The sequence below is a fragment of the Fundulus heteroclitus genome, unplaced genomic scaffold, assembly GCF_011125445.2.
Source record: "Fundulus heteroclitus isolate FHET01 unplaced genomic scaffold, MU-UCD_Fhet_4.1 scaffold_149, whole genome shotgun sequence".
Lineage (NCBI taxonomy): Eukaryota > Metazoa > Chordata > Actinopteri > Cyprinodontiformes > Fundulidae > Fundulus > Fundulus heteroclitus.
The window spans coordinates 248,817-320,905 of NW_023396561.1; the positions used below are offsets into that span (position 1 = coordinate 248,817).

Here is a 72,089-nt window from a genome sequence, read left to right on the forward strand (position 1 = left end):
GATTACCTCGTCCTCAGTAAATGAGGCAGTGTTGGAGGAATCTTTAGAACCTGCACAGTGTCTGAACTATTTAGAAGCAATAGAGCTTTCTGAGCTATCTAAAATCTTACCCTCATCTAAACCTTCTACCTGTATGTTGGACCCAATCCCAACCAAGTTGTTTAAGGAGGTATTCCCGTTGATCAGTGGTCTTATTGTAGACATGATTAATCTTTCCTTAGTAAATGGATATGTACAACAGGCTTTTAAAGTAGCTGTAATTAAGCCTATACTTAAGAAACCATCTCTTGAGCAAGATGAGTTAGTAAATTACAGACCTATATCTAATCTTCTTTTACCATCTAAAATTCTTGAGAAAGTAGTTGCTAATCTACTTTGTGAACATTTACAAAGTAAGTACCTACTTGAAGAGTTTCAGTCAGGCTTCAGAGCTCATCATAGCACTGAAACAGCTCTGGTGAAGGTCACCAATGATATTCTCATGGCCTCAGATAATGGACTTGTGTCTATACTTGTCCTGTTAGATCTCAGTGCTGCATTTGATACAGTTGATCACAATATTCTACTACAAAGACTTGAGCATACTGTAGGGATTAAGGGAAAAGCATTAGGCTGGTTTAAATCTTATCTGTCGGACAGATTCCAGTTTGTTCATGTTAATATTAAATCTTCCTCAAACTCTAGGGTTACCTGTGGAGTACGACAGGGTTCAGTCCTTGGACCAATTCTCTTTACTATATATATGCTTCCGATTGGCAAAATTATCAGACAGCATGGGATTCATTTCCACTGTTATGCTGATGACACTCAGCTATATTTATCCATAAATCCTGATGAATCCAATCAGTTACTTTGACTGCAGAGTTGTCTTGCACTTAAATTCTGACAAGACAGAAGTTGTAATCTTTGGACCAGAGTCCTCAAAAAATAAACTTCTTAATCAATCACTTAATCTAGATGGACTTAACTTGGCCTCTGGTAATAAAGTAAAAAATCTCAATGTTATTTTTGACCAAGACATGTCATTTAAATCCCATTAAACAGGTTTCCAGAGTTTCCTTTTTTCACCTCCAGAATATCGCCAAAATTAGAAACTGTTAAGGAGTGATGCTGAAAAACTGGTCCATGCATTTGTTACTTCAAGGCTGGACTATTGTAATTCTTTACTATCAGGAAGTCCACAAAATGCAGTTCAAAGTCTTCAGCTCATCCAAAATGCTGCAGCAAGAGTTCTGATGAAAATCAACAAGCAGGATCATATTTCTCCAATTTTATATTCCCTTCAGGCGCTTCCTGTTAAATCAAGAATATAATTTAAAATTCTTCTTCTAACGTATAAAGCCCTTAATAATCAAGCTCCATCATATATCAGAGCTCTGGTTACCCCGTATGTTCCTAACAGAGCACTTCGCTCTCAGACTGCAGGTCTGCTGGTGGTTCCTAGAGTCTCTAAAAGTAGAATGGGAGGCAGATCCTTTAGGCTCCTCTCCTGTGGAACCAACTCCCAGTTTTGGTCTGTGCGGCAGACACCCAGTCTACTTTTAAGCCTGGGCTTAAAACTTTCCTTTTTGACAAAGCGTATAGTTAGAGTGGCTCATGTTACCCTGAGCTACCTCTATAGTAATGCTATAGGCTTAGGCTACTGGAGGACATCAGGGCCTATTTTTCTCACTCTACTGAGTTCTACTGTTCTCCAGTTTTGCATTGCATTACATTGAAATGACTGTTGTCATTTCAGCTTTTAACTTTTTGTTCTCTGTCATTTTTCTCTTCATAGAAGGTACATCTGGTCTGGCGTTCTGTTATCTGAGACATCATCCAAGGAAGACAGATCATCCGCTATTACCATCTAATGTAGAACTGATTACTGGATCAATGTGTGCTTCTGTGCTTTTTTGTCTGTCTTGTTGTGTCTCTGCTCTATCTTCTGTAACCCCCGGTCGGTCGAGGCAGATGACCGTTCATACTAAGCCCAGTTCTGCAGGAGGTTTTTTCTTCCCGCTAAGAGTGTTTTTTTTTTACCACTGTCGCTTCATGCTTGCTCAGTATGGGGTATTGCTGCAAAGCCATGGAAAACGCAGTGGACTCTGACACTTTACAAAGTTGACGATTTTGACTTCGTAAAGTGCCTCAAGATGACATGTTTCATGAATTGGTGCTATATAAATAAAATTGAATTGAATTGAACATGGACGGATGGATGGGATACTAAGCTTTCAAAAAGTTTTTTAAAATTGTTTTAAGTTTATCAGGAAAAACAAACAAACATTGTAAGCTTTTTAAGATGATCGCTTTTTTAAAGCTTATTAGAAATAGGTTATTAACATTTTGAGTAAAGTTAAATAGTCTTTTAGGGCTTTTGAACCTTGTGTGTTTGCCAGGTGTTTTTGGCTTTGAGTAAAAATTAATCCATAGTTCAGCAAGAGGATTTTTAAGCTAATGTTGCGAGGAAAGGAGACTGATCTGAAAAAATTAAATATGTATTTTCTTTTTGTTCATGTAATACTTTGTTGTGTCTTTTGCATGTTGCACCTCAACACCAAGAGAAAATCCTTTATTTCTTTCATAAAGACAACTTTTTTTTCAATGCTTAAGATTTTATTTGGAAAAAGGTTACAAGTTCTAGGTAACTTTCTCTAAAGTGTCCAAAATAGATGCTGTTATTAAAAGCTCAGGGTTCAAGCCCCCCAAAATGTGTAAAGTTTAAGCTGAAACACAGAAGAAAAAATGAGAAATGACAGACTGATGGCCACATTGACAATGTCTGCTGAGGACTTGTTGCTCTTTCCAGACTAATAGAGGATTTTCCCACAGACAGATGGGAGCTTTCTGTCACACTGGAGGGCCTCTACACATCCTGAGCCGCTCCCTGCAAACAGAGGAAAAGAACATTTGCTCCTTATTTTCAACAGCTTTTGACACAGTGAGAGTTGATTTTGTTGCCATTTTCTTTTTTACACAACAGTGTTTGATTTACTCTTTATTCTGGTTTAATAGTGTTTTAACATATTATTATTATTATTATTATTATTATTATTATTATTATTATTATTATTATTATTATTTGCATATTATTGAGCTGTTTCAGTACTGTACAGCCCTTTGGTTAAACTCTTTTTTTGCATGCACTTTATAACTAAAACGGATTTGGAACATTCAGTCGAACTGCACAACATTTTGCACATAAACAGAAGTGACGATGGCGTCTTTGTGTGAAAACTGAATCAATAAACTCAGTCCAAACTGAAATTAAAAGTTTGAGTTTGATTTACCATCAAGAATGAGCTGCAAGCAGTTGTTCTCTTGGTGGGTCGATTCTCCAGAACAGAACTCAGAGATGCCAAGGGAGAAAATATTCTCCTCCCAGGACCAAGTCGAATTCTACGGGACAAAACGAAACCTGCTAGAGATTAGATTAATCTATCAAATCCATTTTCAAACTGTGTGATGATGAATCTGCTACCGCTGTTGCTCTGCTGCCTCCAACCCAAACTCGTCCATCAAGGTGCCCAGCTTTTTTCATCTCCCTGTAAATCTCCCAAGTTTGCGTGTCAGTAAAGACAGAAGCGAGTGAATGTTGACCTTTGGCATAACAATTTCTCTGAAAAAAAATAGAACAGGAAGAGTGCAGTGCTCAGAAACAGGATAGCAAGCAACAACAACTAAAAGATACCGTAACACAAATTTAAAAACCTCATTCTTTCTTTGAATGCATCGTTGTGTCTAAACTGCCTATAAAATTCATCATGCTGGTCTTTAAGGAAATGTATTAGATGACACAGTCATGTGACATGATTTAAGGTTCACATTTTTCATGGTAGTTAGCAGAAACACAATGGTCAGTTTCAGCCAAAGGCGAGAGGTCACTGCAGCCGGCTATGAAATTGTACATTTCAAGCTCCACATGCACTTCCTATTCACTCTTCCTGCTTCCTGTGAGCAGTTCCTTGATTGGAACCTCTGATTCAGCTTATACTTTGGCTCAATCCGAATACCCTTATAGAGCAAAGAGTCTTTAGCCAAAGCGGAAGTGCGTCAGCGGTTGCCATGATAAGTGCTGTCTTAATAGTGCAGTCAGTAAAGAGGGAGGTAGGAAAATTGCCCTGAATGCTCCCTTCCACGGCTAGTTTTGCCTGGGGACATTGCAACGTCCCTTACCGGCGCTAAGAACCCTTAGGTATCCCACAATCCATTGCGTGACATGACGTATAAGCACAGCCACCTCACGGAAATCAACAAAAATGTCCGAAGAGAAGAGAGCGCACACTTTGTAGTTCATTTTCAGAAGGCTTTAGGCCCGGACTTGACTCGCATCATCGATGTGCGTTTCTGTCAAGTAAAGGCTGACTTAAAGGCTTACCTTTAAGTCAGCCTTTACATGACTCAAAGGTTGTCCGAAATCGGCACATCAGTCCGAAGCTCCTTTCCTTCCCACAATAGTATTCTTATTGTTGACCCTGTGAAAGTTTAAGGAACGGGAGCTTGCAGCGAGGAGTCTTAGACTTGTTTTAACTGTTAGTCAGAGTTGCATCAACAAGCACATATCTGAACGAAATTTCGTCGCAATGGTTCAGGAATGGTACAGAATCAAAACAGGAGTTTTATTGTCTGTATAAAATTAACAGACTTGCTGCCAAAAAGAAATAAATGTGTATAAAAAGGTAACTAAAATAAAAATTGGTAAGAACTGTGATCAGACCATGTATTGCTCATTGTGAAAAAGGAGTGTTACACCCCTGGAGCTGACTGAACCAGTGTGTGAGTGGTGGAGAAGGAGGGGGTGAGGGCGTGGGGTTAATTTGAGTTTAGCAATATTGGGAGATAGGGGAAGAAGCTGTTGTGGCCCCGGGCTGCTTTGCTCTGCGGGGCCCGACGTTCCCAGACCCCAGGAGAGAGAACAGTTTGTTTTGTGGGTGGGAGGTGTCTTTGATGATATTCTGGGCTCTGGTCAGCTGGCGTCATTTTGCAACACATTTAATCGAAAGAAGTGGTGTCTGGGCGTTGCCAGGTCAGGGTGTTCGTCATCTACACCCCCAGAAACTTAGTAGTGCTGGGTTTTCCTGTTACTAGAGCTGCTTAGTTTTCATCCACCTCTGGCTGCTCTGTTTTCTCTGTGGTTTGCTTGGACATTTTGGTTATTTTGTCACATCAAATGTCCCCTTAACGATTGTGGCTGATTGTTTGCTCAGACACAGCCCAGACCTCTGTGATTACAGGACATTCTTTAGTTGCAGTCAGGGATTTGACACATGCAACAACAGGGATGCTTCCAGAAAAAAAAAAAAAAAAACACAGGTTTACGGAGCTGTTTGACAACAGAGAGAATGGATGGATGAAAATGTACCTTCGTCAAGCAGAGTCCTAGCACTTACTCTTGGAGGTAAAAATCTTATTGAAAGCTGCATTTTCATGAATGTGTGACTGTTAGTTTCCCCACAGAGATGGATATGAACATCGACATCTATGCGTTGGGCACAGAACCACTCACACATGCACAGGATGCCTGATATTGATAATGCTTTCTTTAAACGTGACTTTAATACCTTCTTCTGTGATTTAAATGAAACAATATTGATTTAAGGCTTATGACCCAACCACACTTCTACTGCACCTGAGTTTCAGGGGTTATGGGGGGGTCCACACAGGCAGTAAGACTGATTTAGCAGAAAGAGCAGAGGCAAGCAGAGGAATGAAGTCCTGGCTTACAGGACATCTAAATCTAAACTATCGCAAAGTTACGCATAGCAAGACAGCACAGATGCTATCTTAAATCTTATCGGTGAAGATTGTATTTGCTGATGCATTCAAACAAAATCAAGATTTTAACAAGTGGAACACCAATCGCTTGGTGTTACGCAGGTGGCTGAGAAATTTGTTTAACATAGGGAAAAATTTCTCGTAACACGTTTGAGTTTCTATTAATGACAGCATGAATATATGTGAACTAAAGCGTCCTTTTTGAGATTTGGGGCAAATTAAAAACAGTATATTGTGTATTACGGAGGACTGTTATTTCATAGAAAGAAAATCTAAAAGGTTAAATTTATCTTATATCAGGACTGTGAAGGCAGTTAAGAATACTTAGGCACTAAACCAAGAACATGAACTGACTTAATTTTTAAAAAACATAAACTAATCACAGTACGAGGTTTAACAGTGAATTTGCACATCGTGTATATCTAATGTACAATTATTAATATGAGGTTTTGTTTTAAACCTATTTATTCATAAGGAAGAGTTACCCTGGCTTCCTCCCAGGTCAGATTTTGAGGAACAAAGAGGAGGCACTGAGTGCTGTGCATCGTCCATCCATCAGGACAAGTGAAGCCATAAGGATTATCTCCACCTCCTGGGGTTGTAGTCTCAGGAAATTTGGTGACTGGAAGGTCTGCACACACATGATGAAACGTAGCTGTTAGAGCCTTCAATGAATAATCGTCACATGTTAAAACAATTAGAATTTTATTCTTATCGCCCACAATCAGTTAAAAAGTTGTTAACCAGAATGATATGTGGGTGGGTGTAAATCAAGGCTTTTAAACTTCATTGTTCCCAAACTTCCATGATCTTAACCTAAGTTAACTTTCTTTTTCTGAATCCAGACAATTGAACAAAGGATGCTTAATATGGAATCTCATTGTTTAAAAAGGTGCAAAGTTCAGGTTTTGAAGTTAAATACTATTTCCCTTCCCATACATGCCCTTATAATTGCCTGACGTGTAAAATGAGTTATGCTCTGTTTAACGGAGTTTCCTTTATAGGCTGGATTAGTCGTTTATCAGAAAGTGATTTGGGCGAATCCTCACCCTGCTATATTGTTGAGTCTCCACCGTACTCGATGCCTTGGCAAGAGAACATGGGCTGACTTCAATATTTATAGCTTTCTTACCTCAAAAGACATTACGTCTCTAAACATAAGACCCGTGCAGCAGATACTTTTCCTCTTCTCCCTTACACGTAAAATACTGGTGTCACTTCAACTCTTCTCCAGAGGGGACAGACGACTTCAAAAAAATCCTGGAACATACGCTATGGTCCTTTAAAGCAGAAATTACTCTCGTAATCAGGCTCTTTGACTTAGTTTATGAAGCAACCTCTTTAAAGTTTTTTATTTAATTCAGTTAAGTTTATTTATGTAGTGCTGATGTAGAACCAATGATATCAAAAGGTTCCTGAAACTCAAGCATCAAGGCTGATGCAGACAGCAAACAATCAAATGAAGGCATAATCAGAAAACTGAATGCAACCTAGTTGACAGTTGTAAAAAGGCAAATTTCACATAATTTCTGTGCTCATTATTGTTACTAAGGTGTTGCCACACAGGTTAATTTATTTATGTCTCTTTCCCCCGATGACCTGGCCAGCTAGGCTATCACTGAGTGCAAAACCGAAACCTCAGTTCAGACCCGCTTGAAATATTTTTTTAATAAACAATCCACACAGTCCGTTCTGTCTCGCTGGAGCCCCTCCACCTCCCAAAACTACTGAATTGTTTTCGTGGGCAACATAAAGTCATCCAAAGCACTGCAACATGGCTCCAGGGCCACATTTTGAACACCCCTGCTTTAGGTTTAGTTTCTAACTAATTTAATTTGTTCTGTTCTCTGTATTTTAGTTAATCCTCTAGGTCAGTGTTAAAATACCCCCCGCCCCCCCTCCCCCCCTCCCGGTTTGTAATTCCCTGTGGTTAGCTCATTTTCATCCAATGTCATTCTCCACCCTCACCTCAGTATGTAAACTGGCTGGTTGTTCATGGGTATTCCTGTTACTTTACCTATGCTCCATGTCCCGTGAAAGAATTGTATGTTTTCTGTTTTATTATTAAACCTTATTTAACTGTAATGCTCATCCCTGGTCTCTGTCTGCATTTTGGGCATTCTTCAATCCCACATCACATGACTGGTTATGACAATAAATTGCAAGAATGCAGACACAAAAGAAATGTAATGGTAAATGGACTGAATTTATATAGCACTTTTCCAGTCATGCTGACCACCCAAATCACTGTACATTATAGCCACATTCACCCAGTCACTATCACTAACGCGCACACATTTATACACCAAGACGCAGCTCGGTAGGCAACTTGGGGTTAAGTGCCTTGCCCAGGGGCACATCGACATGTGGCAAAGGGAAGCTGGAATTGAACCTGCAACCTTCTGGTTCCCAGACGACTACTCAACCCATCAAGCCACAGTCGCCCAAGACAGCTTTTTGAGGATAACAGACCTGAAAAACAACCTTTACAACTAAAATATTAAATAATTGCTCAGAATGCAAATGAAAAAATAAAAATTGCCAAATATATGTTTTTGAATTTGTTGCAAATCCAAATTATTCATTTAGCTGAAGAGAAATATCTGTGAAAGACTTACAGCTTGTGATTGAAAAAAAAGGGATATTAGACATACAAAGAACCTACTGAGCTCTCTTTTCATAGATTCATTTTCAAAAGGAAATGTTATTGAGAGCTTTATAGAATTTACATTTTCTGCAGAGATATTACTGATATTACTATACACATTGCTGCAGTAAATACTCACACAAGGCATGGGCCAAAGTCAAAATGACCAAACCAAACCCACACAACCTCAGCATCCTTATGGTGGAGATGTTTAGGTTCAACCTGAGGTGATAAATCTATTAAAGAGAGATAGAAACTTAACTTCAATGATGAACATTAATATAACATAAAATTTAACAAAATAAAACATAGAACATCAACAAATTTGTGGCAAAGAAATCCCTTATTACCTTTCTCTCTGTTGAGTTTCAAACTGTAGCTTGAATGTGCTTTGAAAGCTTTTCAATGGTGAGGTAGAAGGATCACGCTTCCCTTCTAAATATTCCAATTCACAGGCACTGAAACAGGATCAGACTCAACCTTAGTACCAAAGACAGGAAGGCAGATAGATTTAATCAAGACTATTCCTGAGGAACTCCAGTTCACTAATCAGTCATGGCCCTGAACAAACAACATCCTAAGAAATATTCAGTGGCAGCTTAAACTGCTCATATTTTTAGCCAGCAACTGAATCACATGTGAATTCGAACAAAGAATGCATGTGGCAAAATTTATTAAGAGGGAAACATTATAAAAAACTTCCTCGTGGAAAACAGCTGAACCCAAGATTATTGATACCCTTGACTGATGTTTAAAGTGATCGTTGAAATTTTCCCACCATGTTTCTTCTGACTGAAAATAATGTTAATGTTCAAAATAAGTGTTAATGACTTGAATCTGATAGCGAATATGTGGAGGTAGTTTAAGATTAGGGTGATGCAATAGGCCATTCCTCAAATGACGACAGATTGCAAAATTTAGACGTGTGCATCGCGGTCATCTTGTGGTTGTATAAACGTAGAGCGGTAAAGCTTCAATAGTTTACTTGTATCTGTCAAAAAGTGAAGAGATCTGTCCTGAATATCTTCTCAACAGACAGTAATATGGCAACAACAAAACACTGCTGCCGGTATATGCCGGAGTGACTCGTGATTTGATGATCATGACCACATGAAGGACGTTTTTTTTTCTCCATTGATTCTCCAAAGCCCTAAAGGATTGCTGAGAAATGTTAGCGTTGGATAAGGGCTTGTAACCGAGAGGACTTTATTGTGGAATATGTCCAAAGACACCTGTATGTCGTCTCTACATTTCCTTGGTCGTAAGGAGCCAACGCTTGAACGTCCAGACCTGAAACCAGCAACTGCAGCATCTGTGCAGGTAGGATACATTTATTTGGCTTTTTTCACAGCAGAATGGGGGGAGGCAGTTATCCCTGTGTTTGTCCGTCTTGGGCTCCTTTGCTCTGGGGGTCCTTTTGGGCATCTGGGGTTTCCCCCGGAGTCTACTTCAGCGCTCTGGGGGGGCTGGTCTTTGGCTCCCCACAGCCACTATTGAGCACTTTTTCTTATGGATAAATGTTACATATACAAGTGCACTCTCACAGACACCTACAGACTACCTACTTACAGATTCACTGCTTTACAGAAAAAAACGTATTAGCTCTGGCTGTCACTAAATACATCTTCTGTTAAATAATGCATATTTTTCAGTGATGTTTTCAAAGCGTTGGTTGTTTTTACCTTTAATACTTCATCGGCTGGTTTTGCTGTTCTTTTTATATCTCTCTGCAGGTGCTGAAGCAGACTCCAAGGACGATATCTTGTACTCTCTTTTTCCTCTATATTTTTTGTCACCTTTCTCCCTTTTAGCGTTTTTCTCATATTTTTCTCTTCCTTTTCTTCCTCTTTTACCTTTCTGTCACATCAGATAGGACACGTTGTTTTTAATTATATCTTTATACCATCCCAACAAAATGTTACTATATTGACACATGACCTAATCGCAATATGGAACAGCTTGAAGTGATTTCTGGCTAGTTACAGTCACAGTGGTACATTCAATGGAAAGTTTGCACATCCAGCTGGTGACCAATGATTTTCATCATGGTAACACAAATGATATGAAATGACACGCACACACAAACACAATGTTTTATGACAACAGAGATAAGCTAAGCACAGTACACATGTTGCAAATGTTGAAAACGTATGCTATTCTCATTGCTCAGTGCAGAAGAAGCATCCTCCACTGAAAAAACGGATCTAAAAACAAGTAAAATGTTCTCAAAGTTAGTCTATTTGTCCTTGATTTGAGCCAGTAAATAAGATCATCTGCCAATGGAATGAGTATCTTTACCCCTAGAATAAGATAATTAGACATCCTGCACTTGAAATAAGATGATGGAGCTGAATTGTTCCTATTTTAAGTGGAAAAATCTTATTCCATTGGCAAATAGTCTTATTTAGCTGCTCAAATCAAGGACAAATACACTCGTTTCATGAAAATTGTACTTATTTTTAGTTCTGTTTTTGCAGTGTCCAGATTGCTCTCCTCCATTCATGAACTAATAGCAGCAGATTTGCTGGTCCTGATCTTCCCCACATTTGTGTACTAAAACAGAAACACACAAATAAAACAATCTCATAAAACCATCCCCTTTTCACCCTCATCTTTCAGATAATATTTCTGACACAATTACGGTATAATCCGAATTTAAAAACAGCACCATAGCAATTTTAGGGAGGAGGCCTTACATCATATTCTGAGACTCCAGGGGCTCTGATCATTTATAATACCAAGTTTAATTTAAAAAGTAATAACGGCAAAAGTAGGTGCGGGCATGGCTTAGCTTGCTTGTGATGATCAAAATAGTAAAGTAAATAATTAAGTTATGCAAGTCCAAAGTTTCTGTGACAAACAAGTGAACAGAACTGGTTTCTGCTGGAAGTGAGGCAATGCATCCCACAGCCTCTGCATACTAATCTGCTGATGCAACTGCTAGCATGTTTTTACATGTCACAAAGAAACAACTTAGTACAGACACGGAAAGAGAAGGAAACATAAGAGCTTCGATCACTTACCACCTCTGGTCCTGCTGGAGACGCAGGAAGAGACCCACGACAAGATGACCTGGAAAAGCTCAACTAATATTGACAAATGCAAAAAACAAACAAAAAAATAAAGCACACTCCTTTCTGCAGTGAGGTTAAGGGGCGTGTCTGTGTTGCAACAATGCCAGCTGTGATTGCCTGTTAATGGGAAGCCTACCAAAAGGGGATTGGCTATTGGGCAGCCAAGCTGGAGATAATTCAAATAAACAACAGAGCAGAATCATCTGTCCCAGCACTTGCACAAAAACATAGTTGTATGAAATGATTTATTGATTTAGAGAGATGTCATGTAGAAATAACTATTATGCAAGAAAAAAAACATGTAACACATTACTGATTTCTCAAAGGCTCCAGCCTATTGTATGACATGAAAGATTTGCACAAATGAAATACTAAAACATTATTGATACAGTCAGAACAGAAGATGTTACTCATCATAGTCAAATTAAACAGACAGTTTAGATGACGGTCTACATATTACTGCAAACCAGTGTTGAAAAAAGCTTTCTGCCTTTATCTTTTTCAAATGTAACAGGTTTGGAGCCACCAGCTGCATCTGGCTGATTAGCAATTCAGTTCAACTTATTTATAAAAGTAGAGCAAAAATATTAAATATTACTAAAATATTTATACTTTCCATATTATATTTTTCTTTTCTATATAGTTTTCAATTCAGTTTATTTATATACTACAAAATCACAAGTGCTTTGCAGAGTCATCCCTATCAAGTCCTTCAGATACATTGGTTAAAACATTTTCTGTCAAAGGATACCCAGCATATTGCATCAAGTCACTGACCTGCAACATTCACTCCTCCACTGCCCCATTTCAGAAAGCTAGGTTGCAGTCATTTCTGGGGTAAATTCCTGCATATTTTGGCTTTTCCCTTTCAGGAGGCACAGAAGCATTTACCCTGAGTCAAACTTTGACAGCTAATTACTCACTGAAGCAACCCTGCTACCAAGCAGAGTTCAATGGGTTAACGCTAAGTTTAACCCATTGAACAAGATCTGCACAAGAATGCGTATTAGTAAGGTGTGTCCTTTTCTGGAGGGGCCAGTATGCTGGAGCACAGATACTCCACAGAAATCTGTGTGAGGAGAGAATGATCAGATCATGATTAAGTGTCTTATTGTTTCTGGATTAATATATTTTCAATCGTTACCATTTTTTGCATTTATTTATCTCAATATTCTCAGCCCACACATTGCTCCTGTAACAAGGGGATGCTTCAACTTAAAATTTAAACAAGGCCTATATGATTAATATAAAAGGAGATTAGCACAAATTCTACAACTACAAGAAAATCAGTGTCAACTCATTTTTAGAAGGATGGTTGAAGCCAAATTCTGGCAAAAAGATGAAGGAACATATCAGTTATTTCGATAACTCGCCATCCCATCATTAATTGTATATGTTGATTAGGGCTAATTAATATGTTAGCTGGTTAAGGCTAAACATAAAAATGGATTATAACTGGACCTGACCTGATTAAACTGTATTTTCATACTGCCACCTCCTTTTAATGCCTGTTGGGTTGCACCTACACACAAAACAATGCACCCCGCATTTTTTTGGTTGTTGAATGAGTGTAGTGTGGGAGCGCAGCTTTAAATCTCCATCAAAAAACATTCATATTGCTCATATGATATGACAGAGTGGGGTAAAACTACTCAGATTAGCTGCTTTCTACTCAGGGTAGATTGGCCATTCTGTCTTAAATTGGGTCCTGGATGAACATGTAGTGACAGTGGAGAGTTTCTGGTACTTTTTTGTTGACTGGCAACAATCCCTCATATCGGACATGCATGTAGGAACAGTGGAGAAGAAAACCCCCCTTTAACAGGAAGAAACGTCCAGCAGAACCAGAACCTTGCTCAGTGTGAACGGCCACCTGAGTGACTAGGGGTTTGAGAAGACGACACAAAAGTAAAAGGATAATGGCAGACTAGCGCAAATTGTGGGTTCATCTAGGACAGAAAAACAGCTAAGCAAGTAAGCTATGAACCAGATTTCGAACTAGTCAGCGTAACAGACTAATTTGTGAACGTAAGACTTTGATCAGCACGTTATGGCCATTCTCTGAGCTGTTTCCAATGTAGAAATGCTAGAACCTCAAATACAATCAGCTGGTGGATCACTTCAGAAATAGCATCAGATGGAAAGTAAAGAGCAATCCAACATGGTGATAAAAAAAGAACTAAGCTAAGATATTTGGACTTCATTTCATAACCATGTACACAAGCAATGGGTACATTAATGATTTGACTTAGTTGGAGCGAGCCATTCAGAATGGATACTAGAGCTGATAACTGGTGGTAAGTGGACCTCTAGTGTACAGGAATAGACCAGAACATTCCGAATTGGGCTAAGAGGTTGTGTCAGGAGGCAAAGAACATGCTTTATATAATATGATACAATACACCTTTACCGTCAGAACAAGTCTGAAATTTCTCTTGCATCACACCACTTTTGTTCACCTAGTTGTAAACAATACCAAATTCAAAAAGTCCACAGTTGTGAAACGAGTAGATGATTATAATCTACTCTTGTTGATTTTGTATGATCAATTTTAAGATTGACTGATGTATAAAAAGCATTTTTCAGTTTAACCCTATTAAACTATGGAGCCCTGTATCGTCGACCTGATGGTAAGAGTCTGTGTCCATGATTTGGAGCATAGTTAAGGTTAGAGGTGATGTTTTTAGCTAATCTGGTAGTTTAGTTTATCATGGCAGGAGGATTTGTGAAGTTTATCACCTGGATGGCTGACAGCATTGGAGCAAATTTTAATTTGATAAAAAAGTTTCGATTTCTCAGCAACAGACATAATTTTATACCACACGGTATTACTATACTGCCAAAGCACCAATCATCAATGAGATTTACAACTAAAGAACTTCTTCACTTCCTCAAAAGGACCTCAGGTGTTGAAAGAAATATATCCTTGGTTTTGTCTTTTTATAGACCAAATGGGGTTTTTCCAAGACAACAGATCTTGACTCCTAAGTATTTATACAGCAGCACCTGATTGATTTCCTCAACATGAATGGAAATTAAAACGTAATGAACATCAGATGGTGATCCAAACATTTTTCTTCAGTTTTTGATGTATTGATTTTAATTGCATTTGAGTTAGTCCATTGAACAACGACATCAACACCTTGTTATTGCAGCCCTCGGTTTGTCTGAGGCATAAATAAAGCAAGCAGAACTGTGTAGTCAGAGTATTTCAATATGTATTGATCGGGTGTGTCTATAAAGCAATCATCGGTGTAAGACATGAATAAAACAGATGAACTCACACATCCCTGGGGAGCTCTGGCATTGGTTGTGACAGAAGAAAATATGGTTTTGTGAACTCTAACTATTTGGAGTCTGTTTGTTAGGAAAGAGGCATGACAGTTAATAAAACATACATTTAGTCCCTTTTTGATAAATTTTCTTTCACTTCAGAAAGAAAGCCTTTGCCTATGTATGACGTTTGTGAGCTTGTGAGTGATTTGATATGGATCAACTTTGTCCTGAGATGCACCAACATAAATTATAGAGTAATGTCTGACATGTTGTAGGCATGCAAGACAACATTACCAGCAATGGTTGGAGTAGGAGGGTCTGTGACAGAGTCTTGTGTTACCGAAGTGTCATGATCTCAGCACTAGTGCTAGTCTGATTACCATCTAACACACCTGTTTAGCTCTGCCCTGTTTCTCATTAACCCTCATCAGATCCACCGGCACCTCTTACTATATAACCAGCCCTCAGACCAGTCACTAGTGCCAGATTATTATGATCCTTTGGTGAGTTTATTCCAGCGGTTTTCTGTATCCTGTCTGCCTGTTACCTGACCTGTTCTGTCTATGGATTTTCTGATTCTGCCTTGCCCCTGTCGGACCTCATTACCTGCCTGTTGCCTGACCTATTCTGCCTTCTAATTCTCTGGGCCTTATCTGACCTGTTTCTGTGCCCTGACATTGCCTTTTGGATTCTGCTTCGGATTTTTCCTGGATCTCAGATCACCTGGCTCTGACCTGAACCTGCTTTCGGACTACGGACTCTGGTTTATCGTCCTGCCTGCCACTGTCATCACGGTTCTGCCCCTTCGCCTGTCTTCCAACTACCGCACTCTAACCAGTCTCTGGAGAGACCTCCGTAGGGTTTTCCCGACTGGACCCCTGATCGCTCTGGGAAATCATCAGCATCGTTTCCCACAATCTGTAACCGGCACTCACCTTCCCTGCCTTATTGCAGATCATGAGAAGGTTAGTGGCCATAGAATCAGTGACTGTTACACCCTGCAAAGTATCTGGTCTCTAACCTGTCATCTCCACTTCCAGTGGTCCCTGATGCTGACGATCCCTGCAACCTGCAGCAGTTTGACCTGCAATAAACTGTCTCTAATCGCCATCTGTCTTGTCTGGTCAAATTCTGGGTCTTCTGGTTCAGTTCGTTACACAAATCATACAAACATAACTGCTGCCCTTGGTGCCTATTTAGAGCTAAGTCAGTCGAGTGGAAGATCAAAGGCTCCGGCTCTTTGTTTTCATGTTGTTGGGAATGAAGTCACACTTGTTTGATGGAGTTAAGATAAGTTGTCGATTCTTTTTCTTGGCATGATCCCAAAGAGTGATAATGAAAGGGAGAAGGATCACTACAACTTGCTAATGAAACAGGAGATATTTAACCTGATGGTATCTGATGGAATGTAGTGACACTTGTCTTAAAGACAAAGCACAGAAAGATGCCTCACATTGTCCCCTCTGAGCTCCAATAACATACTGGTGGTTGGACCAGTTTCAAGATGGCAGACCACACAAACACGGCAGCCGTTCCTGTTACTGTTTTTAAAGTCTTACTGCAAGCAAAGGTCAATGGATCAGAGAGGAAATGGATGAATACTTATAATTACAACTGCAATAGCATGATTAATCCAAAAGAAAATTCAGGCATCAAGTAGCAGCATGTAATTCAAACAATTTTAAAACCATATATCTACAAACCTGAAGCTGTGGCATAAGCAATGATCTACTGCAGGGTCAACATTCCTAAGGTGACAGCAAGTGGCATAGTTATAATTCTGCTGCTGTGGTTTCCTGCCTTAAGTGAGATAAACCCTCAACCCTGTTTCTCCATCACTGTCTCTTACATGTTTCTGTTTTAATGTTTCCACCTGAAAATTTCTCAAATTGATTTGTCCAATAATGCTCTCTGGGAGATGTACATGTCTTTGCAAGATATGAAGGTAATGTACGCACTCCTGGAAACATTTCCTCATAGCAAAGAGGTGTCCAACCAGTTTATCTGATGGAACAGTTTCATTTTAAAATCACGGCGGACTGAAACTGCAGTGTAACAGCAGAATCTATTTCAGTTCTGAGAGAAGTGTCCCTTTGTTGCTAGCAGGAGCTTCTCTTGCTTTTCGTTTGGCTTATAAATGCTGAAGAGTCGAAGTCGGGAACTGGAGATGGATCGTCCACATTCTGAAGGTAAGTTGTGGCATTTCTAATATGTAGGGTGGAAATATTGGATTAGTTGACATTACTCAATGCCAAAGTTCCTAGGCCATTCAAAAAATTTTGTTGTGAATGTCTCACAAGTTATATATATATGCCACATGTTTGAGAGAATCAAGGTTTATTGAATCCAAAAGTAACAAACTTATAGGCGACGGACAAGGACCAGGCACGGAAAAAGACACCGACAAGCTAGGTGAAGCATAACAGACGATCAAACAAAGGCAGGTTAAATAGAGGAGAGAACCAAGAGAACGGCAGGTGAAAATAATTGGCACAGGTGAGTGAAAAAATTAGATAAAATGAGCTGTAGGTTAGAGAGAGGGACAGGAGGAAAGCTGGACCTAACAGAGGATAAACAGAATATGACAAAATAACTCACTGGGTAAACTAAAGGCAGGCGGCAAAATAAGGATCTAACAGAAACCATACTAGAATCACTAAGAACAGAGAACTAAATAATGACAGGAATAAGAATCTATGGATAGTAAACAATGCTAAAGTGTGAAAACACAAACAGAACTGCAGGATCATCAGGAACCTAAACCTAGGTAATCAAAACCCTGGGGATCCTGCAGTAATGTGGTGATTATTTCCCAACAAGGATGAAATGAATAATCTTTTATGAAATACCTAAAATGCTTCTGAAGTATCTGGCAAAAATGCTAAACTTGGCTGTAATTTAACACTCAATTGTCACCTGTTTTTGTACACTCGTGCATTTCCTTGTAATTTTATCGTCAGTTTCGTTGGAGTTACTTTACTTTTGTCTTACTTTTGTGACACCACAAGTATTTTATATGTTTCTTGCAGTAGTGTAGTTTTCATTGATGATTGGCCAGTCATATAGGTTTGGTATTACATTTTTCTACTGGGGATATTGTATGTAGAAACATGTATTGTTCTACTAAGTACCCAAATCATATGATTTATTTTGTACCAATTTACTAATATTTTTGTATCTGTATTCACTGTCTGATGCATTTAAACTAAAATAGATACAAACTTTATAAGGTTTATATTTATCTTTTCCACATTGGGAAAAGTAACAATAATTTTAACATTTAGAAAACTACGATAACAGATCAACAATTTTTGTTCTTCATAAATTCAGATAATGATAACACATGGGTTGGTTTTACTTTGACCCTTACATTCTGAATTGTTTTGATGAAGAGTCGTGACTTAAGACCACATGCTCTTTTTCTAAGCTTAGACACACCCCTCCATGGGGTGGTGTCCTCGCGTGACGTCTGAAGAAGGAATGTGTCGTCATGGAGATGTTATGTGTTTTCCAGTGTGTGTTATTTTGTGAGTGTCTTGAGCTGACTAAGTGAATGCACGGCTCTAAATCACACGGAGAGCTGTTCCATTATGTACACTGCACAGCTTATATCTAATTAGACTAGCTTTAACTTTTAACAAACGATTACCCAAATTAAACCAGCCATAACAAAGTCAATAGCCTTTGTTTGAGGTGTTTTTAATTAGATGAACTCTGAGGTCATTCAAAATTTGCTAACACATCATAATTGAGGTCCGTTGTATGAGAAGCATCAAGTTGAAATACCTACAAACAACTTCGGAAAATAAAACAAGTCAAAATATTTCAAGTCCTAGCTCAATCAGAACAGAAACACCCAAACTAAGATCCTTCCACTTATGCACAAGACATTGTTTGAACATGTAAGGCCTAAAGTGTTAGTATGGAAAGAATAAATATGTCTCATTTCTTTGTTCACAGATGTAGTCCGTCATCTAAAGCTGCCCGTCTCCACAGGTAAATGTCTACAATGTCCAACTTATTCTGTTAAGTCCTTCTCTTAAAGGGGAAAACCCCTCAGCTTTGGCCATTATGTGTTCCCTTATAATCACATCATAAGAACCTACCTGACTTAAAGTTGTTCAAAAAGTCATGACATTTGGCCTGGCAACAAGAAAAAGTAATGACCTCATTACTTATGATAGTTCCACTGGAAATTAACAAATCCAAAACATTGCTGCTGGCTTTCCTTTTCTGTTTTAAATATTTTGGCACAGATAACATCAGAATTACCTCATTTACTAGTGGTTTTGAGTATAGTGGCTCATTGGGACAATTACTTGAGGCGTAACACTGTTTGAAAGTGAATATGGTTAATCCTTTGCAGCTCTTACAGCTTCAACTCTTCTGGGAAGGCTGCCTACAAGGTTCTGGAGTGTTTGTGGGAATTTTTAACTATTCTTTCAGTAGTGCATTCATGAGGTCAGACACTGATGTTGGCGGAGAAGGCCTGGTTTACAGCAGCCGCTCATCCCAAAGGTCTTCTATGGAGTTGAGGTCAGGACTCTGTAGAGGCCAGTCAACCACACCAACCTCTCTCATACATGTATTTATAGACCTTGCTTTTTGCTTTGGTTCTCTGTCATGTTGGAAGGGAAGGGACCATCACCAAACTGTTCCCGCAAAGTTGAGAGCATGGAGTTTTAAAAAAAAATCTAAATATTTTTAAAATCTTGTGATATTTCCCAGCCGTAGCCTGGACCAAATTAGATAAAAATTGTTAGTCAGCATACTGCATACTACAGAGAGCTTAACTGCATAGAAACTTTGAATAATTTGAATAAGCTGTTAACCCGTGGCTTACACTGACTGCAGTGGAGGTTGTGCTCCTGATCCAGTTGCAGTTTGCTGAAACCCCCACTCACACGCCTGCCTAGGGAAACATCATCCAGCTTCAGATCTGGTTGCAGACATGCCGCAGGCAAGAACAGAAGTTAATGTGGCCCTTTCTGTTGCTATCGCTCATCAAAGATTAAAAAACATTCATGGTTTTGACTTTTAGGACAAAACTCGTCATCCTTGCACTTACTTATCCTATTTCATCCTTCAAAAGCCCCTCTGTTTCCTCGTGTTTCTGTGTCGACGTTTTGTTTATACGAGTCAAGCTACCCAAATTGGTGCGGCGATTTTATTCTGAAATTCATCGGAACTTTCTCTTCTCTAGCGCCCGGAGTTTCCTGCTTTGCTCGTAAAATTCTGCAGCCTGATCCAGCAAATCTTGTTGCATCCGGTCAAACTTCCTTCTAGCGGAGTTTTATGCAGTGCAGCATGGCCGCATGTAACTGATGTGAGTGGACACATTGATTTTTTTATCATTTGGGTTCCTTGCGGCGCCGCAACTGTATCTGCACCGTATTCGGGGTTTGCACTTGGCACCATACAGTCAGACAAGCACTGTTCTCCTTGCCACCGGCAAATCCAGACTCGTCCATCAGATTGCCAGAAGGAGAAGTGCGATTCATCACTCCGCTGCTCTAGAGTCCAGTGGTGGCGTGCTTTTCTCCACAGCATCTGATTGTTTGCATGACGGGCACTTTATCGCTGAGTGGCTGTCGTTCCCAATCACTTCCACTTTGTTAAAATGCCACTGACAGGTGACTTGGGAATTTAGGAGCAAGGAAACTTCAAGGCTAAACATGCTGCACAGGTAGCATCTCATCAAAGAATCATGCTGGAGTTCCCTGAGCTCCTGATAGTGATACATTTTTTCACAGATGTTGGTAGAAACAGTCTGCATGCCTGATGTTTGATGTTATGGCCATGAAAGTGATTGGCACACCTGATTTCCATCATTTGGATTGGAGTGAACAGTTTTGGCAACGTAGTGTATGTTCTATCTTGAGAGCTCAGGTATAATATCTGCAATTATGATGGTTTGAAGTACAAATAATATTCCATTGGCTCATTGAATATAAAAAAGGATGAACACTTAAATAGTTCTTTATCTCCCTTGTTCTATCATTTCAGAGACATTTGTGCCGGAGTTCCTTCACGTTTTCCTCCAGGATTTGTCTCCCTCTGTCGTTCCTGTGGGACTGGCTGCCACGTTTGTTTCTCTTTTATCAGCCATCTTTGTTGCATATAAATGGAGGCGAACCAAAAACGGCAAGTTATTATATAATTGCAAGATGTTACATAAAAATAGGGTAAAATCAGGACCTGAAAAATAAATTGTTAGCTGAATAAATAACTAAATACAAATCCAACGTAATAGGAAATCTTGATTGATGGTGCTCAGAAACCGAGGGGAAGGGCGTGGGAGGGAGAAGAAAATTAAAGATTGTGTATGGATGTATTGCATATACATAGGTACATATTAATAAAATGGAATTAAAGGGAATGATGATAATAATAGTATATGTTTACATTGAAACCAAGGGGTTTAATATTTATTGGAATTTAACAATTAAAGGGCAGGATCTTATAAGCTAAATAGCTTCAGCCTAGACTTTTTTGATCTTTGTAACATGTATGATTTAATTGAATGTAACGGAACTTTAATTAACTGTTGACTGATGCTTGATTATAGTATTTTTATATTCAAGATTAAAAAAACTAACAAAAAAAGAAATTTTCTGAAATGATATGAACATACAGATGAGACAGCCAACACCACAGGAGGCGGGGAGAGTGAGAAGAATCAGGTAAGTAGAGAGACTTCTTTGAGCTGTCAGAAAGTTAATCTAGAGTACTTTTTTTGGGATTAGAAGTTAAACTCTGATCTACAGCAACATATAAAAGTCGAGATCAGCCCAAAATTCATTTTTTGCTGCTTTGTTGACAGAGCCCTATATGTTGTTCTCATTGAAACCGTGTGATGTGTATATAAAGGTTTGTTTTATTGTCTTGGCCTTTGTCCATTTTAAGAATAGCTTGTTTAGAGCCCTAGGAGGATTTTTTTTTCAAAAATGGGTTCAAAAGGGTGAGAAAAAAAGGAATGTAAACATATTTAAAATAAAGTTTTGGTTTATCCTTTACACATTTTTGATTTGAGCAAATTTCCCGTTTTTCTTTTTATTTCTTAGCTGTCACACATGTACTGTATCATTCAACAAATTTTAACATTAAATATAATCTTGGTGAATTAAACAAGCTGTTTGCAGATGATGATTTTGTTAATTAATGTGGAAAAAAAACAATCCTACCCAGCTTGGCTCTGTGTTAGAAACTAACATCCCCTAAATCCTAACAGCTGGTTCTCAGTGTCTTTTGCAGTAATATTGGTTGGTTCTGCTGTTTTCCGTGATGCAGCTGCATGAATCCAAGAGGGAAACCAAAGCTCTGATCAAGAAGAATCAGGAGTTGGAGAAGAAGCTGACTGAACTGAGGAACAAGTCCAAGCAGCAGGTACAAATTCACACAGCATTGTTCTGTTTGTGTTTACTGAAAAGAACGTGACTCTGAAGCCTTGGTGCTTGAAATGGGAGAAGCTTCCCAGTTTGATTGTCATGCTTCCTTTCTATCTTCTTCACTCTGGTTCTAAAGCCCCACAGAAGCTAGAAATGAACAGCAAAATATGCTGAGAAAGCCCTCAAAAGCTGAAAACAGAACTGGAGAACAAGAACCAAATATCTTTATAGCAGGTTGACAGTGTCTTTTGCAGTAATTTTGGTTGGTTGCTCTACCAACAGCTCACCACTCTTCTATGTTTTCCACTTTTTAGCAATGCTGGCTCTCACCGCTGTTCATTAAAGTCCCAAAGCCTTAGAAAGGGCCTTTGGACTAATTCCAAAGTGATAAACGTCATCTGCTCTTAATTTTCTTTAGATTAGGCAATGACATGTTGCTTTTTGAGAATTTTTTAACCTACTCCATGCAGTCAAACAGGTCATTCTCTATTCTCCAAGGTTGGCAGTAATCAGGTGTGAATGATGCTCGAAAATTGAACTGGGCTTTCCAAGTGATATGGTTTAACACAATTTACATGTATTTAATATATCTTGTTGTGAATTTAAAAAAAAATATATTTCATGATCTGAAACTGTTTTTAGGGGGAAAAAGTATAACAAAGGAAATCTGAGATTGGAGGATTATCTTTAAATAAAGAGCAAAGTTTTTAGGTGCATTTGTTCGGTTTGGATGAATGCGTTTTTTACATTGAGAATAACTTTATTGTCCCACATTATAATGCACAGTATCTGAGTTCTAAAATCATATGTAACATCAAAAGAAAGCCAAACATTGTAAATACTGTTTAAAATCCCATTGGCCTTTACCCATCAATTCTGCATTCCTAATTTAGCATTTGAGTTATTTTTTACATAAAATAAGTTTTATTTTTATCTTTTGGAAAACCTTGCTGTTTTTGTTTGTGCACAAACTAAAAGTTCAGTATTAATCCTCTTTCTGTTCATCCCGGGCCTTCCATCAGGAGACTCAAAGCAAACTGAAGCAGAAAGAAGAGGAAATGAGGAAGACCACAGAGAAACTGATGGTAATGACTGAGGAGTCCAACAAGCAGCAGCGTTTGGTTGGTACTTATTCTTTATGTATACTTTGTAGAATTGGTTCTAAAAGTAAATTCAGCTGGAACTCATCAGTATATCTATTGTTTCCCATGATGCAGCTGCATGAATCTAAGAATGAAACCAAAACTCTGATCAAGAAGAATCAGGAGTTGGAGGAGAAGCTGACTGAACTGAGGAACGAGTCCAAGCAGCAGGTATAAATTCACACAGCATTGTTCTGTTTGTGTTTACTGAAAAGAACGTGACTCTGAAGCTTTGGGGTTTAAAATGAAAGTAGCTTCCCGATTTGATTGTTATGTTTTCTTTCTATTGTCTTCAGTCTGGTTCTGAAGCCATACAGGAGCTAGCAATGAACAGCAGTAATTTTGGTCGGTTGCTCTACCAACAGTTCACCACTCTTCCATGTATACTCCACTTTTTAGCAATACTGGCTCTCACTGCTGTTCATTAAAGTGCTTTTGGGCTATTTCCAAACTGATAAATGTAATCTGTTCTCAAATTTCTTTAGATTAGGCAATGACATGTTGCATTTTGAGATTGTTTTAAACTACTCCATGCATTCAAACAGGTCCTTCTCTATTCTCCAAGGTTGGCAGTAATCAGGTGTGAATGATTGAACTGGGCTTTCCAAGTGATATGGTTTAACACAATTTACAAAAAAAGTATAACAAAGGAAATCTGAGATTGGAGGATTATCTTTAAATAAAGAGCAAAGTTTTTAGTTGCATTTGTTTGGTTTGGATGAATGCGTTTTTTACATTGAGAATAACTTTATTGTCCCACATTATAATGCACAGTATCTGAGTTGTAAAATCATATGTAACATCAAGAGAAAACCAAACATTGTAAATACTGTTTAAAATCCCATTGGCCTTTACCCATCAATTCTGAAATCCTGGTTTAGCATTTGTGTTTTTACATAAAACAAGTTTTATTTTTACTCTTTTGGAAAACCTTGCTGTTTTTGTTTGTGCACAAACTAAAAGTTCAGTATTAATCCTCTTTCTGTTTATACCGGGCCTTCTTTCAGGAGACTGAAAGCAAACTGAAGCAGAAAGAAGAGGAACTGAGGAAGACCACCGAGAAACTGATGGCAATGACTGAGGAGTCCAACAAGCAGCAGCGTTTGGTTGGTTCTTATTCTTCGTGTATACTTTGTAGAAATGGTTCTAAAAGTAAATTCAGCTGGAACTCATCAGGATATCTGTTGTTTCCCATGATGCAGCTGCATGAATCCAAGAATGAAACGGAAACTCTGATCAAGAAGAATCAGGAGTTGGAGGAGAAGCTGACTGAACTGAGGAACGAGTCCAAGCAGCAGGTATAAATTCACACAGCATTGTTCTGTTTGTATTTACTGAAAAGAACGTGACTGAGCTTTGGTGCTTGAAATGGGAGAAGCTTCCCGATTTGTTTGTCATACTTTCTTTTAGCTCCATCTTGCAGTTGTAATATAATGCAAATTATAGACTTAGCTGACAATCATTGAATTAGCAGCAACCCGTCATACTGAGCATGCTATGGGTGAAAGGAACCCCTCCCTATTGACAAGAAGAGACCTCCAACAGACCCCTGCTCACTAAGAGCAGCCTTTTGAATGGAATAGGGTAGACAATGTTCAAGGTGACTTTATTGATGCCAGAAGGTAGGTTTGTTTGCAGTCTGGAGAGGCCATCTCGAACATTATGTACAGACATTAAAAGCACAGGCCACATACAGAAAACCGATTAAAACAGCACAGACCAATATGTTGACATGTACTCCCAGTGGCTCACTAAACATGGTTAGAAAGACTACAATAAAAATAAATAAAATAATAGAAAATGAATGAAAACCGTTGGATATTCCTAAAATTCCAACATGAAACCTATTGAGAACATGCTAAGACACAAGAGAAGGATAAAAAAGGAGAGTAAAGAAATAATAAATAAGTATATAAAAGTAGGTCAAGAACACAAAGATAAGTAAAGTGCAGCAAGACTTATTTAAAAGAGAAGCAGCAGCAGGAACAAAGCTGTTCCTGTAGAAAGTGGCCTTAACTCTCAGGATTTTTTGTCTCAAGATTTAACTTGTTCAGTTATTTGTCCCCTGGTCATAATCAGTTCAGAGGTACAGGCACTTTTCATATAATCAGGGGCCCTGTCTTCTGTCTTTGATTCATCAATCTGCAGCTGTACATCCTCACACCACCTGACAAAGTGTGGTCGGAATTCTAAACAATAACTTGAAATAACTTTAAATAAGGAAGCCTTTGCCTGCCCAAGGGCACATCAAGTTGTAATAGCGTACCGCGAGCAAGCTATTTTTAGAAACGTAACGTCACAATGACGTCACATCACGTGGTACGCAGTAGGGCAAACTTGCATAGTCCGCCGCTGTCTCGCTGTAAAAGAGATGTGCGTTACCCTTGGTTTTACTCGGTAAACGACTGCTTTTTCCAAATCTAAGACCATGGTTTTTAAACATTGTTGCTATGGAACGTGCAACAGCGACTCGAGGTACGCTGATCAGCCGCATATGAAGGATGTTTTCTTCAAGACTGCTAAGGAGAAATGTGTGCGCTGGGTACACCGGTGCGGGCGGCCTACACAACAGTTCAACCCGGAAAAAGTTACCAAATTCACCTACATATGTAGCAAGCATTTTGTTGGGGGAAAGGGCCCAACCGAAGAACATCCTGACCCAATTCCAGCGACATCAAGTAGTGAACAGGTAAGAGTATTTTGGTGGCCGACATGTTAATAATGAAGCACCTGCTACCATGACAGCATATAGGCTAGCCTGGTAGCAGGCGCTAACATGATACCCTGCTACCAGGATAGCTTACTCAAAAACATTTCAAATAAGACAAACATTAAACATATACCGATCCCTGGACGGTAATTACAAAGAGAAAAAAAACGGCCGATGACGCCATGAACGCCGCGCAGGAAAAAAAAACCAACAAAGCTTACCATTCGATCAACTCGGCCTGTTTTCCGGTCTTTTTAAGCCCTCAACACTCAAGCCATCGTTTGAGCTGAAGGTTGGTGTGTTCTTCGACAGTGCGACCAGTAATCCGTGCGCCTGGGACATCGTCTTGCGAAAGTTTAACGGCTGTACAGTCAGTCATATCGTTGTTTCTGCTGGTTGCTACGGGCGCTCTCTACCTGTATGCCCTACAAAAGCGGCAAAAGGGGCGTTGCTCTTGAGACGGTGATGTCACGTGCGCGGTACGCTATTCATTGATATTCAGGAAGTAGGCGTAGCCTAGGGAGGAGACAGGAAGCAGTTCTGTGAATCAACTTCAGCTTGACGTGCATCAAACCTTTTTTCCTCTCTCTTTTTTTAAGTGAAGTGTTATTGCTTTTAGAAACGAGGTGCAAATCTACACAGAGATGACAGAATATTTATACCATGCTGGTATCTGTTTAAGAATGCTCAGGTTCTTCACAACAAGGTAGCAGGAAGTTCCTGAGCCGGCATCCGACTAGGCAAATCTTCAGCACTACACACAGCTTTATCCAAAATGTATTTTTCTCTGGTTTAAGTGTCAATTATAGTAGAGAACAAGAACCCTTTCGAAAACATTCAAACATTGTTGAATAAACAAAGCTACTTAGCAAATCAGAATTAGTTTCCAATTAAATCCTAAAAAAAGTAAACCTTACACGTGATTGTTTGTATTATTAACTGAGGATTAAGGATTGATTTAGAAGTTCTTGGATGAACTCATCTCTGTGTTCTTATTTGTCTAGTCCTCATTAATGGATCTATGTGTTTTAAGCGCGGACCTGGTCAGGTCAGAGTAGGTTTTTTCTGATGCTTTCTCTTATCGGCAACCCCAAAAACCCAAAGCCCTTTACAGTCAGTGGTAGGTAAGGCAAGGCAAGGCAAGGCAAATTTATTTATATAGCACAATTCAGTACAAAGACAATGCAAAGTGCTTTACATGATTAAAATATGGCAAAATAAAACAGAATAAAAGCAAGTAGGAATAAAATATAGATAGAAAATAGAACAAAAAAGTGGTGATTCAGTTAACTAGGACAGTTGAAGGCAATTTTAAACAAATGTGTTTTTAATCTTGATTTAAAAGAACTCAGGCTTTCTGCACTTTTACAGTTTTCTGGAAGTTTGTTCCAGATAATTGGAGCATAGGAACTAAATGCTGCTTCTCCATGTTTGGTTCTGGTTCTAGGTATGCAGAGCAGGCTGGAGTCAGAAGACCTGAGTGGTCTGGAGGGTTTATACACTGATAACAAGTCTGTGATGTATTTAGGAGCTAAGCCATTTAAGGATTTATAGACTAACAGAAGTATTTTAAAGTCTATTCTCTGAGATACAGGAAGCCAGTGTAAAGACTTTAGAACTGGTGTTATGTGTTCTACTTTCTTAGTCTTAGTGAGGACGCGGGCAGCAGCGTTCTGGATCAGCTGCAGCTGTCTGATCCACTTTTTAGGCAGACCTGTGAAGACACCATTGCAGTAATCAATTCGACTAAAAATAAACGCATGGATTAGTTTTTCTAGATCCTGCTGAGACATCAGTCCTTTAATCCTAGAAATGTTCTTCAGGTGATAGAAAGCCGACCTTGTAACTGTCTTTAGATGCTTTTGGAGGTTCAGGTCTGAGTCCATCACTACTCCCAGATTTCGGGCCTGATTAGTGGTTTTTAGCTGAAGCGACTGAAGCTGTGTGCTAACTTTTGATCTCTCCTCTATTGGTCCAAATATTATTACTTCAGTTTTGTTTTTATTCAATTGGAGAAAATTTTGGCACATCCACGTATTGATTTCTTCTAGGCATTTACTCAGTGCCTGAACTGGTTCATAGTCACCTGGTGACATGGTGATGTAGAGCTGTGTGTCGTCTGCATAGTTATGGTAGCTGATGTTGTTATTTTTTATTATCTGGGCTAGAGGGAGCATGTAGATATTGAATAGGAGGGGACCCAGGATGGACCCTTGGGGAACCCCAAATGGGATTTTTGTCATCTCTGATGTAAAGTTACCTACTGATACAAAAAATTCCCTGTCCTTTAAGTAGGATTTAAACCAGTGGAGAGCTGTACCAGAGAGGCCGACCCAGTTCTCCAGGCGTTCTAACAGAATGGAGTGATCGACAGTATCAAATGCTGCACTGAGGTCCAATAGTACCAGCACGGTGGTTCTTCCACAGTCTGTATTTATATGGATGTCATTAAACACCTTGATAAGGGCGGTCTCTGTACTGTGGTGAGCACGGAAACCTGACTGGAAACCATCATAGCGGCTGGTCGTAGTTAAGAAGGTGTTTAATTGTTGAAATACAACTTTTTCAATAATCTTACTGATAAAGGGGAGGTTTGAGATGGGCCTGTAGTTCTGGAGTAGAAGTTTGTCTAAATTATTCTTTTTCAGCAGTGGTTTGATAATTGCTGTTTTTAGGGACTGGGGGAAAACACCTGACAGGAGGGACGTGTTTATTATCTCAGTCAAATCAGACGCTATGACAGGTAAAACTTTTTTAAAGAAAGCTGTGGGTAGAACATCAAGGCAGCTGGAGGAGGAACTTAGCTGCTGAATGATCTTCTCTAAGCTTTTGTGGTTTATTTGGCTGAATTGGGACATTTTGTCAGGATAAGTTCCAGCTGAATACGGCTTTGGTTCTAGAGTTGGTGTGGATGTACAAACTGATCCTCTAATTTTTAGGATTTTTTCAGTAAAGAAGTTAGCAAATTCATTGCAGGCCCTGGTGGAGTGGAGTTCTGAAGCCACGGACACAGGAGGATTTGTTAACCTGTCGACTGTGGCAAATAAGACACGAGCGTTATTAATGTTTTTCTTAATGATCTCAGAGAAGAAAGATTCTCTTGCATTTTTCAGTTGTAAGTTATATCTGTAAAGTCTCTCTTTATAGATGTCATAGTGAACCTGGAGTCTATTTTTTCTCCACCTGCGTTCAGCTTTGCGACATTCCCTTTTTTCACTTCTAACTGATGGAGCATTTCTCCAAGGAGATTTATTCTTCCCATAAAAAACCTTCACTTTAACTGGAGCAATGCAGTCAATGATGTCTGAGACTTTAGACTGAAAGTTATCTACTAGCTCATCAACTGAGTTGCAGCCCAAGGTTGAAGTAGCAAAGTAAGCTTGAATAAAATTTTCTGTGGCATTGTCCTTAAAGGTGCGTTTTCTTACGATGTCCCTTTGGCTAAATGAGTCACTGGTAATGATACATTCAAAGGTAACGGAGAAGTGATCAGATAGGGCAACATCAGTTACATTGACCTGTGAAATGTTTAGACCTTTAGTGATGATCAAGTCTAAAATATGTCCCTGTTTGTGTGTTGGCTGTTTAACATGCTGAGTTAAACCAAAGTTTCTAAGTGTGTCACACAGTTCTTTTGCACTTCTGTCTTCAGGGTTGTCAACGTGAAAGTTGAAGTCTCCAACAATAATTAAAAAGTCATAATCAACACATATCACAGACAGCAGGTCACTGAAATCATTAAAAAAGTTTGATGTGGACTTAGGAGGCCTGTAAACATTCAGGTAATCCCTGTGGGACCACCTCGTCGTCTTCTGTGTCCAACCTGGTTCCAAGTGCCTCGGCTATCGAAACACTTTCACCACCTGTGACAAGTTTACAACAGTTCCAAACCACAGCAGCTTGTCCTGGGTGTCTCCACACCTCCTGTGTGTGAAATGTCTCTCTTTGTAAGTCCAGGATATCACCTTATGTCCCGTTCAAGATGTTTTTTTGCACAGCAGGAGTTCCAAAGTTGGGTGCCATTTTAGCTTTAATGTTCCCTTAGAGTAAACTTTCATTCCTTGATATCACCTTCAAGCTGTTACCCTTTTATCATCATAGCCACCCTGCAATCCTGACCAGATCCAAAATGTCCAACTAATCATCTAATTGGCCTTTTTTCTATTCTGTATGTAAGTAAGAGGGTAATCATTACATTTTCATGGTCTAAAAGACCTTTAGGTTAATAGTTAGTTAAACTCAGTTGTATGTGTTTTTCCCCTCAGGATGTTTTAACATCTAGTTAAAAAGAGAACTATTGAGTTATTTGTGTCCGAGTTGAGAGATATTAAATCTCAATAAATATTGTAGGTAACTGAGTGTAATACCAAAACAATTGTGCACTGGTGCTTTAAACCCCAATTTACCCATGTTAGTTTGTAGAAGGAGTCATTATGCTAATTTTGCACTCTTATCCATTTTAGCCTGTAACCCTTCTTTGCGCTTTATTTATGTCTCCTGGAGCGGCAGATCTTAGCGACATTCTAATTATTGCGTCTTATTTGCGCTTCTGCTTACTTTAAGATGTCCAGTAAATGTGGTGTAGTGTAAAGGTTCAGATTACTCTGCTTATATAATGAAAAATGTATGAATTCATTAATTTATCCTATTTAACTGTTGATGTAATGCCCACTTAATTTATTAAGTTGCTTTATGATTCCATCACGTAAATGAATATTTTGGTGCAAAATAATTTTCTAAACGGTTTTCCCTGTTTTGTCATGCATGATGCGTTTACAAAGCTTGTTAAATGTTAAAATTGCTTCTTTAAGAGTTTTCACCTTTACATAATCATCAATGTGTTTTGTAATGTGCGTTTTGTTTTTAATTGTGTACAAGAAAATCTGAAGTGAAATGCAGGAAGGTTACGACTTGTTTTGCCCTTGGGCATGCAAAGGCTTCCTTTTTTTATTTTATTCTATTAGTAGCAGTACTGCAATATTAAATTAACCCCTTTGTGGGAAATCTGCATGTTTAATCCAATAATTTATGCATGCCATGCTTTCGGGCTCCTACTTTTCAGCATGAAATCAAACTTTCCCCCCTGGGGAGAGAATGGCCCTGGGAACGCCTTTAACTCATTAACGGACTTCTCTGCTTCCAGACCCTCCTTTTTATTTTTAGTTATTCTACTGGTCCTCTGTGAGGTCGACCAACCAAATGAAAGGCCTCACATTTATTGGTCATTGGGGTTTAATGCGAGATAATTCTCCTTTTAAAATCTAACTACGTCTAACTAGAAGGCAGATGCTTTAAGCACATCTGAAGCTTTCATTCCAGCACCGAATACTGGACAGCCCCTTGTACCCCCAACAAGATGACTTCAGTTTCCAGGTCAAAATAATCAGTCCCCTACCCCCCAGCAGGAGTGCCCGTATTTCAGCTGAAAATGTTAATGACACTTTATTTAATTTAACCTTAAAACTTCAGTCACTGTTCTGTATTTGCAAATCCTATTTTACTTGCTTTAAGGACTGAATATAATTAATTATTTCTACAGGCTTTTATTTATTACTACCTACAGTTTTGCAGATTTTTCTCTCTTATTTTGAAATTTCTTGCAGTATTTTTAAATGGGGTTTAAATTTTAAAAGCTTGCAAGCGTTTTGAAGCAATTGCATTTTTTAAAAGTGCTGGAAGATAATCCTCTTACTGTCTCATGAAAGAATGGTTCAGATCTTCGCACCAATGCCCCAGAGATGTTCCAGGAGCCCCTCCTCGTCCCTTTAATCCGTTCGGGGTACCAGAGGCCGGATAACTTCTCCGGGCTGGCCAAGCAACTCCTGTCCTCTAACTTCCTGGCTCGTTGGTCGGCGATCCTGTTTGTGACGCCAAATGTGGTCGGAATTCTAAACAATAACTGACTTCCTAGAGTTATTGAATAATGAAATGGTGGTGTAATGAAGTTCCAGGACCTCTATTAAGAAACAGAGCAGAGATCACATAGATGGAAAGTAATCACACCCCACGGTCCTGCTGCAGTCTGCGTCTGCCCTGTCTCTGCCCCTCCTCACTTTCGGCTCTCCCTAATACTCCCAAGTGGCCTTGGCATGAGACAAAACAAAGAAAGTCTATCCTAGACAATCATCATCCCGCACAGTAGCTACACAGCATTTGGCCTTGCAATCAGCAGACCCGTGCTCACATGTCAGAGTGAGACCAAAGCGACTTCACAATAATATTCCTATAACACAAAGTCTTCAAAGACAAGGTCGTGACTGTAGATATATTCATATACAGAATGAATAACAAGAAGGAGAGCACGCCCCATTGGGGTGAGCCATTGGAGGAGCACACTTCGTCAGGTAAAAAGCCATTTACTCTGACCCCCAAAACTTTCTGAGTTAAACTTTGCGGTTCAATCGTATTAAGTGCAGAGGAGAAGTGAGTGACTAAGAACAGGGACACCCACTCCCTTCAGGATGTTCAAAAGCAAGTTCAGAATTAATCCTCTTTCTGTTCATTCCGGGCCTTCCATCAGGAGACTGAAAGCAAACTGAAGCAGAAAGAAGAGGAACTGAGGAAGACCACAGAGAAACTGATGGCAATGAATGAGGAGTCCAACAAACAGCAGCGTTTGGTTGGTACTTATTCTTCGTGTACACTTTGTAGAAATGGTTCTAAACGTAAATTCAGCTGGAACTCATCAGGATATCTGTTGTTTCCCATGATGCAGCTGCATGAATCCAAGAGTGAAACCGAAACTCTGATCAAGAAGAATCAGGAGTTGGAGGAGAAGCTGACTGAACTGAGGAACGAGTCCAAGCAGCAGGTACAAATTCACACAGTATTGTTCTGTCTGTATTTACTAAAAAGAACGTGACTCTGAAGCTTTGGGGTTTAAAATGAAAGTAGCTTCCCGATTTGATTGTTATGTTTTCTTTCTATTGTCTTCAGTCTGGTTCTGAAGCCTCACAGAAGCTAGAAATGAACCGCAAAATATACTGAGAAACCCTTCAAAAGCTAAAAACAGAACTGGAGAATAAGAACCAAACATCTTTATAACAGGCTACTGGGTTATTTTACGAAAGTTCTTTACCTTCATCTTCCAGTTATAATATATTGCAGATTATAGACTTGGCTGATAATAAATCATTGAGTTAGCAGCAACCCCTCATACTGAGCATGCTTTGGGGGAAAGGAACCCCTCCCTATTGACAAGAAGAGACCTCCAACAGACCCCTGCTTGGTATGAGCAGGGGTCTGTTGGAGGAATAGGGTAGACAACATTCAAGGTGAAAGATAAAGAGATTGAGTGTGGCATGCTCCTCTCAACTTTTCAGCCCGTAGGCAAACTGCAATTCGTTGATTGCATTCTCTGCATTTTTCAGAATATCCGAATGAACCAGTTTTTCAAAGATTATCGATGTTAGAGCAATCGGTCTAGGAGCATTTGAGCGTGCAGCAAAATCTATGTAAAGGTAAAAAAAAAAGATCGAGAATGTTTAGCGGTAGCAATTATTGCTTTAATTTTTTATTTATTCATCAGAGATACCCGGTCGCACATGTAAGGAGAGAGCAAAGTATATTCTGTTAGGACTGAACTCTATGCTGAAGGCAGTACTGTGTAGATGTATTAGACTTAGACTTAGACAACTTTATTTGTCATTTTGTATGCACAGAGTGCTTACAGAACGAAATTTCATTGCATACAGCTTGTAAATTGCAGTAAATAAATAAGTATTAGTGATATGCAATATGAAGCTGAACCAGAATCTATATTAACATTCCTAGAAATTAAGGTCCAACATTTCTTGGTGCCACTTCAGACTAACAATTAAATTTCATCCCAATTAACAAAATCCCTGGATGAATATTATACAAACAGGAAAAGTCCAGTCAATTCGTTTCTTGTCTATTCAGTTGAGCAATGCTTTTATCTTGTAAGTCGAGGCAAAGTGTTGTATACTACATCCTATTGTAGAAATAATAAGAAAAATACTACTACTTACACAGGTTTATAAATATGTGAAAAAGGCATACCTCAGTTAATGCAAAAGTGCAGGAGGAAAAATCCCAACAGAGGACAGGACATTAATTCTCATGCTGAAATCCTGCTTCAACATGAATTCCTCTTCCTACCAGCCGTCTGGAGGATCTCTGGCCATTGAGGAGCTGAAGGAAACGCAGTTTAAAATGGAGCGCAAGATATCAAAGATCCGGGACCTCCAAAAGGAGGTAACACAACATGCTCACATTTGGATTTACACTGTGATGGATTCATGGTCTATGAAGCTGATTTTGATTCTTTAGCTGCAATACGCCAAGCTTCATTCTGAGTCTCTCCAAGACAAGAACCAGCAGCTGAAGACTCAGCTGGCTGAACTGAAAGAAAGATACAAGCAGGAGGTACGGCTAGATACCCACAGACATAGGATGTCTTTATTTGTGAGAGTGTGCAATAAAATCTTTTGACCTGACGGTTTAGAACAAAGATCAACCGGGACCACCTGACCAGTAGAGGCAGGAGGAGGAGGAATAGAAGAAAATAAAGAATGAGGTTTGCTGTTTTTCTCAGCTTTAAAAAAAATCACCTAGGATCAAATAGCTAATTCTGTTAATCTACAGTTGTTTAAAGACTGTTTTATGTAATCTTTCCCACTTCAGCTTTGTACAATCCTAGCAGGAGCAGACCCAAAGACCCATGGGAAGAACGATTCGGTGCTGACGGAGAGGGAGCAGATAATAAAGGTTTCCTTAAACTACGTATTGAAGAGTTTCTTTGGGGTGAATTTAACTTTTCTAGACAACTCTGAGACTGACTTTTTATTTACAGCTTGAAAAAAAAACACAAGTTCAATCAATTTGTTATTCAATGAATTAGAGGCTGGTGTGAGTTTTCTTTGTGTGAATTTTCAGTCTAACCTGGTCATCTGAAACGAAATGTAAATATTTTGACCCAAGTACATCATATGGAAAACAAGACATGAAGCTGGTTTGTGTTTCTTTAGTTTTAGTTTAAAGTTTTGAGTCGTGCTTTTTGTCTGACCTACATCAACATATGTTCTTTACATAAACATGTTCATCAGGATTCTTTGACTCTGTGAAAAATGTAAGACTCAATAAGCTGATGATTGGTGTAATGTTTTAAGACTGATTTAGTTTTGCAATAGAGGATAGAGGCTGCTTTCTCAGCAAGTTTAACAGCCTGACGTCCTGCAACAGAGAGAGTGGGTCCTGTTTGGGGCAGAAACAGAGGAGAATGCAGAATAACATATTTCTGACTTACAGCATCAACCGAGGTCTTTGCTGCTGCTTTATTTCTTTTAATATGACACGATCTTATGAATCTCTTACTCTGGTGTGACATATTTATTATCAAATCTTGCTTATAATTGATTATCAATAAGTTTCACATAATGAGAGATAAAGTTATACCCAAAGCAGATGTTTCCTTAAAATATTTTTTTTTTTTCAAAAAAAGGGGGAAACATCATTGATTGATTAATTCAAAGCATTTACTGTTTAAACAGCAACTTTGAAAATATAATTCAGTGTTGAAATGTAGTGCAGATCAAAGAAAATGCCAAGGGTCACATTTATTTCATCAGTGCATAAAACCTTTAAACGAAATTGGTCTCCAGATATTTCTTGGTCCGGTCAAGACGCTTCAGCTCTTTGGTTGTTCAGTGATGGTTGGGTTTCAGCCATTCTTACCTTACTGGCTACCTCTCTGAGCCTTGAACATCTTGTAGATACTCCACACATGCTGGAGTTACAGAACATGACAGAACTGGAAGAAAACTGGTTTCTGGGGGCTTCACACTCAATTTTACTTTAGTATTTGGTTGTTCATTAGCATCTTCTTATTCTTCAACTCGTTTCTTGCTTGTTGACTAATTGCAAACAAACATTTCATGGTTCTAGGATCATGGCCCAACATCTTCGCAATCTCAAGAGTGTTGCACCTCTCAGATGGACTTTTGAGTTTATCAGTTAGAAAATTTGCCTCAAAATGATGATATGGTCAAAATAGTCACTTGCCTAATGTCTGTGTACGCAGTGTGGAGTTAAATGTTTCAAGCTTGTATTTATCTTTAATGATTAATATTAAATCATTAACTTAATGAAAACCAAGCATTCTGTGTAAATTAGAATATTGTGAAAGAAAAGTAAATATTGAAAACACCTACAAAGGTTTCATGAGCCTCTAAATCAGGGATGTTAACCTCAAATACCTAGGGGGGCAACATTTCAAAGATAGCACAAGCCAAGGTCAGGACTGTTTCCATATTTATTTAAAACATTGGAAGGACCTTATTGCGCATGCAGAACAAAGGAACTAACAAAGTCTATTTTGCAACAACAGGTTTATATATACTAACAAAGATTCAAAAGTCTGGTGTATTATCTCAAAACCTGTTAGGTTTTAAAGTATTGTATAATGACTGAAAGATTCTTAATCATTGCTTTCAAACACTAGAAGGTCAAAAATCACTAAAATGAGTAACATTTGTTTCCAAAGACTATACCACTTTTTCAAGATTAATTCAAATGTAAATATTTCTCTACAGGCAAAAACATGCAGAAATTATTTATTTAAAAGAAAAATCAAATGTCCTGCGCGCTGACTGACACTCTGACCATTTTAATGGTCAGTCAGAATGTCAGTTTTGGGCCCGCCCTCTGACCTGGGCCCGGGACAACAGACCCATTTGTCCCCCCCCTGTCGGCGGGCGTGGTCACGCCTATCGGAGGTCACTAAAGTTGGTGTTGCTTCGGTCTGTAAGTTTGCTAAAACAATGTCGGAATTTTCTCTGGTCCCCTGCCTGATCTGACCAGTGATGACATGTTTAGCCGCATGTCATCATTCAACAGCTGGTTGTCTAGGTGGTGTCCTGTTTTAGTTTAACACACCTCTCTGCAGCTTCTGTACTGTTACCCACCCATTATCCTATTTAGACGATGTCTTTCCCACGGCCAAAACTAAACAAATTAAAAACGGACCAAAAAGGAGCAAATCATAAAAATTTAATAAAAATCAACACTGCTCACTTTGAACCAAAAAATAAAACAATTAAATGTGGTCTATTAAATATAAGGCCTCTCCCTCCAAAGACTTTGTTATTTAATGAATAGATTTCTGATAATCAGATTGATTTATTTTGTCTCACAGATACCTGGCTACAAGAGGACTACGTTAGTATAAATGAGTCGACTCCATCCAATTATTTAAATTTCCACATACCCAGATCTATGGGAGGGGGGAGGAGTAGCAACTATCATTCAGTCTGATTTATTAACTAGTCCCAGGCCAATTAATAACTACAGTTCTTTTGAATATTTAACCCTCAGTCTCCCTCATCCAAACTGCAAAGCAATAAAACCTCTTCTGTTTGTTGTTTTCAATTCAATTCAATTCAATTTTATTTATATAGCGCCAAATCATGAAACATGTCATCTCAAGGCACTTTACAAAGTCAAGTTCAATCATATTATACAGATTGGGTCAGATTATACAGATTGGTCAAAAATGTCCTATATAAGGAAACCAGTTGATTGCATCAAAGTCCCGACAAGCAGCAGTCACTCCTGGGGAACCGTAGAGCCACAGGGAGAGTCGTCTGCATTGTACATGGCTTTGCTGCAATCCCTCATACTGAGCAAGCATGAAGCGACAGTGGGAAGAAAAACCACCCATTAACGGGAAGGAAAAACCTCCGGCAGAACCGGGCTCAGTATGAACAGTCATCTGCCTCGACCGACTGGGGTTACAGAAGACAGAACAGAGACACAACAAGACAGACAAACAAGCACAGAAGCACACATTGATCTAGTAATCTGTTCTACATTAGATGGTAGTAGCGGGTGAGCCGTCTTCTCTGGATGATGTCACAGTTAACAGAACGCCAGACCAGGTGTGCCTACTATGAAGAAAAAGAGAGAGAGCAAAAAGTTAAAAGCTGAAATGACGACTGTCATTTCAATGTAATACAATGCAAAACTGGAGAACAGTAGACTGAAGAACAGTAGAAATCAGTAGAGTGAGAAAATTAGACCCTGATGTCCTCCAGCAGCCTAGGCCTATCACAGCACAACTATAGAGATAGCTCAGGGTATGAGCCACTCTAACTATAAGCTTTGTCAAAAAGGAAAGTTTTAACATTAGTCTTAAAAATAGATAGGGTGTCTGCCTCACGGACCAAAACTGGGAGTTGGTTCCACAGGAGAGGAGCCTGATAGCTAAAGGATCTGCCTCCTATTCTACTTTTAGAGACTCTAGGAACCAGCAGCAGACCTGCAGTCTGAGAGCGAAGTGCTCTGTTAGGAACATACGGGGTAATCAGAGCTCTGATATATGGTGGAGCTTGATTATTAAGGGCTTTATACGTTAGAAGGAGAATTTTAAATTCTATTCTTGATTTAACAGGAAGCCAACGAAGGGAAGCTAAAATTGGAGAAATATGATCCCTCTTGTTGATTTTCATCAGAACTCTTGCCGCAGCATTTTGAATCAGCTGAAGACTTCGAACTGCATTTTGTGGACTTCCTGATAGTAAAGAATTACAATAGTCCAGCCTTGAAGTAACAAATGCATGGACTAGTTTTTCAGCATCACTCCTGGACAGAATGTTTCTAATTTTGGCGATATTCCGGAGGTGAAAAAAGGAAACTCTGGAAACCTGTTTAATATGGGATTTAAATGACATGTCTTGGTCGAAAACAACACCAAGATTTTTAACTTTATTACCAGAGGCCAAGTTAATGCCATCCAGATTAAGGGATTGATTAAGAACTTTATTTTTTGAAGACTCTGGCCCAAAGATTACAACTTCTGTCTTGTCAGAATTTAAATGCAGGAAATTTAAAGTCATCCAGCTTTTGATGTCATCAAGACATGACTGCAGTCGAAGTAACTGATTGGATTCATCAGGATTTATGGATAAATATAGCTGAGTGTCATCAGCATAACAGTGGAAATTAATCCCATGCTGTCTGATAATTTTGCCAATCGGAAGCATATATATAGTAAATAGAATTGGTTTTGTATCGTCCACCAGGCATTTACACTCAGTTTTTGGATTAGTTGTCAGACTTCTTATTTGATTTGGTGTTAAACACTGACAAGGTTATTATAGTGGGTGATTTTAACATTCATGTTGACACTGAATGTGATAACCTTAGTGTAGCCTTTAAAACTATCCTAGATTCAATTGGTTTTGCTCAAAATGTGTATAAACCGACGCACTCTTGGCTTCACACCTTAGACCTTGTGCATATATGACATATAGCATTGATTGTGAAGAATTAACAGTATTTCCTCACAACCCTGTCCTTTCTGACCATTTTTAAATAACCTTTGAGTTTAAGTTAACCGAGTCCTCCACCCCCAAAAGAGGGTTCCATTATAGTATATCTTTATCGTATAATGATGTATCAAAACTTAAAGAGTCTGTCCCGCTTTTAATATCCTCAGTATTGCAGAAATGCTCTGTAGATGGCAGCAATGTTGTTTCTTTGCATTCACAAATCGACACCTTTGTTAACGGTGTGACTTCCTCATTGCATTCTGCATTAGACAAAAGATATACTACTGTTCTATTAAAGTAAAATACAGTAAAAATAAATAGGTAAATGTTCATACTACAACCTTATGGTTAACATTGAAACTGGTAATGTTACAAACCTAGTTTTCTGCGTTGCGTTATGCTGTACAAATGTTACATGTAAGCAATTGCTTCAGGAAAAGGGAAAATGTTATGCTCTGTTATTGCACGAAAAGGACAGTAGGGGGAGCTCTGTATATGTACGTGAGAAAGCTATGCTGTATGTGTAAGGAGAAGAAGAAGTGAACGGAGAGTAAAAGATTAGGTGACCAGATTTCTGAAATCAAATCTGGGGGCATTTCTTGCTCATGGGTAAAAATCAATAGCCTCGTGAGACCATCCTGATCTCGCGAGCTTTAAAGGTTTCACTCGCAGATCAGTCTGGCTACTCTCCGTTGAAGAAAATTTGGAGCCGTTCACCAAACGAACGTCCAATCAGCGTTGGCTTTGAGGCGGGTTGAGGTGTGACGCAACGGGAAGCGCGTCAGTTCAGTCTAAAGAACATGGCGGCTTCAGCCGATGAAACTAGCGTTAGCGTGGCTATCGAGCAAGTTTTATCGGAATTACAGAGTATTTCTCTGCTGAGCTAACGAGCCTTTACCTGCAGCAGCAAGAGTAGCTTGGCTTGTGGTTGTGTTTTCGTCGTCGCTCGTAACAGAGTGACGACGAATCTGATTGGTTCATTTGGCCCGTCTATCACCAACATAGGCCAATCAGCTAACCAGTATTTTCGCCCCTTCCCAAAATTACTTCAACGGAAGGTTTCCAGATGGATATGCGGAGCAAATCTATCTGGCGGAGTCAGGTTAAAAAATCAATACATCTCATCAAGATGAAATTAGGAAACGGGGACAGTAATGGTTTCATTTATTTTTACATATTTATTAATATTTAAACAACAAAAATCAAGTGTAAAAGCCAGGAATATGCCTCTCCACACTTTAGTATATCATAAAATTAATAAATAGTGTTAATAGAAACCTAGAACTGTGTCTCTGGGTTGGGGCAAAGTGGTGGGGGTGGGAGTGGAGGGGTCTAAGGTGGTTAGCAGGGCTTTTCAATTTTGTGTAGCCCAAAGAGCTCTGCCACCTCCTAAGGGGAGAGTGACATAAGGAAAAAAAAATACAATAAATACAAACATTTAGACTGTGGCTCTCTGTGAAGACAGAGTTCCCCAGCCTTTTAAAAAAGTGCAACAAATACTTATTCTGTTCACATCTACATACCTATAAGCAACAGGTTTTTCAGCATTTACATCAAAAAGAAGTAGAGGTCAAGCCCGCAGGTAAAGGGTGATACATGTTTCTTACTGTGAGCTGGCCGCATCAGGAGCCTGTGCATCTCAAAGAAGCAGATTAATTTCTTTCCATAATGGGCTATATGCACAGCTCCACTACTGCCTGAACTTCAGCAGCTCCTTTGTTTCCTGTATTTCATTACGGGACAAGCTAATTAATCCAGGTGTGTCTGGCTGGTTACTGAGGTCAGTCACACCTGGATTAATCAGTCTGTCCAGAAATGAAAGGCAGGAAACAAAGGAGCTACTGAGGGTCAGAAGTAGTGGAGCTGTGCATAGAGTCTGTTTGGGACAAGAAAATGGGTTTTGGTGATGTGAGATGAAACAAAGGCACAGACTTGGAGATCCCCTTGACAAAAATGCAAGTGATTGAGCGTGTAGTGCAGCATGAGCATGTATAAACTTACATAAAGTGTATATAACTACATTATTTGTATGTGTATGGTAGTAGTTGATGTGCCAGTATATTGTTTGCTCCTATAAGGTGAGTTAACTCCGGTCAGTGAGTCAGCTAACATGAGATCATCTCTGGTTTCTTCAAGGCCTTCTGTGTCTGAAGAGCCATCAGCCCCGGTATCCAGAGGTCTGGATAAAATAAGAGGAGAAGAGGATTTATTATGTGCAGAACAGACATTTTTAAAACACAAGAAAAAGATACAACTAATCTGCCTCTTTCTGACTTCTTTCTGCTACAGCTAGGAAAGTGCAGTGAAACTCATGTTCAGTGCAAAGACTCAGAAAGAGGTTATATCCTCAGACATTGGGCTTCTCAACTCAAACCTGAGTCACTCTGTTTTACATAGTATACTTCACACACTACATTACTCAATACGTTACTTTATCACTTAAATCATGTCAACGCTTTATTAATACTCTAAGTAAATTTTTTTCTCTTCTTGTCAACTGTTCTTTCCATCAGTGTTCCTATTTCCCTCCACCCATTTAATCTTTCTGATTTCCTATCGTCTTCCTCTCTCCTCTTGTATCAATCTTACATTATTCTAAAACAGACATTATATAATTAAAATCAGTTCCAAAAACATTAGAATGTACAACATGAAAACTTCCAATTATTGTTATTTTTATTATTATATCATCTGATTAAACACTACAAATCTAATTACCACAATATTTGGAGCAAAAACAACATAATACATGACCATTAAACAGGTGGTTATCTCTTCCTCCATCATTCTCAGATCATGCAGATCTTTTCTCATTCAGTGTTCCTGTTACTGACTCCTATTTTTTCACGAGGAACTTTCATATATCCAAACGGAGCAGTAGAAAAGCTAAACCAAAGCCTCGAAGTCTATTCTCATAAATCACAACCATAAATCAGCAAAACAACTTGTAATACCTCTACTTATTACTATCTGAAATATAAACTAAAGCTGGCCAATCAGTTCTAAAACCTCTTTAGAAGAACCCTTGTTGATCCCTGGAGAACCAGCTTACCAGATTAGCGCCTTACAAGGAGTTTTCAATCATTCTGTTACATTTTATCCGAGTGTCTTTTACTGATGTGAGCAGCAACTCGTGCTCTTGTCTTACTTTTTATTGATAATTTTTTAACCTGGACACGAACCAAACATTTATCACAGGATCAGCGCGAACCAAATACTTACCAGGACACAGGGCAGCTCCCCCTGTGACAAAGAATTTCCACTTCTTCTTCTTCTTCTTTTTCTTCTTCCTCTTCATGTTTTAATGGCATCTGACATCCAAAAAGATCATTACCGCCATCTAGTGGTGCGCACAGCGCAACCAGCTACCGTAACACATTTTCCCCCTCGGTAAAATCGGGGACATTTCCGGGGACAGCTTTAGCCGGGGACAGGTGGTCCAAAACGGGGACAGTCCCCGGAAATCGGGGACGTCTGGTCACCCTAGTAAAAGAGGACTGAAGCTGAACTGCGTCTAAGGCTGCTTATTTTCCACTATTATAATAGAGCAACACCACAACAGCGTGTAAAATTAAACTAAAGTCACAGTGTCTGCACCACATATCTCCTCAGCCAAGTTTAATAGGTCATAGTGATAAAAATACCTTAGCAGCATAGGCCTACGTGACCTTGTTCAGTTTATTCACAGTGTCGCTACCTGGTAAAGAATATATGTAGGAACAGAAAAGTCTGACTCTGGTTTACTCCTACAGTCCAGAAACATAACTGTGAGGTTATTTAGTCTTTCTAAATTGCCTTCAAGTGTGAGTGTGTTGAGCCAACTACTAAGGCACACCAGTCCTAACATTAATTGAAGACAGAGCAGCTCTCTTTTTATGATTGATGTGACCTGAGAGGGCAGAAATGTTATAAGCCAACCTGATGCAGAATGGTCTGTTTCCTAATTCGGTCAGCAACAGCTTGCCTTTACCATGGATTCACAGGCTACTTATAGAGCTTCTAAATATGCCATAATCCATAAAATGAGAAAATGAAACAAGCAATTCTGCAGAGTTACAGTCCTTGATCAGATCTGGTTCTGAACTTGTTTCGTAATTCAGCATAGACCAAATTCACGGCTGTGAAAGTTGCTGCAAGGAGGGTTTTGACAATGCTGTTACAAGAACAGGAACTGCAGTGCAGTGAAGGTGGTGTGGAGACATCAAAAGGTAGGTAAGTGATTTTAATCCAGAGGAAACATAAGGTAGGTAACAAAAGCAGGCTACAGACTGGGACAGAAAACCAACTAAAGAGATGAACTAACTGATTAAGACTGTTCACTCAATATTTATTGACTGGGAATTTAATGTTAATTGACTGATCAGCAAAGACAAAACAGAAACCTGGAACTTAAATACACAGGGGATAATTAAAACTAAACAGGACACAGGTGTGGGATAATCAAAGGTAACAGAACAGCTAGAAGAGAAGTGAGAAACATTGAATGAAATCAAACACAATAACAGAACATATGCACGATCCCAAGGATAAAACTAATACATAAATAAACAGAAATGACTAGGGTTAGTGACACCTAATGTCCAACCAACAGTTTGAGACCTTAAGTTCACGCCATATTAAACAATTTTTAAAGAAGAGTGGGTAAAGATTAATTCACAGTGGTATAAAGGAAATTTTAACACATGTTTACTTAAGTTATCTCTCTTATAAGTAGGGTTGGGAATTGATAAGATTTTCACGATTCCGATTCTCTTATCGATTCTGTGAAATGATTCGATTCCTTATCGATTCTCTTATCGATTCCAATTTGGGGAAATTTTTTACCTCTTAAACAAAAATAGACTGTACAGTATCTTGGCAAAATCCAAGATGGCACCGCGGACAGCAGCCATGGTGTGTTGGGGCACACTTTTTTGTCTTTTCTCACTATTTAACTCTGGTTTTTTGCGATGAGACCCGGAGCTCTTTCAACAGAGAAGAACTCATGAACATCAGGACTACAACACCAGAGGATTTATTCCCTACTTTTCTTCTCCCTACGCTGGAAATTTTGGACCTTCTGGTCAAAGGTGCGCTCACCTTTGCTCATGCAGCCAAACGCCGGAGGAGAGGGAAAACGCGTGCGTTACTGCCAGCGCGGACTCCGCTCACCGCTACCGGGAATTATCCTGTCCAACGTGCGTTCCCTGCCAAACAAACTGCACGAACTGAAACTGATGCTGGGAAAAAACAGAGACTTCTCTTCATCTTCATTTTTTGCTTCACAGAGACGTGGATGAGTGGATTAATTCCGGACTCCGCGCTGCAGCTGGACGGTTTCCAACTTCACAGAGCTGACCGCGACACACATCTTTCCTGCAAAGCGAAGGGTGAAGGGATCTATTTTTACATCAACAATGGCTGGAGCAACGATGTGTCAGTGATCCAGCAGCACTGTTCTCCTGACCTGGAATCCTTCATCATAAACTATAAGCCCTTCTATTCACCCCGCGAGTTTGCTTCATTCATTCTGGTCGGTGCTTACATCACGCCGAACGCAAACGTGCAGGTCGCACAGCGCACGCTCGTAGACCAGATACTGAATGTGGAGCAGAGAAATCTGGACTCTTTAGTTATTGTCCTTGGTGACATTAACAAAGAAAACCTCACTCATGAATTTCCTAAATATAGACAGTTTATTAAATGCCCGGCCAGATAGGAGAGCATTCTGAATCACTGCTACACTACAGTCAGAGATGCTTATCACGCCTTCCCCCAGTGATGCACTGGGCCAGTCTGACCACGTCATGGTTCACTTATTCCTGCTTACAGGCAGAAACTAAAACTCTGCAAACCTGTAGTGAGGACATCAAAGAAGTGGACCAGTGAGGCTGTGGAGGATCTTCAGGCGTGTTTGGATTCTACTGACTGGGATGTCTTCAGGGCTGCTACCAACAGTGTGGACGAGTTCAGAGAGGCCATGACATCATATATCAGCTTCTGTGAGGACTGCTGTGTTCCATCACGGACCAGGGTATGTTACAACAATAATAAACCCTGGTTCACAGCCAAACTCAGAAGGCTAAGGTTGGACAAGGAAAAAGCCTTCAGAAGTGGGGATAAATGCAGATTCAGAGATGCAAAATACACGTTTAGCAAGGCGGTGAGAGATGCTAAACGACCAGTTTTCAGCCAACGACACTGTCTGGAAAGGGCTTAGGCAGATAACAAATTACAGGCCTAAAGCCCCCCACTCCATGAACGACCTATAGTTAGCAAACAATCTGAACAACTTCTACTGTCGTTTCGACAGACAAAGGGACATTCCTGCAATCACCCCCCACGACACGACCCAACAGATCACCTCCACCTCCTCCTCAGTGACAACTCTTTCCATTCATGAGAGAGATGTTAACAAACTCTTCAGAAGACAGAACCCCAGGAAAGCCGCTGGATCGGACTCTGTCTCTCCATCCACCCTGAAGCACTGTGCTGATCAGCTGTCTCCAGTGTTCACAGACATTTTTAACACCTCACTGGCGACATGTCATGTGCCAGCCTGCTTCAAATCCTCCACCATTATCCCTGTTCCCAAGAAGCCAAGGACCACAGGACTTAATGACTTTAGACCCATCGCTCTGACCTCTGTGGTTATGAAGTCCTTTGAGCGCCTTGTGCTTTCACATCTGAAAGAAATCACTGACCCCCTCCTGAACCCCCTACAGTTTGCCTACAGAGCCAACAGGTCTGCAGACGACTACATCCTCCAGCACCTGGACTCTGCAGGAACCTATGCCAGGATCCTATTTGTGGATTTCAGCTCTGCCTTCAATACAATCATCCCAGCTCTGCTTCAGGAGAAGCTCTCCCAGCTGAATGTGCCCGACTCCACCTGCAGGTGGATCACAAACCTCCTGTCTGACAGGAAGCAGCAAGTGAAGCTGGGAAAACATGACTCTGACACTCAGCACTCATCAGCACTAGTTCCCCCCAGGGCTGTGTTCTTTCTCCTCTGCCCTTCTCCCTGTACACCAACAGCTGCACCTCCAGTCATCAGTCTGTCAAGCTCCTGAAGTTGGCGGACGACACCACTCTCATCGGACTTATCTCTGAAGGTGACAAGTCCGCCTACAGATGGGATGCTGATCATCTGGTGACTTGGTGCAGGGAGAACAACCTGGAGCTTAACACTGCAAAAACAATGGAGATGGTTGTGGACTTCAGGAAGAACTCAGCCCCAGCTACCCCCATCACCCTCTGTGACTCCACCATTGACACTGTGGAATCTTTCCACTTCCTGGGAACTATCATCTCCCAGGACCTAAAGTGGGAGCTGAACATCAACTCCCTTACCAAGAAAGCCCAGCAGAGGATGTACTTCCTGCGCCAGCTTAAGAAATTCAACCTGCCAAGGACAATGATGGTGCACTTCTACTCCTCCATCATTGAGTCCATCCTCACCTCCTCCATCACCATCTGGTACGCTGGTGCCACCACTATAGACAAGGGCAGACTACAGCGTGTCATCAGGTCTGCAGAGAAGGTGATTGGCTGCAATCTTCCATCTCTCCAGGACCTGTACGCCTCCAGGACTCTGAGGTGTGCAGGGAAGATTGTGGCTGATCCCTCGCACCCCAGTCACAGACTATTTCAGACACTTCCCTCTGGCAGGAGGCTGCGGTCCATCAGGACCAAAACCTCACGCCACAAGAACAGTTTTTTCCCATCTGCTACTAGCCTTATGAACAAGGCCAAGAGCCGCCTGTGAAACTGGACACTGTCTCTCTCCCCCGTTCAGGACTTACGAGCTTCTGCGTTACATTAACGCACAGTTTACTGAGTGTATATAGCCTGTGTATATTTATCCGTTTTATTTTATTGTATTTTCATTTTTTGTCTGCACCATCAACATCAAGTCAAATTCCTTGTAAGTGCAAACCTACTTGGCGATTAAACTTGATTCTGATTAAGCATTAAAATTTAAAGTAATACTAATTTAACATTTTTTATGTTAAAAAATGATGGTGCAAAAGGCATTTGTGCAAAAATGTGGTGCAGAGTCCAGTTAATAGTTCAGCAGTTCAACAGTCTGATGGCAACAGGGGAAAATCTGTTGCAGAACCTGGTGGTCCTGCAGCGGATGCTGTGGAACCTCTTCCCAGAGGGCAGCAGGGAGAACAGTCCATTATGGGGGTGTGAGGGGTCCCTGATGATGTTACGGGCTCGGGACACACAGCGCTGTGATCAAATGTCTTTAATGGAGGGAAGAGGAGCCCCGATTATCCATTCTGCTGTCCTCACCACTCTCCTCACGTTCTACCAGTCGGAGGTACTGCAGCCTCCACACCACACAGAGAGACAGCTGGTCAGAATGCTCTCTATGGTGCTTCTGTAGAAGGTCGTGAGGATGGGCGGGGGCAGGTGGGCTCCCCTCATCCTCTACAGGAAGTACAATTGCTTCTGTGCCCTCTTCACTAGTGACGTGGTGTTCACAGACCAGGTGAGGTTGACCGTGATGTGCACCCCCAGGAATTTGGTGCTGCTGACCACCTCCACAGCTGAGCTGTTGATGAGCAGTTGAGTGTGGCAAGGCCGGTTTTTCCTGAAGTTGATGATTATCTCCTTCGTCTTCTCCTCATTCAGGATCAGGCTGTTGTCTCTGCACCAGCCCACCAGCTGCTCCACCTCCTCTCTGTAGTCCCGGTCGTTGTCGTCTCTGATCAGGCCCACCACCGTTGTGTCGTCTGCAAATTTCACGATGTGATTGGTGGTGAACCTGGGGACGCAGTCGTGTGTCATCAGAGTGACTCGAACTCTCTGCAGGGGGCTCAGGACGCAGCCCTGAGGGGAGCCCGTGCTGAGGGTGATGACATCCGAGGTGTTTTGTCCGACCCGGACTGACTGAGGTCTGTTGGTGAGAAAGTCTAGCAGCCAGTTGCGAAGAGGTGTGCTGAAGCCCAGATGTTCTAGTTTTCCTACCAGATGTTGTGGGATGATGGTGTTGAACGCTGAACTGAAGTCCAGGAACAGCATCCGCATGTGCGTGTTCTTCTCCTCCAGGTGTGTCAGGCTCAGGTGAAGAGCGGAGGAGATGGCGTCCTCAGTGGAGCGGTTCCGCCGTTAGGCAAACTGGAACAGGTCGAATGTTGGGGGGAGACTGGAGACGATGTGTTCTTTCACCAGCCTTTCAAAGCACTTCATCATTATGGGAGTCAGTGCAACAGGCAAGTAATAGTTGAAGCACTGCTGGAGTGTTGTTTAGTGTCTCAAACCTCCCAAAGAAGTTATTTAGTCCGTTAAGGAAGTCAACATCAACTTCACCCACCGGGGGGAGGGAGTGGGGGAGGGCGTGTTGTATTCAGTGATTGCCAGCAACACCTCCTGGTGTTGCTGGCATCATTGGAAAAGCTCCTGGATTTTCTTAGTGTGGTTCCGCTTCGCTAACCTGATGACACGGTTCAGGTTGGCTCTTGCTGTCCTCAGTGCCTCCTTGTCACCAGACTTACAGGCTGAGTTCCATGCTTTTAGCGCTTGACGGACCTCCTCATTAACCCAGGGTCGTTGGCTCGGGTGATGATGGTCTTAGTGGTGCTGACATCCTCAATGCATTTGTTGATGTAGGCTGACACAGTCATGGCGTACTCATCAATATTGATCTTGTCTTCATATGTTGCTGCAGCTTTAAACATGTCCCAGTCACAGCACTCAAAACAGTCCTGGAGCGCCTCCATTGCTCCCTCAGTCCACACTGTCACCTGCCTCGCTGTAGGTTTAGCTCTGATCAGCAGGGGTTGTATGCAGGAATAAGCATCACAGAAAGGTGGTCTGAAGTGCCGAGGTGGGGGCGGGTGGCTGCCTTGAATGCGCCTTTAATATTTGTGTAAACTAAGTCTCGGGTGTTCTCTCCCTGAGTTGCAAAATCCCCAAGTTAGTAAACATGAGGGAGAACAGTTTTCATATTTGCCTGGTTAAAATCCCCAGCAATGATGAAACCCCCCTCTGTGTGTGCAGATTGCAGCTCGGAGATAGTCCGATAGGGAACACTCATGGCCTCTTTCGTATTAGCACTCAGAGGAACATAAACCGCTGTGATGATAACAACAGTAAACTCTCTGGGCAGATAAAACAGTCTGCAGCTAACAATCAGGAGCTCGATGTCCGGAGAGCAAAAGCTTGTGACAATTCTAGCATTTTTACACCAGGTGTTATTGATGTAAACGCAGAGTCCGCCTTCTCGGGTCTTACCGCTGAGTTGTTTACTTCTGTAAATGGTCAATTTTGTTATCCAGTGAGCGGACGTTGGAGAGCAAGATGGATCGAAGCGGCGATCTAAAGGGGTTAGCCTTTAGCTTAGCTGCTAAACCTCCGCGACAGCCGCGTTTCTTCGGCCGGCTGCACCGCTTTCGCTTGGCCCTCCTCCGGCGTGAGCTGGTCGACGAGCCCGCAGCGCTGCAGGCCTCTGGGACTTCCTCCTGGAGTGCTCCGAAGTGTAGTAGTGGTTACAAGTCCAAAAACACTACATGACCGTACCTCCAGCAGGCGCTGGCAGTCATGTACTGATCGGCTGGGTAGATGAGTAGTTTGTAGCGAGTTTTTATGAAAAAATGTCTGCAAGTGGTCGGAGCTGTATGCCCAAGCTGCTGCCGGAAGTTGGCGCCGCCGGAACCCATCTCATCAAAATGGTGACCTGTACCGCCTATTCTACTTCTAGCAGTTATCATCACTTATTGCAAATGTAAACTTCAGAAAATACAGGCAGAGTGGCTCTTTCTGAGTTTACTCTGCTCCTGTCAGGATGAGCTGTAGTGCGTTGTGAGGGGGGGGTAGGGTGGGGGGGATATTTCAGCATCACTTTTTAATTTTTTATTTATTTTTTATTAATGTTTATTTTATTACAATACTAACCCTCCTCCTTTGATGAGCTGTGAGTCAGAGTAATTTAAAATTACCATTTAAATTTTTTTTTTTTTTATCATGCATTATAGCAGTTTTCTGGAGCTAATGCAGGGGACTTGAATGCACCATAAAGGCTTGGGACCGGCTAAATTAAGCATAAAGAGACACTATGGTGGAGTTAATTTTTTTTTAATTTATTTAGTTATTTTTAATTAATGTTTATTTTATTACAATACTAACCCTCCTCCTTTACCCGGGCTTGGGTGCGGAAAAATTAACCATAAACAGACACTATGGTGGAGTTACAATAATTTTTTTTTCACTATTTTTTTCCCCCTTGTGGTCCACAAAGGAGCCTACAAATAATGGTAAAACATGAACATTTGGCTGTGTGAATCAAATGCCGTTATTTATTTATGATCAAACATTTCAAATTCAGTTTTTTATTTTAGACCATATAACATTTTACATTTACATCCCGCTCGCTCTCGCCCTGAATGTAAGCCAGGTTGGGGTGGCACCGCGTGATGAACCTGCGTCGTCATTCCCGGCGCATATATGCGCTTCATTTGCAGTCTGGACGCTGAGGGTAAACATGCTATGCCTCTGACTGCAGCGCTGAGAGGGACTCCTGCGTGAGTGGGAGAACGGGGTTGGGACGGGGGAGGCGCCCCACAGCAGCACCTGCCGCTGGAGGACAAGAGTAGGAACGATACGTGCTCCAACATGTAAGAGTCTCCAAAAGTTGCCAGTGCCAGAGACGACAATTTATGCTTTTTTTTCTTATTGATTAACGCTAAATTAATTAAATCACCACGAAAGTATAAGTTTTACGTATAGCTAATGATCCCCTGATTTTTCCTTGTTGACCAGACTTTCGATCGCTTTACCTGATGGGGCGCCATTTGTTTTGTTTTGCTTTTCTAGACTTACACCTTGTCACGTCGTACTTGCTTACTGAATGCCATCCGCGTAACTTGCATAAAAAACATGACGTAAGTCGTGCTGCCCGGCTCTGGTGCTGCCTCGAATCGATAAGAGAATCGCTAAGCGAGCTGCCAAACGGTGCCATGGAATTGGAACACATGGAACCGGTTCTGACCAGGAACCAGTTTTTGATTCCCATCCCTACTTATAAGCTGTCTGGAAGTCTGATACATCACACTAAATTTTGTGACAGATTTGCAATTAGTTAGTTAATTTTTATTAATCGATCAACAGCTGACGTCCGCGCTACTTCCGGGTTACGCCGGTGGGCAAAAACAGGACTGTTCTCGTCTGCTATCATTACAAAACGGGTGAATTAATTAGTTTATTTTTGGAATCTAAACAATGTCTACGACTTGTTGTGCTCCCGGTTGCACACAGAGGCATTCCAAATCGTCGGATGTACGTTTCTTTTGTTTACCGAGGGGCGAAGAAAGAAGAAAGAAATGGATAATTTCAATGTAAAGGGCGCAGGCAGACAATCCCAATCGACTGTGGGAGCCATCGTACCACGACAGAATCTGCAGTCTGCACTTCATCTCCGGTAAATACAACTTAGTTCTGCACTGGTCATTGTTCTGCAAGCGGCGTCTATCGGCCCTCGCAGCCAAGCGCCACTCGGGCCTATTGGCAACTGCGGGGGTTCGCGCACCGCCGGCCGCCAGCCACCGCAGAAGCTGTAACACATTTTCCCCGCCCGTCCACCGAGCGATACACACAAACGCGTTGGGCAGCGCTCCCCCACGACTCACAAAAAATCTGGTGCAGATCGGTCGATGCAGCGAGGACATATAGCCGTTGAATTATGATAATGCATTTGGCCAGCATTCACAGACCGTCCCTTGCCTGAAGGGACGGATACCATCCAGATACCGTATCAGATTGCCAGATAACATCCAGATACCATCCAGATACCGTCCCTTCAGGCAAAAGCCTCAACCATCGACTTACTCTTAAAACGATCCTGTGATACGTTACTTAAAGAAGAAAAATACGTCGAGAACTGGTCAGTTTCCTTTGTTTGTGCCCGCTATGTGTTCGCCTCCTGCCCTCCATTCCGGCAAGCATGCGCGAAAAACCCGGATGAAAACAATAGCAGTGAACTAGCCTATTCACTAAAGTGAGGTGTATGAACACTGAAATATTGGAAAATTATTTTTGATTATTTCTGACAGTTCATTTGATGACTCTGTCACTAATATATATCAGGAACATGGGTGTCTTTTCAAATAATTTTTGCCTTATTTATTGTATTTTTTTCTATTTTAGGTTATTGTGGGCAACGTGGCACAGAGGTTAGGGAGTTTGTCTTGCAAGTGGCGGGTTGCCGGTTTGATCCCCTGCACTGACTGTCTCTGTCGTTGTGTCCTTGGGCAAGACACTTCACCCGCATTGCCTGCTGGCAGTGGTCAGAGGGCCCGGTGGCACCAGTGCATGGCAGCCTCGCCTCTGTCAGTCTGCCCCAGGGCAGCTGTAGCTACTAACATAGCTCACCATCGTCAGGGTGTGATTGAATGTGTGAATGACTAAGACTGTAGTGTGAAGCGCTTTGGAGGTCGTCAACACTAGTTAAAAGCGCTATACAAGTACAAGCCATTTACCATTAATTGTCATAAGTATTACTTGCTAAAATCAGTTGGGGGTGGCTATATTTTATTTGCATTCTCAACAAATGTAAGACATTTGGTGGAAATGTCAGATGCAGGAGACGATTTAAGAAAAAACAGGTTCATCATCAATAAAATCGGCAAATGACACAGACAGTAATTCTATAGAATGTACCTCCTTGACTAGAGCTGGTTCCAAGAATATGTCAGAATTCACCATGGACTATCAGGGTTGTGAAACTTGCACTGAGAAGGGTTTTGACAAGGCTTTCACAAGAAGAGGAACTAAGGGGGTCAAACGTATTCTGACTGTAAGTCTGATTATTTCATCAGACAGATTGTAGCAGATGGAACATCTGGATTGTATCAGATGCTCAGTGACACTGAAGGCCTTAAGCGAGATAGAAGAATGTTACAGATCATTTGTTTTACCATTTTTCTGACTGTTAAAATCTTAAGCTAACAACATATGTCTGTTAAACGTTTATGTAAATTGTCCCTTTAAAGGGAATTTGAAGGGAAAAAATCTTTCTTTTGCCAGATACGTTTGTGTGCTCTCCAGGGGCTTTTCCCCTTGCTTTATAGGTCCTTTTGAGTTTTTTTTCAACCCTTTCAATGGTCCTTCTGTGTTTACAAGTCACCATCACTCACTGCAAAGTGGCCAATGTCTCACACCTCTTCTGGATGGGTCAGCATGGTCTTACAAACACACAATCTTAGCCCAGTCCTTGGTTCTCTTGTGGGTTTCTGGTGGCTTAGGCAAATCTGAGCAGTCAGTGGCTGAACCAGAGTCCTTGTTCAACTTCTGCTCTGGTGGGTGTACTCAGTGCCCCCCTCCAGCTAATTAAACGTTAAAATGAGGGATAACAAATCAAGATTAAAAAACAATTCATTTAGAGTTGCCTTTAAAGGTTAATGCTTTAGTTTGTCTTTAGTTTGTAGTATAACTTATCTTATATCTTGACCTGCTGCTACTTTCCTCTGTAATGTTTTAGTTTCTTACATTCTGTTCATGTACAACGCTTTAAATTATCTTTTTATTGAAATACAAATCAATTTGCCTTGCCTTGCCTTGCCTTAATACATCCAAACAGCAATACATTTTTTGTGTCATGTGACTTTCACTCACTGTTGTAATGCAGCAGCCTGGTAGAGTTTCACTTCATTCAATATCCATCCAAAGGTTACGTTCTCGTGACCATTCTTAACCCCGCTGTTCTTTCTTCACCAATAAAGTGGTTTATTTCCCAATCACTGGTTACCACATGGACTTCTAAAAATGACAATTCCCTTTGGATGCCTAAATAATCTTTTGGCTGTTTAATTATGCTATTAGAAATAGCTGATATGCCTTCAGCTCTGGGCTTCACATTAGAAACTGTCAAATTTTATTCTAGATTTCCTTGTCTTCACTCTAATTATGAACAATCCAAAGCAACTCTAATTTATGTATCATATTACTTTGCGTTGGTACATTTGCAAATAGGAAACCTAGCATAAAACTAGCACAGAATTTAATTAAAAAAGTAATATAATACTGAACATCAAACATAGCACTGGTAGTGGGGTGGTCTTGGACTGCTTTGCTTTTTTAGGACGTAGTTTACTTGTAATAATTGAGGAACCTTCAGTTCTGTTCTCTACCAGAAAAGGTCAATGTTGTTTAGGTATCTTTTTAACAAATCTGTGCAGACATTTTAAAGTAAAAATTGGGCAAGGGTGGCACAAGAGATAACTGGTGGGTTGCCAGTTAGGTCCACCGCTCCATCTGTCTCAGGAATCGTGTCCTTGTGCAAGGCACCTCACCTGCATTGCCTGCTTGCTGTGGTGAGAAGTGGTGCCAATGCATGACAGCCGCGCCTCGTCATGAGTGATTGACTGTGATTGTGATTGGAAAGTGCTTTGGGGTTGTCGGATTGGAAAAAAAGTGATATATAAAGTGCAAGCCATTTACCGTTTTACTTTTTTTTTATCGTGCATTACAGCAGTTTTCTGGAGCTAATGCAGGGGACTTGAATGCACCATAAAGGCTTGGTGAAAGGTGTTCTTGCATATCATATGCTGGGCAGCATTTTGGATCGATTGAATGCTTCAGACAGCTGGATTTAGACTTTAGCTTATTTTTCTCCAGTACCAGTGATAGATATATGAGGTTGACATTATAATTAGGTAAAGTGAAGAGAAGGGAGGAAGGGAGCTCAATATGTTACTGTCAAAAAGTGTGAATGCCAAGATAAAGTTTTGGCTCATTACAACATTCTTTCAACCACAGTACAAGTATGAGAAACCTTAATTCTCCCAAATAGCAGGGTTTATTGATAGCTGGGAGTCCTCTTTGTTTTGATATCACTTTTAAAAGTTTCACTTTAGATTTTGGCTTTGTGCACTTTGTTATGCATATAAAATTCTGGTGTGTTAAAGTAAAAACAGTGATGTGTTTGTTTGGTACATGTGTGTACCAAATTGACAGAGCTAAACTGGAAATTCTTAGTTCAAAATACATGTACTGTTACACCCCTGATGTCCAACCAACAGTTTAAGACCTTAGGTTCAAGCTGTATTAAACAATTTGCAAAGAAGAGTGAGCAAGGATTACTTCACAGAGATACAAAATACATAATTCACAGATGTTTAATGACAGTAGTTTCCACCAAGGGTGAGCCTTAAGTGACAGAAAAAAAGCCAATGCAGAATAATTTTTGAGTTTGGGAATTCTTTTTCATGGTCCCGTAACCCTTCTTTGTGGTTTAGCTCAGCAAAAAATCATTATTGTATGGTTGACTGTGGCTTGATGGGTTGAGTAGTTGTCTGGCAATCAGAAGGATGTGGGTTTGATTCCAATTTCACCTTGCCACATGTTGATGTACCACATGTCAATGGGGCCCTGGGCAAGGCACCTTACCCCAAGTTGCCTACCGAGCTGTGTCTCGGTGTATGAATGTGTGCACGTTAGTGAGAGCGACTGCATGAATGTCGCTATAGTGTACAGCTCTTTGGGTGGTCAGCATGACTGGAAAAGTGCAATATAAGTTCAGTCCATTTTACCATTAACATTGACTGAAAGTCACAGGACACAGACGATACGTTGTGAGTTGGGATGAATTTGCCCAAATTTCCAGGTTTAATGAGTTGAAGGGGAGGGCACAGACCCCCCAGAGCAGAAGTTAAACAAGGACTGTGGTTCAGCCACAAGATTTGGCTCAACATGCAAGAGCCAAGGAATATAGTCTTGAAGTGGGTCTTTGTAGTCCTCAGTGCAACACATCCTTTTTTCTAAAAATACTAATACATCTAAAAAGTAACTTGGTAACTAGGCGAGACTAATTGGAGGGATGCAGAACAGCCTGGGAAGAACTTAAGGAAAGAACAGAGCAATGACGATGCATAAACACAGAAGAAACATGGAAGGTTTTGGATAAAAAGACAAAAGGAGCTACAAAGGGAAAAAAAAAAACTGGTGGACACGTAATAGTATCTAGCGTGCAAAATAAAGCTGCTGTTGCAAATAAATTTCCCTTTCCTTGTTTCTTTCCTTCCTTAAGAATTTAAATACTTTGAAAAGGGTAAAACAAATTCATGTCTCTCCCTTATGGCATTTACAGTTTCTGAACATCTGTTACCATCCACAGCTCTGAAACAATCCTTTTCATTGCCAGCTGACCTTTTACTGGTGAAGATCACTTTTCTTTCCCACACATTTAGTTCCTGTTCTTGTAACAGCATTGCAAAAACCCTTCTTGCAGCAACCTTCCCAGCCATGAATGACACAAAATATAATTTGTTGATTTTGGTCTATGCTGAATTACGAAACAAGTTCAGAATCAGACCAGATCAAGGACTGTAACTCTGCAGAATTGCTTGTTTCATTTCCTCATTTTGTGGATGATGGCATGTTTAGAATCTCTATAAGTAACCTGTGATTCCATGGTGAAGGCAAGCTGTTGCTGGCTGATTCAGGAAACAGATCATTCTGCATCAGGTTGGCTGATAACATTTCAGCTTTTTCACTCCAATATGAGATTGAATGCTTAAAATGTTTGCTTTATTTTCACTTGATTTCAGTTTTCAAATCTGCATCATCTCATCACCTCATCATGAAGCTGCTGGCTGTGTGTGTCCTGGTTTTCTCTGTGATGGCTCTGACCAGAGCTGACCGTGAGCATTTCTGAAGTATTCAATTTATTTTATTTCTAAGACACAAATAATCTCACTAACTCCTGTTTATAATGTTTACAGATGAAGCAGATGATGGCTCCACTGATGAAGGTCAGTGGGTGTTTTTTGTCATTTTTTCATTTCTCCATTGTGAGGATTAGGAACCCTAACTAATCCGTAATAAAGAGGACATTTATGTCTCCTTGTGGCATCAATACTAAAACATACTTTTTTTTAGATTATGCAGTAGATTTATATTAAAATGTATTCTCTGATCCTCGCAAACGACATGCAAACTACTATGAGTCTCTGGGTTATTTTCTGTGATTGTGTGAGCAATCTATTTACCTCTATTATAAGCTTCTAGTTAGCAGTCCAGCATATCACCATCAGCGGCTCTTTGCTTTAATTGAGAGACCATTTTAAACAATAGAAATCAAGTTGTGTTAATGATTGTGACTAACTAGGAATTTAACCTTAAACATACTGTGTAATCTCTTATAATAAATTAGATTCTAATAATGACACATAAATCATTTTTAACTGAAACTCTCCATCTGTTTGTCATCAGAAGAAGTTGACTTGGAAGAAGTTGACTTGGAAGAAGTTGACTTGGTCCAGAGATCTTCTTGTCCTCCCGGCTGGTCTCCAATCAACAATCGCTGCTTTCGCTATGTTTCCGAACCCATGACTTGGGCTAAAGCTGAGGTGATTTCTATCAACATTATGCTTTCATTTTTATTTCACTCTCCCTTTTTTCTGCACAGGGCTGCACAGTGGCGCAGTGGGTAGTGCTGTTTCCTTGCAACAAGAAGGTTCAGGGTTCAAATCCAACCCTGGGCCTTTCTGCATGGAGTTTGCATGTTCTCTCTGTACATGTGTGGGTTCTCTCTGGGCACTCTCACTTCCTCCCACAGTCCAAAATCATGACCTGTTAGGTTAATTGGTCTCTCTAAATTGTCCTTAGGTGTGAGTGTGTGTGTGAATGGTTGTTTGTCCTGTCTGTCTCTGTGTTGCCCTGCAACAGACTGGGGACTCTTGCCCAGTGAACGCTGGAGATAGGCACCAGCAACCCTCGTGACCTCATGAGGGATTAAGTGGGTCAGAAAATGGATGGATCTCCCTTTTTTCAGTTCTTTATCAACAACACCCAGCTACTAATTCGCCACATCATGCTGTGTTTGTCTGTAGAGACACTGTCTGTCCATGGGAGCAAACCTGGCATCAGTTCATGACACGAACGAGTACCATCAGGTTCAGTTTCTGATAACTATGGCAACTGACAAGTCCGGAGTGACATGGATTGGAGGCACTAATGCACAGGAGGTATTTTAACCAGCAAAGTTTATTTATTAATTATTTTGGGAAACACAGGATCAAAGGTGTCATCTCCTGAATTCTTTCTTTCAGACGAGCATTTGGCTGTGGACCGATGGAAGCCCTCTGCACTACACAAACTGGTGTCGAGGAGAGCCTAGTAATTATGGTGGGAAACAGCACTGTTTGCAAATGAACTACTCAGGTAAAAAAAAAAAAAAAATCATTCATTTTTTTCAGATTGTGAAATGAATCATAGGTGTCTACAGTGTGTGATTTGCAAAAAAAACAGAGGGGGAGATCATTTCAAGTGTTTTATAAATGAACATAACAACAAGGTTATGTGACCTGCATGCTGTCTGGCTCGAGACAGCATGCAACCTGTCCTGGGCGGGAGGGTGGAATATCGGCTGCTGCTGCTTCTTGTCTGGTGACGCTGCCTGCAAATCTTCATCCACCAAAGTTCGTCCTGTAACATTGCCATGGCTGTTCGTCCCGTCATCTACTCTTTACCTTTTCTGTTGATTTTTCGGGCCGAAATATCACAAAGTACTTTGTTGACGTTCATGCTGCCACACGTTCTCATTCATTACTTGGTTAGCTAGCAGCTGCTCTTTCAGGTAAATAGCTAGATCCAGTTAACCTGACAACAGCCAGCTGCATGTCTCGCTCCGCCTAGCTCCACTCACATACATCTGGGACCTCTCCATAGGAATTGCCTTTACTGAAGGCTGGGCCTTATCAAAACTCCTTGCATATGATTGGATAAGCCACTTGTCTGTCATCTTTATCAACGTGCTATTTCAACCACTCACACCGAAGCTAACCCGTGACGCTGATGAGACCGACGCAGGAAAAAAAACAACTTTTTTTTTTTTTTTTGTATGTGTTTGCGGCTCTAGTGGCACGCATTTTATTGACAGTGTGCTGACAGAAAGAGGGGGGAAGACAGGCGGCAAAGCGCCGCGGGTCGGAGTCGATCCCGGGCCGACCGCGTTGAGGACTAAAGGCCTCCTTATATGGTTCGAGCTAACCGCTAACCGCTACGGGGCGCGTCCGCGTTGCCAAATCCGGTCGGGAGAAGGGCGAAAACATGGTTTCCACCAACAAAAGCCTTCAGAGCCGTTCTCCGATGTTCTTTTAATGAAACAATATCAGATAGATTGGACAACACAGAAGAAATAGCAGCATCAATGCTAACGCTTGCTTCCTCGATGCGAGCCGCCATTGTTGTTGGAATCTCACGGTCGCTTCTCCACTACGTCACATCCATGAAACACCCGCCCTGCGTCCTGATTGGCCAGACCATAAATTTGGTTGGGGAAATCACTTTCAATGAGCGATGTCCCAGATGTATGTGAGTGGAGCTAGGCGGAGCGATACATACAGCTGGCTGTTGTCAGGTTAAGATCCAGTAGGTTAGACTATTGTTTTTAAACTTGTGCCATCTACTCTCTGGACTCGGGAGTGGGTATTAGTTTACTTTAACCGCTTCGAGCAGAAAACGTATCAATACTCTTTAAAAACAGACAACAAAAAATTAAATTAACAAATGTGAAGGACACAAGACATGTATTTATATTAGGGCTGTCAAATGATTAAAATTTTTAATTTGAATCAATTAATCACATAATGTCGATAGTTAACTCGAGATTAATTGCAAATTAATCGTATGTTTTATCCTTTTATTTCTGAAAGTGTAATAGCCTGTTTGGGCATTTTAATATGCAATTTAGCAATAAATGACACTAATAAAATACATGCTTGTACAAAAAACATTTTTATTTTGTTATTTTTCAAGCACTTTTGAGAATTGGAATGAAGACATCCTAGTGACAAATGTTAAACTCTGGACTATAATGGCTAAATGACTAATCATGACGCCCTGATGTTTACACAATGTGTAAATAAATTTGTAAACAAATACCATGCTGATATATTTTTTTGCCTCTTAAACAAAGATAGACATGGTATTAGGCATATACATATAAATTAATAAAAATTTTGCATTCCAATAAAGTCATAAGTTTTATTGTTTGTTTTTTCACTCTCTCTCACACACATCTAATTTTGAGCTTTCACACCAACAACAATATTTTTGCTTGCTGTTTATATCCATATTCATAGAGTTTAAGCCTGGAAAAAGGTTTTAAATTTCCAGGTCATTCCAGTCTTACACTTTGCTTGCAACTGGGCAGGAGCTTAATACCCTGAATGAGACTGTTTAGCAACTGTTTAGTAACTCCAGGTCCTTCGTTTGGCAACGTAATTCAGCCTTAGTTTGTCAAATACAGAGAAAAAAAACTTAATAAGCATTAAAGTACGGTTTATGGGTTGGGTTTCTGCAATGTTACCAGCATGTTAAAAACTCATCTTCAGAACCAATGTCTGCTCAAAATGGTGATCTGCACCAAGTAATCTACTTTCAGCGGTTATCACCGGTTATTGCACCGTAAACTGCAGAAAATACGTGCAGAGTTGCTCTGTCTGCCTTTACTACCATCGGCTCCTATGGCGGAGGGATATTTCAGCTGGATACAAAGTTTCTAGTGCAGGCAGGTCTCTTAATAACCGCTGTTTCGTCACTTATTTTAGAGCCCAAATAAGCGATTTCACTTTCAGAAACGTGCCCAAAAAACCCGCAACCCGTGATTTATAAAATTTACAAGCGCCTTTAGAATAAAACAAGCCCAAAGTCGCATGAAATAAACAGTCTGTGCAACAGTGAGCACGGGTCTGTTTTGCTACTGTCTCTAGCGGTCTTGAAACTACGGAAAGCGCCGAGGATAAAAGAAACACAGTGCGGACAGCGCGGCGGGGAAAAACATTAGGGAACGGTGTGTGTGTTTTGACGCGCAATTAACGGCGACAAAAAAATTTCGCTGTTGTGGTCTAACAAAGTTAACGCGTTAATAACACGTTAAAACTGACAGCCCTAATTTATATACATTTTTAAAAATCCATAATATTACTTATTCAGACCAGAGGGGGGAGGAATGTATCCTCCCCAGGGATAAAACATGAATGACCAGAGGGGGGGACGTCACAAACAGATGGGGGGTAAATCCCCCCCCCCCCCCGGCAAATCGCACCCAGGGTGTCTACATTATACATATACATTTTTTGGGGGGACATAAAAAGTTTCAGTATACCAACCTTTCCCATAATTATGATAGCGTGTAGAACCCTGTATCTGTACAATCTGACCCAATCTGTATAATATGATTGAATTTGACTTTGTAAAGTGCATTGAGATGACATGTTTCATGAATTGGCGCTATAAATAAAATTGAATTGAATTGAACCCTTCATGCTTTTGTTTCTGTGATGTTGACTGATTTGTTCTCTTAATCAAAGGTGAAAAGTGCTGGGATGACCAGACCTGTTCTGTCCGTCTTCCTTCTGTCTGCGCCAAGGATGTCTGATCAGTCCGAGGTTCACAAAGATGCTTAAAACAGAATCCAGTGGAGAATTGTTGTTACGTGTTTCTGTTAACCTGCCTTTTTACAGCCTCGTGGCTACCCTAACAGCTTTTTTGCATCTTCGACTTAATATAATTTCTCTTTAATGGAACCCAGTGAATAAAGCCACAAATAAACAGCAGGTGGCTTTTTTTCTTTTTAATAAGAGCACACTGGGTTACAATTATTATCACTTAAGTGAAACTTTCTTGTTTTCTTTGGCCTTGCTAAAATAAATAAATAAATAAATTGAAGCATAAAACAAGATTGTTTGTGGTTTATGTCCCACCTTTTTTTCTGAATTTTTACCTCTCATTTTATTTCACCTTTGCACTTAAATCCAGATTTCTGCCTACCCAGTCTCTCGCCATTTTGTTCAACATATAAAATCTCCGTTTTAAAAAATATATATGTTTAATGTTGCCGTGTTTGCAAGATTAAAGTAATATTTTTCAATCTACTACATAATAAATTCATGGAACCACATAATAGTTACCTTCTTATACAGTCAAACTGTGGAAAAGTCCAAGGTGTTCTTGGACCTTTCCAGATAAGCTACCACAGGTTAGCAGATAATGGGAACCATGAGCCTCATGCAAAAAAGTGTGCATGGATGTCCTACTACGAGTTGGTGGCAGGCTTGAAATCTTTAAAAAGTGTATTCAAATGTTTCTGCTCACCATTTTACTCATACATCTAAATTTACATGCTACTGGACACAGCTGCAGATGCCAACTAGACCGCCCTGTCACTGCCTATAAATAAATCTGCAAAGTAATATCGGTAGAGTGTAGATTCTTATTTAGCATTTCTTTTTTCTGGTATAAGTTCCAAAATCAAAAGAGAGTTACAAAAGAAAAAGAGAAAAAAGGTGGCTGAAGGTGTGAAGTATTGGTAGCAAGGCAGAATCAGAATTCCGATCCTTTGCTGTAAAAATATATTTTGCAACATATTAAGTGACATGTTACCATCAACCCCAACTCTTGCCCATTGACCACTGAAGACAGGCATCAGAACCCCGGCGATCCTGCATGGAAAAGCATAAATAGAGACTCCATAAACTACTAAACAGCTAAACTTGACCCCCCTATACATTTCCATGCCTTGGTCCAACCTGGAACCTTCTTAAGGACCTCATTTTTGCACGGGCCTCTTTTAGGTGATCGTCCTGGACACAAGGAAGTACAAACAGCAAACGTCTTTCACTAAAACAGTTTAACATGCAATAAAACAGATAAACACTGAGGATTACATTGAATTATTGCACAAATATATTATATTGGAACTTTTTTTCTGTCACCCTTCCTCTCCAGGGCCCAACTACTCCATTAGAGTGTTGCAATGCCATTGGATCTAAAACCAGGATAGAGAATGATTAATAAACGCTTACAAAATCAATTGTTTACAGTTATTTCTTAAATGTGTAAATATGCTTCCTTAAAGTGGTATCTAAAGTGCTAAATATGCAAGTTAAAGTGCTTAAGAGAAAAATTAAAGCTGTTTCTACAAACAGCTGTTTGTTACAGTTGAAAGGAAAGAAGGAGGAGGTAATCTGACTTCAGTGTTTCCCGCAGCGCTATCTTGGCGCTAACCTAACTCGAAATGCTTGCATGTTTATTTGACGTTAACACACGTTTTTTTTTTGTTGTTGCTTTTGCGCGTGCATATAGTGAATGGCAGGGAAAAAACAGGCAAAAACACATGGATATGCCCCCCAGCCCCTCGCTCCGTCAGTCGTCCGCGCAAAACGTGTCGCCCCCCCCCCCCCCCCCCAACTCACCGCCTCGCCTAAGCAAATTCCTGCGGAAACACGGGACTTTAAACCTTTGTATTTCACTAAGATATAATTAATAACTTGATTCAACTACTTGACATCACCTCAGGTGGACAAACGGAATGCTAGCTGAACTAGCAGTACCATATTTTTTGGAGAGTAAGGCTCAATTAAAATCCTTACATTTTCTCAAAAAATGATGATGCGCTTTATAATCCAGTGCGCCTTATATATGATTACCGTGCTCAGTGATCCTTTTTTTATGTAGAAATGCGCTCAAAATAAAATGTGTAAACGTGACTTAGCAACAAAGCCACTCCGCTCGATGGACGTTTTGTCATGATTCACGTTTTCTATTTAGGTCCTGTCTTAGTTTTCGTTTATGGAATAGTTTGGGTTTTGGTGTGGTTTGATTTTGTACTTTGTTTTATGTTATCAGTCAGGATTCTGTAAGCTTTTAGTTCAGTTCTGTTTACCTGTGTGGATATTAATACTGGCCTGCTCCTGCTTATCTCTGAAGGCCCGTGTTACCCCGTTTTAAGATTTGGCAGTAAAGGAGAAACAATTATCAGAGGGAAACATCTAAAATATGCATATTTAATTCTTTTGGAATTCCAAGAGACAAAAACTTACATGCCAGTTTGTTACCCACGTCCTTCTCCCAGGCATTGCAGTTTTTTGTCTAATCAAATTTGTCGAATCAAAGTGTAACCAAATTTTGTGTAACTTCCGAACGGATGAGTTGAGAATTTAAGATTTCCAAATGTTGTAGTTACAATTTATCTTGCTAAGTTCGAAAAGGAGGATAATAAGCACAAACAACCATATAGTCAAGAAAATGAACAGTCTGTTTAATACAAAAAATTAAACTGAATATTATAGTAATGTTTTTTTCAACAGAAAGTGTCCACTCTTATTATAACAAGTGTGTGTTTCTTTTAATCCGGATTCCTTATTGTTCAGTTCCTTTCTTTAGTTCAATACTTCAAATTTAAGTCAGTCAGTCAAGTCTTTGTCAAATGTAATAGTCATGTGTTTCTTTGGATCCAAAAGCTTATCTCAATCCAGTGCAGAGCAGGCAGCGGATCCAGCAGTCCCAGGTCTTGGGTGGAAACCTGGAGCTCAGCACATCCAATCCAGGCCTGCGGTGGTATGCAGCTGGACAATGTTCCAAGTTGAATATGGTTCTAAAAAAAAACAACCGGAGAAAATCACAGCAGAAACAGATTGAACTGCAAAAATCCTGGTCACTTCTCTTCTCTTCTGTGAACCGTTACCGGAATTCAACAGAATTTATCATATAATGTGCTTTTCTCTTATTTTTTTCCAGCGTTCTATAGCTCAGCACAACGTGCTGCAGCCCATAGACATAATATAAGAGTAGACACGTCATTGGGCGGGTTCTGCCTATGCTGCGATGCGTCAGAGCGTCCGCCATCTTAAATGTGGCAAATCTGCAGTTACTCAGTCACTTAAACAGTATCAGAGGGACTTTAATCTCTGAATATACTTTGTATTCGTAGTATTTTTGTTTTTGTATTATTACAAGTTTATTTTCGTATCCCTTTAGCTTAATTCTCCTGAATTTATTCTCCTAAAGAATTAAAATATTTAACATAATCTAACCTGGCCCTATTACTCCAGGAGTGAATAATTCTGCAAACTGTGACTATGCTGGAAATGTTCCCTCTTAATTCTCATAATATGACATTTTTCTCATAACATTTTTACTTTATTGTCCTAGGTCTTTTTTCTCTTATTATTAATTTTACCTCTTTAATCCTCCCCCAAAAAGTCTGTTCCTAAAGGTTCACATGTGACACGGTTTTATGAAATAATGAAGACCACGATGTTTAGATTTAACAAATTGATCCTTATATTCATAACACATACACACACAAATATATATATATATATATATATATATATATATATATATATATATATATCTTGTATCTGCCTTCTATATAGAAGGCAGATACAAGTAGTGAAATTAACTTTTTTCTGCCACATACAATATGGCGGTGACGTTGACGTGCGAACCTGCGCCCTATGACGCGTCTACGTATATGATGTCTGTGCTGCAGCCAGCTACGGTTTCTTCTTCTACTATTTTTTCTCTGCTGTCTAACCCAGAGGGTAAACTCACAAACCACCTACTGGCCGTTTTGGGTTACAAAAGAAAACACAAAAGTAAAATATAACCCGATTTGCTGGTGCATTAAATTACCAGACAAAAACCAATAAAACAAAATATAAAATAATACTGACAATATTACACAAAAGGTTTGCAAAGACATCCTTTTATCACACTTACTAACCCCTCCTGGTTAGTTTGGGGGGGGGGGGGTGGTGCAGACTGTCTCCAATTGGATTGAAGCACCAATCGTGATCTACTCTTAAAACAAAGAGGCCGTTCTTCATTCAGTAAAGCTTGATTTAGTAGTAAAACCTGTCCTATCAGGGGTCAAGCCAAATTACCTTAACAACCATAAACCAGCTCTCAACACATCCTGCAAGCTGCGAGTTTACTTTGCTTCAAAGGGAGACACAGTCTAGAGGCCAGGAGTTCCTTATTACTTTCCATACAAATGCCTGATTGATATAACAACTAAGATTTTTTCAACACCTGCCAGCCAACTTATCTGTCTTCACCCAATTAGTTTGTGTCACTCCTCTGTCAGTAGTCACCAGCTAGTCAGAGCTTTTCATCTATAAGTCACCAGCCTGACCCCTGAACCTCTTTTTCCTGATCTGACTTCCTGCCTGTTTTGCCTGACCTGGTTCTGTTTGTTGGAGTATCTGAGTTTCCCTATCCCTGCCTGTTTATTCCGCTCTTGTTTGTGTACCGTCCTGGACTGTTTTTGACCTCCGAATCTGCCTGTCTGCTGCACTGTGTATCGATCTTGGACTGTTATTCTGACCACTGAGCCTGCCACTCCCTGCATTGTCAAGACCACATCTAATAAACCCTTTAAATCATACTTCCTGCTTGTCTGGCTGAATACTGTGTCCTCTGTCTCTTGGTTTCATGACATGTTTGGAGCATTACTGTACACTGTGTCACTACCTGATCGGACCCCTGAGCAGTCTACAAAACTGCCCGACTGTAATGACTAAACTAGAAGTGCATTCATGTAAGGCAGCCCATCCTTGTAGTGCACGCTAGCAACAACACAACAAGTAAGCTAACTTATGTAAAACATACGTTTGTTTTGGCCTCATGTTAGAAGCACGGCAGTGTAATCCAACCACTCTCTCCTCCTGACAGAGACGGATAGCTCTCCCTCTCAGGAGAGAGCGGTGGTAAGGAGGAAACACACAGGACACATTGCAAAGTGCAGCAAAGCAGCATACGTGTGTCCTATGCTTAGGTTAACTTTTTATTTTAATCAGTCAATAAATGTGCACCAGAAGCATACACAACAGCTAAATTAGATAGAAGTTTTAATTTCAGATGCATATAAACTCCCGTGTGGCAAACTTTTGCCACCTCTCTTTTGTTTTTTGTTTAATTACACCGTTCCTGTTTTTCTAAAACTAACATTAATATCTACCCTTATCTTATTGGTACTCGCTTTAGCAATCCTGTCTGCCATTTAATTTCCTTTAATCTTGTTATGTGCCGGAAACCAAACAAAATTTACTGTTAGTTCCATCATATTTATTCTGTAAAGCGTTTGTTGTATTTCAAGGAATATATCTGGTCTACTGTCTGACTGATTATTTTGTAAACTGATTAATGACGAACTAGAATCTGAGCAAATGATAGATTTTAATGGTCTTACCTCTTCCACCCATTTAACTGCTAAAAGCAAAGCTAGCATTTCTCTGGTATACACTGAAACTCCATCACTAATCCTTTTTCGTACCTTAATATGAAACTGTGGTATAATAAATGCTATCCCTACCCTATTAGCTTTTTTCATGCATCTGTATATATTTGTATATAATTATAATATTTATTTGTGTTCTTGCACTATATATTTATTCATAATTTGATATTTATCTTTTTTTACTTCTTTTCGAATAATGAAAGATCAACTTTAGCATCAGGAAGTATCCAATGTGGTATTGCTGTTAATGGAACTGTCTGACATATATCTAACTGAATTTCATTAACTTAAGTGTTTATTACCCATCCAAAGCTCTTTAATTGTTTCTTTTCCTTTTCTATCCATGTTTAAGCACCTCTAATGTTGGATGATCATTCCTTTGTCCCTGTAAATTTGACCAGTAGTTTAATGATAATTGATCTCTTCTAACTTTAACAGGCATTTCTCCCATTTCAACCTGTAATGCTGCTGTTGAAGATGTTTTAAAAGCGCCAGTACATATTCTTAAAGCCTGATGTTGAATAATATTTAACTTATGGAGGTTTGTATCTGCTGCTGAGTTATAAACTATACATCCATAGTCAAGTACTGACCTGATTAACCCAGTATAAATTGCTTTGAATGATTTTCTCTCAGCTCCTCACTCTGTTCCAACTAAACACCTCATTATATTTAGTACCTTCCTACATTTATTGATTTTCTTAATGTGCATACCCCATGTCATTCTTTCATCAAACCACATCCCATGAAATTTAAATTGTTTAACTCTTTCCAAATCCTGACCGTACAATTTTAAGTTAGTTTTTCATAAACTCTTTTTTTGTAAAAAACCTTTTAGTTTTCTCCACAGAAAATTTAAAAACCCATTTATATGACCATTTTGTACAACTGAAATTGCTCCCTGAAGTTTCTTTACAATATAGTCTAAATTTCTTCCCCTTTTACACATTGCTCTATCATCACCAAATAGTGAGAATCCTGTTGTACCCTCTATTTCTTTAAACATATCATTAACTATCAGTGAAAATAATAACAGACTTACTATACTTCCCTGTGGTGTCCCGTTTTCTATTTTCAAACTCTCAGAGTAGTCCTTCCCTATCCTCACTTGTCAGGACTCAGTTAGCAGGGCTGTGCAGCTTCCTGCCAGTCCTGCCATTTTTCCTCCACAGGTGTTCGTGGTTGACTGGTGGGCGGAGACGCACACCTGCGACTCATCCAGCAGCACCCCAGTGGCCTACAAGAACAGTGCTCGAACAGCGAGAGGACGCCAGAGTGTTTTCGTTGCGGTATGCCTAGCAGCCATGACCTCTCGCCAACCTTTCTCCCTTGACGCTGAAGACTTTGCCTTTGTGTCTCCTAAAGGTTACCTTCTTGAGCTTCAAGATTCCCTTCGTGACTCTCCAGTTCCTCCGACCTCCTTCCGAGTCGAAACCTCACTACTGGACCCAAGCTCACTTCAACATCATCCGGTTCCTCTCGCTGTTCTGGATCTCGGTACCCACGGTGCTGCTCGGACCTCCTCGCCCCGCTCATCGGCAATCCGGACATCTGCCACCACAACTGAGCTGAGTCCACACACACACCAACCTCCCCGGCCGCGTTCTCTCGCACCTCGTGGTAAGCTTGCGCTCAGTAGTCTCCTCTCAGAACCATTACTAGCACTAATCACTCACCTTGCTCCTAGATCGCTCCGGTTTCCTGGTCCCGAGCCCGTCCGAGCCGTCACCTCCTTCCGCAGATTAGTTCTGCCGTCTTGATACCCGCCTGAGTCAATAAACCCTTTAAACTTTTACCTGTGCTTCTGAGTGTGTTTCTGCATGTGGGCCCGACACCTTAAGGCTAACATGACAACTTGTTTTTGTCTTTATTCTAGAAAATGTGTAATCCATCTAAACATATAACCATTTATACCCATTCTTCTCATTATAATTAATAACCCTTACCTCCACATCATTATCATATGCTTTCTCAATGTCAAAAAACACTGCCACAACACTCTCTTTATTCACCTGTGCCTTTCTAATTTCATGCTCTAAACACAAAACTGGATCCATTGTACCTCTCCTGAAACCACTCTGATAAGACAATATAAGTCCCTTATTCTCCATATAATATATTAATCTTTCATTTATCATTCTCTCCATTATTTTACATAAGCTGGATTCCCATATCCTATTATAGATTTCTAATAAATTTTTACAAGATTCACTTAAATTACTAATCATTACGTAATAAATTTGATCTTTTCCTGGAGCTGATAACTTATATTTTGTAAAAGCCCTATTCAGTTCTGTTATTGTAAACAACATGTTCAATGTTTCGTTTGTATCTTCAATTTGCTGTAATAAATCCTTGTTCTCTAAAATAGTCTTTTCCATCCCTTTTTTCCTTCTTCACCAATATTTTCAGAACTATGAATTTTAACAAAAGTATTTGCCAACATTTTTGCATTTTCTCTGTCAGTAGCTGCAATCATTTCTCCATATAATATTGAATATCCACTCACTCTTCTAATCCCATTCATCCTTTTAATTGTTGTCCACACCTTAGATATATCTGTCTCTCTCCCTAATGAATTACAGAAACTCCTCCAATAATCTCTTTTTGCATTTTTAATAATTTTTCTTACATGTGCTTGTAATTTCTTGTATTCATTCAGATTCTGAAAGTTGTGATTTTTTTTAATAATTTGAAAGCTTTATTTTGTTTCTTGATAATCTCCTTACATTGTGATGTCCACCAGGGCACCAACCTTCTTTTCCTTCCCCCACCTTTCTTCCTTATAGCCTGATTATCAGCTTCTAAGATAGCATTACATATAGAAAATTTAATTTCATCAATACTACTATTCATATCCACTTTTAACATTTTTTATTTTACTACTATTCCTAAATGTTTCCCAATCTGCTGACCTAAAACACCATTTCTTTATCCCTTTATACAAAGCCTTTCATCTGCTGCATGCATAGCAGCTTTAAAGCAGCAGAGCACCAATCAGGGCAAAACATATCACCTGCAGAAGGCCTCTCTCACAAACCCTACAAGGAAAAAAGGCAGAGACCCGCTGAAGCTGTAACAGTCCCTTTGTTTCTAGCAGGAGCTTCTCTTGCTTTTCATTTGGTTTAGTCGAAGTCGGGAGCTGGAGATGGATCCTCCACATTCTGAAGGTAAGTTGTAGAGTGGAAATATTGGGTTAGTTGAGATTGCTCAATGCCAAAGTTCCTAGGCCATGCAAAAATTTTGTTGTGAGTGCCTCACAAGTAATACATATATAAATATATATGCTGCATGTTTGAGAGTGTGAAGGTTTATTGAATCCTAAAGTAACACACTTATAGGCGATGTATGTGAGGACAAAGACCAGGCATGAATAAAGAAACTGACAAGCTAGGTGACGCATAACAGACGATTCAACAAAGGCAAGTTAAATAGAGGAGAGAAGCAAGTGAACGGCAGGTGAAAATAATTGACACAGGTGAGTGACAAATAAGAGAAAATGAGCTGTAGGTTAGGGAAAGGGACAGGAGGAAAGCTGGACCTAACAGAAGATTAACAGAATATGACAAATAACTCACTGGGTAAATTAAAGGCAGGCAGCAAATTTAGGATCTAACAGAAACCATTATGACTACTAAAATCACAAAGAACAGAGAACCAACAAATGACAGGAATAGGAATGTAAGGATAGTAAACACTGCTGAAGTGAGAAAACACAAACAGAACTGCAGGATCCTCAGGAACCTAAACCTAGGTAGTCAAACCCCTGGAGATCCTGCAATAATGTGGCTATCATGTGCCAATTCCCCACCAAGGATGACATGAATAATCTTATATGAAATACCTAAAATGCTTCTGAAATATTTGGCAAAAATACTAAAGTTAGCAGTAACTGAACACGCAACTATCACCTGTATTTGTACACTCGTGCATTTCCTTGTAATTTTATTGTCTTTCTCGTTTTAGTTTTTGTATGTCTTACTTTTGTGATACCACAAGCATTTTGCAGTAGTTTGGTTTTCATTGGTGATTGGCCAGTGCTAAGACTACCGGTCCGTTCCTACTCCATTTCACCATGACCCATCTCATCCAGGCTCGAGGATTTCGCAGCAAGGGAAGAAAGAATTATCAGAGACCAAACACTTATACATATATTTATTTCAATTTGGAATTCCAAATAGAGAGACAGCACTTACAAACTTTATCAGCGACCACACGTAACCTATTTTACCCCGACGTGTCTTCCACGCGATTGCAAGCTATTGTCTTGTCGTACAGACCCAAAACATGTCTTTTTAACAACACCTTACTCCAAAGGAGTTGGGCAACCCCCCCCCCCCCCCCCCTGCAGACCAATAAACCCCGTTTACGCTATCCCTTTTTAACCGTGCCGAGACCAGTCCGAGCTCGGTAACTGAGATAACTATGGAGTGTAAATGGAACGCAAACTGAACTGCACCATGCCAGACACAACCAGACCACGCTAAATCTAGACCAGTTCAATAGGTGGGTTCGGCTCGGTTTTTTCCTGGCCCGGTTCTCTACTAACAAAGAGCACATGAGCAGACCGCGTCATCTCCTTACAGCCGGCTGACATTTCTGACATTCATAAAAATTCTAGCTTCCCTACCGTGAAATACGATTTCCAGTGATGATTCTGCTTAGCAGTGTGATTAACCTCAGCCTCTGTCGTTGTTCCCTGCATCTGTAAATCCTTATTAGACATTTGTTTGTCTTATCCACTTCCCAAAAGCCGACTCTGTCAAGTAAATTAAGCAAAAGTTGCCCTCTTTG

General features: G+C 40.2%; 2 protein-coding genes and 1 non-coding gene across 5 annotated transcripts; 2 read left to right on the forward strand and 1 right to left on the reverse strand.

Annotated features, from left to right (window-relative positions):
• Positions 1 to 2,576: 2,576 nt before the first annotated feature.
• Positions 2,577 to 11,576, reverse strand: LOC105921911. Of its 2 annotated transcripts, none has more exons than XR_004928444.1 (7): positions 11,428 to 11,576; positions 8,755 to 8,884; positions 8,544 to 8,640; positions 6,243 to 6,388; positions 3,464 to 3,601; positions 3,273 to 3,381; positions 2,577 to 2,869 (listed from the first exon to the last, which is right to left on the reverse strand). It is a non-coding gene; the product is annotated as an uncharacterized LOC105921911 (transcript). The 2 variants fall into 2 exon arrangements; XR_004928443.1 differs by having other exon boundaries at positions 8,755 to 8,862; positions 11,428 to 11,575.
• A 5,279-nt stretch (positions 11,577 to 16,855) lies between these two features.
• Positions 16,856 to 34,956, forward strand: LOC105921913 (myosin-11). The gene is made up of 15 exons (XM_036129252.1): positions 16,856 to 16,943; positions 18,715 to 18,750; positions 20,761 to 20,898; positions 21,391 to 21,437; positions 22,045 to 22,140; positions 23,165 to 23,263; positions 23,360 to 23,455; positions 24,292 to 24,390; positions 24,487 to 24,582; positions 32,503 to 32,613; positions 32,710 to 32,805; positions 34,119 to 34,211; positions 34,287 to 34,382; positions 34,462 to 34,533; positions 34,641 to 34,956. Exons 1-14 carry the CDS (start codon positions 16,892 to 16,894, stop codon positions 34,492 to 34,494), a joined length of 1,188 nt encoding a protein of 395 aa, XP_035985145.1. The 5' UTR covers positions 16,856 to 16,891; the 3' UTR covers positions 34,495 to 34,533; positions 34,641 to 34,956.
• A 21,705-nt stretch (positions 34,957 to 56,661) lies between these two features.
• On the forward strand, positions 56,662 to 61,947 carry LOC118558713 (type-2 ice-structuring protein-like). 2 transcript variants are annotated; one of them, XM_036129255.1, is made up of 7 exons: positions 56,662 to 56,731; positions 56,815 to 56,907; positions 56,989 to 57,018; positions 57,479 to 57,615; positions 58,099 to 58,233; positions 58,318 to 58,429; positions 61,582 to 61,947. In XM_036129255.1, exons 1-7 carry the CDS (start codon positions 56,677 to 56,679, stop codon positions 61,647 to 61,649), a joined length of 630 nt encoding a protein of 209 aa, XP_035985148.1. In that variant the 5' UTR covers positions 56,662 to 56,676; the 3' UTR covers positions 61,650 to 61,947. The 2 variants fall into 2 exon arrangements, with proteins under 2 accessions (XP_035985148.1, XP_035985149.1); XM_036129256.1 differs by having other exon boundaries at positions 57,482 to 57,615.
• Positions 61,948 to 72,089: the final 10,142 nt, after the last annotated feature.

Excerpts from the sequence above, each read along its gene's own strand:
- LOC105921913 (XM_036129252.1), top strand. The coding sequence starts at position 16,892 with ATGCTGAAGAGTCGAAGTCGGGAACTGGAGATGGATCGTCCACATTCT. Across the intron at positions 18,751-20,760 it reads AAAGCTGCCCGTCTCCACAG|AGACATTTGTGCCGGAGTTC; the intron begins GTAAATGTCTAC and ends CTATCATTTCAG. Across the intron at positions 23,264-23,359 it reads CCAACAAGCAGCAGCGTTTG|CTGCATGAATCTAAGAATGA; the intron begins GTTGGTACTTAT and ends CCCATGATGCAG.
- LOC118558713 (XM_036129255.1), top strand. The coding sequence starts at position 56,677 with ATGGTGAAGGCAAGCTGTTGCTGGCTGATTCAGGAAACAGATCATTCT. Across the intron at positions 56,732-56,814 it reads AACAGATCATTCTGCATCAG|TTTTCAAATCTGCATCATCT; the intron begins GTTGGCTGATAA and ends ACTTGATTTCAG. Across the intron at positions 56,908-56,988 it reads GGCTCTGACCAGAGCTGACC|ATGAAGCAGATGATGGCTCC; the intron begins GTGAGCATTTCT and ends TAATGTTTACAG.